This window comes from Phodopus roborovskii, unplaced genomic scaffold (assembly GCF_943737965.1).
Source record: "Phodopus roborovskii unplaced genomic scaffold, PHOROB, whole genome shotgun sequence".
In the NCBI taxonomy this organism is placed as follows: domain Eukaryota; kingdom Metazoa; phylum Chordata; class Mammalia; order Rodentia; family Cricetidae; genus Phodopus; species Phodopus roborovskii.
In genome coordinates this window covers 16284401-16356489 of record NW_026125281.1, presented here as the reverse complement: position 1 = coordinate 16356489, position 72089 = coordinate 16284401, and the positions used below count along the sequence as shown (strand labels likewise).

The window sequence follows — 72089 nt, the reverse complement described above, 5'->3', positions numbered from 1 at the left end:
TTAGAGCAGTGGTTCTCAAACTTCCTAATGCTGCAAACCTTTAATACAGTTTCTCATGTTGTGATGATCCTCAACCATAAAATTATTCCGTTGCTACTTCATAACTGTAATTTTGCTACTATTATGAATCATAATGTAAATATCTGACATAACCAAATCATGAAATTACTAGAAACACAGTTGAACTGGCCAAAGGGTTCTAAAACTGGAGCACATGGAATTAACAACTAATTTTCAATAGAGAAAGTAAATTATTAAATCTATTTAATAAATACAGACAAGAAATTATCAAAAGATAGGAAGGTTCTGGACCTTAAAATTAATTCTACTAGAATAAGACATTCCACAGGCTGGGGATGTAGCTCAGGAGAGGAGCTTCCCTAGCATGCCTGTTCTCAGCACTGCGAACAAGCCTTAGATGCCAAACCCTGCTTGCAAAGCACTGTTGCTGTGTGTATGAGGCACAGGAGTTGAGGAGTGAAGTGTGGCTGGGCTGAGGGGAGTGCCTCCGCTGGGGGGTGAGTCATTTTCTTCTACAAATAAAAGGAAAATCGGGCGTGGTGAATGGTAAAATCAGGGGAACGGACTTGGAAGTTATGGACTGGATGAAAACTGACAAAGGGCCATCAAAATTCAAAAGGGTAAGTAGGATGGTTAACAACTATAAACTTCACAAACTAAGGCTAGAGAAAGGGAGAATAATCCTTGAAGTCGGTGATAAGAATAAAACCAGAATCTAGGTGTAAAGGAGCTGATATGTCATATGTGGAAACCAAAAAACAAAAATCTCCCCACCCCTCCCCTGCTCTCCCTCTGTCTCCCCTCCCCACAGGTCACTCCCCTCCTCTGCTTTTTTCTTTTTTTATTGAAAATAGTTTTTTGTTTTTTTCCCTCACATAATACATCCTGATTATGGGTTCCCCTCCCTTTACTCTCCCCACTCCCCCTCCCCTCCAGATCTACTCCCTTTCTGTCATTGAAAGCAAACAGGCTTCCAAGGAATAATAATAACATAAGATAAAACAAAAACTAGCACGTCAGAATTGCACAAAACCAACAAACAGAAGGAAAAGAAAGAGCCCAAGAAAAGGTGCAAAAATCAGAGACACACTTGTTCGTACACTTAGGAATTCCATAAAAAACATCTGGTAGACCTCTGCCAGATCTGTAGGCTACCACTCTTCCTCAATGATGGTGCCATTTGCCTTTTAGTTTCCTGAGGTTCCATTTAATAATTGTTGATCTTAGTGACTGTGCTAATGGTGCTTTGTTCAGAAAGTCTTTTCTTGTGACAATGAATTCAAGACTACTCCTCATTTTCTCTTCCATAAGGTTCAATGTGTCTCGTTTTATGTTGAGGTCTTTGATCCACTTATAGTTCAGCTTTGTGCAGGGTGGAAGTGTGGATCTATTTGCATTCTTCTACAAGCAGCTGTCCAGTTTGACCAGAACTTTATTGTTGAAGATGCTCTTTTTTCTAGTGTGTACTTGTGGCTTCTTTATCAAAACTCAGCTGTCCACAAGTGTGTGGATTTATGTCTGGAACTTCAACTCAACTATATTGATCAACATGTTCAGTTTTGTGCCAATATCACGTTTTTTTTTTTTTTTTGTTTTGTTTTTTGTTTGTTTGTTTTTTTTTTAAATTACTAGACCTGAATAGTACAACTTGAAATTTGGGATGGTGAGACCCCCAGCAGTTCTTTTATTATTATTCAGGATTGCTTAAACTATCCTTTTTTGTTGTTGTTGTTTTGTGCGTGTATGTATGTGTGTATGTGTTTCTTTATAAAAGTAAAAATTGTCCTTTAAAGATCTGTGAATAATTGTCTAAGATGGCTATTTTTACTACATTAGTCCTACTGATCCATGCGCATGGAAGATCTTTCTATTTTTTTCAATTGCTTTCTTCATTGTTTTATACTTTTTATCATATTTTATATTTTGTTAGACTGTTGTGAAAGGTGTTTCCCTGAATTGTTTCTCAGTTTGTCATTTGTGTGTAGGAGAGTTACTGATTTTTGTGAGTTAATTTTATAACCAGCAACTTTTCTGAAAGTGTTTATCAGCTGTGAGTTTCATGGTGGAATTTTTAGGGTCACTTATGTATGCTATCATATCATCTGAAAATAAAATTACTTTGACTTCTTTACAACTTGTATGCCCTTGATCTCCTCCAGTTGTCTTATTGCTCTAGTTAAAACTTCAAGTACTATATTGAATAGATATGGAGAGAGTGGACAACCTTGTCTTGTTCCTGATTTTAGGGGAATTGCTTTGAGTTTTTCTCCATTTAAGTTGATATTAGCTGTAGGCTTGCTGTAAATTGCCTTTAGGTTAACAGGTGTCCTTTGTTTCCCTAATCTCTCTAGGACTTTCATCATGAAGGGGTGTTGGATTTTGCCAAAGACATTTTTATTAATCTAATGAGATGATCATGTGTATTTTTATTGTTTATATGGTTTACATTTATCCATTTCTTTCCGTTTTTTTTTTAGATGTATCTCTGACAGATGTTTAATAAAATAATGAAGTAGGTATTCTGAAAGAAAGCCATCAAGAGTGTGGAGTTTGAGAAGCCAGAGGAAAACAATAGCATAACATTGAATGCTTGAACATTAAATTCTTAACTTTCTAATTCAGATTAGACAGTTAGTACCATATAATGTTAATAGTCATAATTTTAATCAGCATCAAACTTTTAAAATTTGCATTGTGCCTTGCATGTTACTATGAGTTTTCTTTTATATATATATCTATATATATATTATTTTTTTATTTTGCATATCGATCCTAGTTCCCTCTCCCTTTCATGCCCCCAGACCCTGTTCCCATCCTATTCCTCTCCCCACTCCACAGAGAGGGTGACGCCTTCCAGGAGGGATCATCAAAATCTGTCAAGTCATTTGGAGTAGGGACTAGGCCCTCCCTCCTGCCTGTAGGCTAAGGGAGTCTCCCTCCCACATGGTGAATGTGCCCCCAAAGTCCTTTTGTGCACCAGGGAACATCCTGGTTCCACTGTCAGAGGTCCCTTAGACTGCCCAGGCCTTCTAATTGAGACTCATGTTCAGGAGTTCTGAGCCAATACCACGCTGGTTTTCCAGCTATCAGTCTGGGGGTTCATGAGCTCCCCTTAGTTCAGGTCAGCTTCTAGTGTCTTCTGGAGGGCTGGATTTGTAGATAGAGATTGCTTAAATTTGGTTTTATTACGGAAGAGCTATTTCCTCCATCCATGGTTACTGAAATGTTTGCACTGCTTCAGCTATGTTGCCACACTCAGGGTCTACTGTGGTAAGATTGCTAGGCCATAGTGGGGACATATTGCCCTGGCTATTAATGACTGTGCTATCATTGATGTGAGTGGATTTGATAAGACTGTAATTCTAGGCGCTGATTGTTCTGGTGGAAGCTTCAACCGAGCCCCAGGTATCCATACACCCAAAGAGTCCGGAATGTTTTGGTTGAAGTTCCACACACCCCAAGCACCCTCTCCATATCTTCCCAAACCCTGCTGCATCTCAGAAAGCACTCCAAATTATGACCCCTCTCTCAGAGACGCTCAAGACCACTCCCACAGGGTATTTAAATATTGCCTCCAGAAAACAGGCTGGTTTTCCGGTCTCTCTGGGTGAGGGTCAGGGGGCTGGAAGGCCATCAGGGAGTGGTGTTTCCATTAAAGTGGGCTTTTCCTAATTTGGTTTGATCTGGTCTGATTTGGATTGCTGCTTCAGCGGAGAGGCTTAGCAGGGTGCAGAATCTTTTCACTGATATCTTGTCTTTGGTGTTTCGGTGTTTGTTCTTAGGAGAGTGTGTTGCCTGGCAGGGTTAGGTGTGGTCTCTGAGGGTGTAGGGTATTGGGAGCTGGTACTTAGGAATGGGCTGCAGGGCTGGGGGGTGCTCAACAGGCGGGGAGGAAAGCTGGGTGTTCCGAGGGATCTGCTTAGTCCACTGTGAATGAGGAGAGGCCTTAGCAGGTAGTCTGCTACAGAGCTGGGGATGGCTGCCGGAGCTGACCCAGAGGTGGAGGTCTGTACTCAGCTTCCCTGCTTCCCTGTCTGCAGTCTGTGCAGCCTAGGCTGTCCCGAATTGCCAACCTCTAAATGCTAGGATTACAGGAGGGCAATGCCATCATCAAAGCGAAGCTGAGCCCTAACAAAAGGAGGTTCCCGTCGCGGGTTCCTGGTGGGCATGCAGTCTGGAAGCAAGAAGTGGACAGGTGAGCTAAGAGGCTGGCTCACCCAGACTGAGCTGACTTTCTCTGGAACTTCCACCTGGCCATGCCCACATGGCTATCTCTGCCTGTTCCAGCAATCACCCCTGAAACACCTCCATGGTTTGTTTGTTTGTTTATTTATTTATTTATTTTCTTCCAGAATATAGTTCTTAAGCAAGAGATCAGTTTATAGAGGGAACACATAAAATATTCCAAAATGCCTAGAAAACATCTTAATTACTAAAGCCATCTCAGTTAACCTCAGGAATAAGACAATAGTACTTATTGTCATTATTGTTTAATATTCTCTTGTATTGCCACAACTCCAGTGGAAGCCCCCTCCCTGCTCCACCAGCGACGCACTGGCCGCCAGAACCCCAGGTAGGCTGCCAGCCCATAGATTCCCCCTGACTCTCAATGCCTGCCCAATACTTCCCACTGGCCTTGCCATCCTCATCACCATATCCCAACCCCAACTCCAGCAGAGGTACCAGGATGGACCAGAGGACACGCCGACTGCCAGAACTTCAGTCTTCAACTTCGGCTGAAACTCTCTGCTCGCCAGAGACCGCCATGGCCATCAGATGTTCAGCCCCCAACTCAGGTGGAGACTCTCTACTCAGCCACATGCCACTCCAGCCAGAAGATCGGAGGAGAATCAGGAATGAAAAAACAAAACACCAATCCAACGAAGACAAACTCAGAAATTGTCACCTACTCTGTAAGTTTGACAAACCCAGATGCCTAGACCACAGTGTAAGAGCATAACCAACAACAGCCATCAGAACCCATCTATGTTATTACAGCAGGCCCTGGATATCCCAACCCAGCTGAAGCACAAGAAAATAACCTTAAAATCAACTTTATGAAGATGTTAGAGGTGCTCAGAGATGAAATGAATAAATTCTTTAAAGAAAGCCAAGAAAGGGGGCTGGGGATGACTCAGAGGTTAAGAGGCTGCTCAGAGGCTGCTCTTCCAGAGGTCCTGAGTTCAATTCCAAGCACCCTCATGGTGACTCACAACTGTCCATAATGAGATCCAGTGCTCTCTTCTGGCATGCAGGCAGAAAACTGCATACATACATAAATAAAGAAAGCCAAGAAAAAACAATTGAAGTAAACGAATAAAAAATGTTCAAGTCCTGAAAGTGGAAATAGAAGCAATGAAGGAAACACACACTGAGGGAGTTATGGAAATGGAAAATCCAGGTGAGTGCACAGGGATTACACACATAACATCACTAACAGAGCACAAGAGATGGAAGAGAGACTCTTGGGCGCTGAAGATACAATAATTGAAATAGGATACATCAGTCAAAGAAAACGTTACATATAAAATATTCCTGATGCAATATACCCAGGAAATCTGGGACACAAGAAAAAGATAATACCTAAGAATAAGGGAAATAGGAGAAGAACCCGAGTTCAAAGGCCCAGAAAATATCTTTAGCAAAATCATAGAAGAAAATTTTCCTAACTTCAAGGACATGCCTATGAAGATACAAGAATCTTACAGAACACCAAATAGATTGGACCACAAAAGAAAGTCCCCTTGTTATTTAATAATCAAAACACTAAACACACAGAACAAAGAAAGAGTATTAAAAGCTGCAAGGGAAAAAGGCCAAGTAACATATACAGGCAGACCTATTAGGATTACACCAGGCTAACTCTAACCAAAAAGTGAAAGACCTGTATGATAAGAACTTTGAGTCTTTACAGAAAGGAATTAAAGAAGATATCAGAAAATGGAAAGCTCTCCCATGCTCTTCAATAGGTAGGATCAACATAGTAAAAATGGCGATCTTACCAAAAGCAATCTACAGATTCAATGCAGTCCCCATCAAAAGTCCAGTACAATTCTTTACTGACCTTGAAAGGACAATATTCAGTTTATACGGGAAAACAAAGAACCCAGGATAGCCAAAACAATCCTGTACAATAAAAGAATATCCAGAGGTGTCACCATCCCTGATTCCAAGCTGTACTACAGAGCTACAGTAATAAAAACTGCATATTGTTACCATAAAAACAAACAGGAGGATCAGTGGAATCAAACCAAAGACCCAGATGTTAACTGACTATTGACACCTGATTTGTGATAAAGAAGCCAGAAATACACAATGGAAAAACAAAACAAAACAAAACACCAGAAAGCACTTTCAACAAATGATGCCAGATTACCTGGATGTCATCATGTAGAAGAATGAAAATTGATCCATATCTTTTTGCACAAAACTGTTTGCTCCCTGCACAAATGCAAGTCCAAGTGGATCAAAGACCTCAACATAAAACCAGATACACCAAACCTAATAGAAGAGAAAGTGGGAAACAGCCCTTAATGCATTGGCATAGGAGACAACTTCCTAAACAAAACACTGGTAGTACAGACACTAAGAGCAACAGTCAGTAAATGGAGCCTCAAGAAACTAAAGAGCTTGGTAAGGCCAAGGACATAGTCAATAGGACAAAATGGCAGCCTATAGAATGGGAAAAGATTTTTACCAGCTGCACATCCAACAGGTTGCTAATATCCAAAATAAAGAACTCAAAAACTAGACATCAGCAAACCAAGTCATCCAATTAAAAATGGTGTACAGATCTGAACAAAGAATTCTCAACAGAGAAATCTCAAAAGGCTGAGAAACACTTAAAGACATGGTCAACATTTTCAGCCATCAGGAAAACACAAATCAAAATGACTCAGAGATTCCATCTTACACCTATCAGAGTGGCTGAGATCATAGACACAAGTGACAGCTCATGCTGGAGAGGATGTGGAATCAGAAGAACACTCCTCCACTGCTGGTGGGAGCGCAAACTTGTACAGCCACTATGGACATCAATATGGAGAGTCCTCATTAAATTGGGAATCAGTCTACCTCAAGACCCAGCTCTACCACTCTCGGGTATTATGCCCAAAGGATGCTCCACTGTTCCACAAGGGCTCTTGCTCAATCATGTTTATTGCAGCTTTATTCCTAATAGCCAGAAACTGAAAAGGACTTAGATGCCCCTCAACCGAAGAATGGATGTGGTAGATTTATACAGTTGTAGCACGAATAATAAAAAAAAAAACCAACCAGAGATAGATATTGGGGTTCAAGCTGAAGATCAGAAAAGCAAAGCAGCCAGACACTAGCTCTTACCTCTACCTCAGACTGGGGCAATCCTGTCCTCAGAGTGGCTCTTTTTTTTCTGGGGGGGGGGTGGAGGTAGAGTGGATCTGGGGAAGAGGGGAGGTGGGGGCAGGGGAAACTGTCGTCAGGTTGTAATAGATGAGAAAAAAATACTCTTTTGTATTTGAGTCATTATATTAAAACAAGACTATGAAATGAATGATATGGATTTAGAAGATACACAAAGCAGAAATACTCATTTTTAGTCAGTGGAAGAGAGGGACTAAAAACCCAATTAAAATATTCAAATTTGCGGAACCATTTAACAACTGACTACTTTTTAATGTTCTAATAATGAGAATGCAGATGAAAAACAAGGTAAAATTCAAACCACATCAAAGATTTTAACAGGAAAGACAGCGAGTGAATACAGAGAATCTGTGATATTTAAAGTCATCAAACAAAAAAGGAATGGAGAGGTCTCCTCACCGTTTTGCCTATGAATTTACCCACTATGCACTTCTCATAAAGCGAGCATCTAAAATATGATTGCCACAGTTACGGGAAAACAGAGGGTTTGTTTCCACATTGAATGACATATTCTTAGGTAGAATAAATGTCCATGACCACAGGCAAGAAAACTACAAAAAGAGCAGCAGAAAGCGCGTTTGCCACCCTAGTTCTGAGAACCAGCTACAGACTCAGCAAGGTAAGGTGCTTATGTATCCCAATGGACAGAAGCATAGGTAAGCGCTGGCTTACCTAGGTCAGTAAGTGGCCAGAGCTCAAGGTGGGCTAGATATAAGCAGGACCCACAAACTGGTCAGCCATTGATGCCAGTGCTCCTGTCTGCTCTTCTGGAGACATTAAACTTCTATCTGTACCTTACACTTGATATAAAAAACAAATAAGCTTAAATATAAAAGTGGAAACAAAAGTAATCTTATAACAAAATGCGAGGCTAGGCAGACACAGATGATTCCCAACTGAGAAATTCCCTGCTGGGACTGTGTCCCATATAATAATGCCTAGAACTCTAGAGCCATAGGAATACATATAACCAGGAATACGATTAAATAGAAATTTAAAGATGGAGAGATGGCTCAGTGGTCAATAGCACTTGATGCTCTTCCAGAGGACCTGGGTTCAATTTTCAACGCCCACATGATCCTCAACAACTGTCTGCATTACAGTTTAAAAGGGATCTGGCACCCTCTTCTGGTCTCTGAAGGCACTGCATGCATGTGTTGCACAAACATACATCTGGCAAAATACCCATACACATAAAATAAAAATAAACATTGAAGAAAAAAGGAAGTATAAAGCTTTAAAAATGGTTCCCGTGCTGTCATTTAATGCCAAAAGCATAGAAAATAACATTGCTGGAAAATTCAGAATGCAGATGACAGAAGGTCAATTTCTCCATAAGAAAAAAAATTTATGAATAAATCAGGAGCAAATATGAAAATGAGCAAAGGGTACATAAACAGGTCACAGATGCATAGACAATTGCCGTCAAATACAAAAACGGTTTAAATTAATAGTAAGTTCAAGGACATGAGAATCAATGTAATAACTGAAAAACCTCTTTGTTCCCATTAAACTGGCAAAAGCTAACAGGAAGTATCAATGGGTCTTCCTTACTGGAGGGTAAGTGCAGACATCCAACTAAAAGACAATCTGGACATTCCTGGGCAGGTCTTCCTTCATCAGCCTATGTGAAGCAGGAAGACCCACCCGAAATGTGGAGATACCTCCTGGTGGCAGCACAGACAAAAACACAACGAAGGGAACTCGGTTTCTTGCCTGTCTTTTTTCACTCTTGCTGCCAAGTTCATCTACCCTGCTCCCCAGGCTTTCCTTCACCGATGTTAGCACCTGCTTCCCCAGGGTTCTCGCCCGGGCTGAAGACCTTGGCTCCTCAGGCTACATTGGGACTGCTGAGACACTCAGCCTCATGGACTATCAGATTTTCAGCCTCTCTCTCATGAGACAGCCATTGTTGGACTATTCAAACCATAGTGTGTAAGTCAATTTAATAGTTTCCCCCATAGTATATATTCATTCTATTGGTTCTGTTGCTCCAGAGAACTCTGATACAAATTGTAATCTCCATTCACACTATCTCCCCAAATTCCTTAGAAATTTCAAGGTCTTAGTGATGAAGAAAGTGACACGCTTCTGGGAAAATTAGCGTATATAAATGCAAGGTAAGAACAAATGCACATAGACCACTCATTTCTCAACCAAGAAAGTGAAATAAATGTATATTGATGCTGCTGTTATGGTGGGCAATCTGGTAGTGTCAACCATAATTCAAGAGGGTTTGGAGAATTCAAAATTCTTCCATGTTCTTTGAATTATGTTAATATTTTTTTGGGGGGGCTTAGTAGGTTTTTTTTATGACCCAATCTAATGATTTCTTAATATCATGGAATTTTCAAAATTGATAACTTGACTTACCGAACTTCATACACATTTGATTCATTGCAGTTTCCTTCTGCTTGGGGTTAGCCATGTGTGGAGCCACCCCCACCCCTTCTACATAGTTGTGCTGAAGGCTCAGGAGTTTGGAGCGCAGAGCCTGGGTTTGGGAACTGCAGAGCGCTGGCAGTAGTGGGGACAAGGCGAAATGTGTAAAGGGTGGCATCTGTGCTAGCCCTGCCCAGTTTCCATGGTGATGTAATCCCTTTACAACAGGACTTCTTTTCCTTCCCCACATGATGGTTGTTAGTGTTCAGGCATCTGTACTGGCTTGGGGTTCTGACAGAGGATGCCCTCAGCTGCAGCCACTAAGAGCACCACCTGTGCACATTCACTATGTTCCCTGTTAAAAGAGCCCTCCCTCCCTCCCTCCCTCCCTCCCTCCCTCCCTCCCTCCCTCTTTCCCTCCCTCCTTCCCTTCCTCCCTCCATCCCTCCTTCCCTGCAAGACTATGAATATGTGTCTCCTGAAAGGCTCAGATTTCCAGTGCAGCAGAGTTCAGAGGTTGGGATTTAGTGCTCTGAGTTTATCAGAATTTTATGGCATTTTTAAGAGTTGGTAGAAACTTAAGAATTGGGACCTAGTTAGAGAAGTAGGTCACTGGGAGTGCCCCTTGGGAGGATACATCCTGTTGGCTGCCTCTTCTTGTTCTACTGTGAGCCTCCATGAGGCAAACAACTACGAGGCTCACCTGCTAATGTTTGTGCCATGATGCTCTGCTTTACCACAGTAGAACAACAGGGCCAAGAGACCATGGGCTGAAATCTTTGAAACAAGGAGCCAACAGAAATCTTACCCCCTTGAGGCTTCCCCTCTTGTATTTTTGCCCAAATTAGGATGGTTTGACTTAGCGATTTGTGAGTAATGTGCACTTCATAAAGGAAAGCACACTGCCGTTTTACATTTTGACCTTTTCCTGGGCTATCTTCTAATCTTTTGTGATGCTGCTCCTATAGCCTCCAACTGCAGATCCCAGGCAGCAATGCAACCATGAGGCAAGCACTGCATAATCTGCAGTGTTCTGCTACGCTGACTGGGCAAGGACGGGCGGTTCCAATTTAATCTATGTGTTGGATGGATGGAGCCCCATCATGACTAGAGAGTGTCTGTATTTGGAAACATTCAGACCATAAATAAAGAAACACTTCCATTCCTCGTGAACTCACAGTAGTATGATGTGACACGAGAAGAATAGGGATTGTTTTGTTAGATGCATTCTCAGCACTTGGAGTGCCCAGTGCACATTAGGTGGTTAACTAATGACTGGAGAACAGAGTGGATACTATTTGTTTGGGCTTCCTACTGAATAGGAGTGCTGAGCCACACTTGCCACCAAATCCACTTCCCCAACCTGATTGCCTTTATTCACAGATTTGCAGTGTGTTCTGGATGAAGAAACATAGGCATCAACACCTTCGCTCACATCTTCCCAACAACAAAGATGCTGGGTTATCTCTAGATTTTCTTACAAAGCTAAACTTGTCCAATATAATTATTGCTCTATTACTTCCTAGGGTCAAAACATTTAAAAAGCATGCTCTTCATCCATCAACTCTAATTGGATTTTCCAAGTTTTTTATGCATTTTTTGACTTATCGATTTGTGTATGAATGTTCTGTTCAAACGTATGCTCCTTGCTATTTTCTAGATTCAAATTTGAAAGAGTGGATTCTTTTAGGGTACTGAATCTTAAGAGGAATGAGTCCTTTAGGTGAGAATTGTTATTTGCCTTTGATTCCAAAGGTAGATGTTAGTTATCTGCCCCAGGCTCAGAAATAGACAGGTTTAGCCTCTGGTGCTTGGACTGTGTGACATCTGAAGCTTCAATGATAGGTAATATCTGGAGGGAAAGTAAGTTACTATCCAGTGGGGGAGACCAAATGCATCTTTATGGAAGAAACCATAAGAAGGTAGAAAATGAGCCAGATTTCAGGACATGGAATTTGGGGCAAAAAATGAATGAATACATACAACCCAGGGATGGAGAACAGGCTATCTGAAGGCAAATTGGTGGGAAAGCACAGGGTCTATAATAATGACCAGGGAGAGAAAGGCTGGTGCTTCAGGTCCAGAGCAGCATCAGTGAGAGGCCCAAATCCCAGTCAGGAAGCAGCTTCAGAGGGAGGTCATGAGCCTTAGACCCAGGACCCAGAAGCAGTGTCAGAGAGAGGCCAGAGCTTCAGGCAAAGAAAAAAAAAACTCACAAAAGGCCCCTCACCATATAATAATCAAAATAATAAACATAGAGAATAAAGAAAGAATATTAATAGCTAAAGCAGACCGATCAGAATCACATCTGACTTCTCAACAAAAACAAAGCTAGAAGGTCCTGGTCAGAAGTTATGCAGACACCAAAAGACCATGGTTGCCAGCCCAGACTACTTTATCCAGCAAAGCTTTCAATAACCATAGATGGAAAAAACAAAATACTTCATGATAAAATCAAATTTAAACAATACCTATCCAAAACTCCAGCCGTTCAGAAAGTACTAGAAGGAAAACACCAAGCTCCTAAGGAAACCACCTACATCTACCAGAACACAGGAAATAGATGAGCTTACAGTAGCAAAACCCAAAGAAGGCAACTAAACACACAATGCCATCACCACCAACAAAAATAAAAATAACAGGAACTAGCAATCACTGGTCATTAATATCCATTAATATGAACAATCTCAATTCACCTATACAAAGACACAGGCTAACAGAATGGATAAAAAAACAGAATCCATCCTTCTGTTGCATACAAGAAGCACACCTCAAACTCACAGACTCACATTACCTCAGAGTAAAGGGTTGGGAAAAAATTTCCCATCAAATGGACCTAAGAAACAAGCTGGTGTAGATATCCTATTATGTAAAAAATAGACTTCAAACTAAAATCAATCAAGAAGGGCATTTCATATTCATCACAGGAAAAATCCATCAAGAGGAAATCTCAACTCTGAACATCTATGCCCCTAATACAAGGGCTCCTGCATTTGTAAAAGAAACATTACTAAGGCTTAAACCAAAAACCAAGCCCACACACTAATAGTGAGAGACTTCAACACCCTATTCTCATCACTGGACAGATCTGCCAGACAGAAGCTTAACAGAGAAATAAGGGAACTAACAGAGGTGATGATTCAAATGGATTTAACATATATCCATAGAACATTCCACCCAAACACAAAAGAATATACTTTCTTTTTAGCACCTCATGGAGCCTTCTCAAAAATCAACCACATACTCAGTAGCAAAGCAAACCTCAACAGATACCAAAAAAAAAAAAAAAAAAAAAAAAAAAAAATTGGAATAAATCCCTGTACTCTATCAGATCACAGCAGTTTAAAGTTAGAATTCAATAGCAACATTAATTACAGAAAGCCCACAAATACATAGAAATTGAACAGTGATCATCAGAACCATCACTGGGTTGAGGAAGAAATAAAGAAAGAAATAAAAGACTTCCTAAATTTTAATGAAAATGACCTCACAACATACCCAAACTTATGGGACACAATGAAAGCAGTGCCGAGAGGAAAGTTCACAGCACTCAATGCCTACATAGAGAAGCTGGGAAAACCCCACACTAGTGAATTAACAGAACAACTGAAAGTGCTAGAACAAAAAGAAGCAAGCTCACCCAGAAGGAGTAGACAGCAGAAACAGTCAAATTGAGAATTGAAATCAATAAAACAGAAACAAAAGAAAACAATACAAAGCAAAGAATCGATGAGATAAAGAGTGGGTTCCTTGAGAAATTCAACAAAATAGACAGACCTTTATCCAAACTAACTAAAAGACAGAGAGAGAACATCCAAATTAACAAAGTCAGAAACGAAAAGGGAGACATAACAACAGACACTGAGGAAATCGAGAGAATCATTAGGTCATACTTCAAAAAACCTGTACTCCACAAAATTGGAAAACTTTACGGAGATGGACAATTTTCCAAATAAGTACCACATAAAAAATTAAATCAACTAGCTGGGAAGTCAGCATGGGACTGACTCAGGCCCCCCTGAATATGGGTCTCAGCCAGAAGGACTGAGCAGTCTAAGGGACCTCAGACAGTGGAGCCAGGATGTATCCCTAGTGCACAAAAGGACTTTGCAAACATATCCCCCATGGAGGGATAACTGCCTTAATCTAGAGACAGGAGAGAAGCCCTAGTCCCTACTTCACATGACCTGTCAGACCTACATGACCCCAACTGGATGGCATTCCCCTACATATGGAATTGGGGTGGGGGAATGGGAGGGGAGGGTGGTTGGAGTGCATGTGAGATGGCAGAGAGGGTAAAAGGGAGGGAAGAAGAGAGGGAGGGATGGAGGGAGGGAGGGAGGGATGGAGGAAGGGAGGAAGGGAGAGGGAACTGGGATCGACATGTAAAATAATAAATTAAATTAAAAAAATGCTTTGACTCCAAAATTTAAGTTGTAGGACAAGTTACTGGGGAAAAGGATTTCTATTTTTGTTTCCACAGAAAATGAAAAGATGTGATTCCTTCCAGACTAATGTAGTTTGATCACGCCAGACCGCCTGAAACAGAGTACAAGGTGATCCTACATTCAAAACAGCTGGACAAAACAGCCTTACAGACTACAGCCAGGATTTCTGAATCTTCTTCGAATCCCCCATGACAGCGCCCCTTACCAGCAGGAAATAGTTTGGAAAGAATGACGCCCAAATTCCCAAATATTGTGTATAAATGTTTGTTTTCATTTAATTGGACTTCGTTATATAAAATAAAATAATAATAAAAAATTAAATCAACAACAGATAAACAACTTAAATACACCTATAGCACCTAAGGAAATAGAAACAGTTATCAATAGTCTCATGAACAAACAAACAAACAAAATCCCAGGCCCAGATAGATGTAGTGCAGAATTCTACCAGATGTTCAAAGAACATCTAATACCAATACTCCTCAAATTATTCCACATAATAGAAACAGAAGGAACATTACCAAACTTATTTTATGAATTATCCTGGTACCCAAATCACACAAAGACACGACTAAGAAAGAGAATTACAGACCAATTTCCCTCATAAATATAGATGCAAAAATACTCAATAAAATACTGGTAAACCAAATCCAATAACACACCAGAAAAATCACCCATCATGACCAAGTAGGATTCATCTCAGAGATTCAAGGATGGTTCAACATATGAAAATTCATCAATGTAATCCACCATATAAACAAACTGAAAGAAAAGAAAAAAAAAAACCCACATGATCATCTCACTAGATGCTGAAAAAGCCTTCAACAAAATTCAACAACCCTTCATGATAAAAAGTCTTGGAAAGAATAGGAGTACAAGGAACATACCTAAACATAATAAAGGCAATATACAGTAACACAACAGGCAACATCAAACTAAATGGAGAGAAACTCAAAGCAATCTCACTGAAGTCAGGACCATGACATGGCTGCATATTCTCTCCATATCTATTCAACATAGTATTTGAAGTTCTAGCTATAGCAATAAGACAACAAAAGGAGATACTCTGCTATCTCCTCAGCCCCTCTGACTATAGTGTTGTAGTGACCCATTGGCCTGCTTTCAAAAAATGTTTGATTCACAGACATGGTCTTTTATGTATAATACACATTGGTGCTCATTCCATGCACACCTCTACTTAGAAAACCAGGCCAGGTGTTCATATGTTTAAAAATTACTTATTAAGAGATAATCATTTAAACCGGTAGCCTACGATCAATACAAAAAAGAATTTTAAGGATTCCTTTGTGGGTACAACCTCCACCGAACACGGTGTCTTACGTTTTCTAAAGGAGGCAGAACCTGTGAATTGATGGATTTTGCTACAAGCTATTAAAGTCTTTATTTGCTTCACTAAAGGTCTCCTCTAAAGAATAACAGTTGAAGCCAGCTGTGATAGGGTTCTATAGAAAAACAAATGCATTGGGTCGTTGTTAAGGAACTGGCTCACTTTGGGGGGCTGGCAAGCACTAATTTTAGGGAAGGCAAGCAGGATAGAATCAAGGAAGAGCTGCTATTCCAGCTTGGAGCTGATGGCTGTCCAGGAACAGAATTCTCTCATTTGTGAGAATTTACCTTTTAATTTCCTTTGCCTTTGAATAATGAGAAGAGAACCACCCAAATCAAGAAGTGTCATTTGCTTCACTCCATGTCTATTAATTTAAATATTACCTTTATTTAAAAATATTTTTTCAAAGGGACATCTAGACTGCTTGACCAGACTGGCTACCAAGCCTAGTGAGTGACTCCATGATTTCTTTGTGGAATAGGGTACAGTTGAAGTGAAGATATTTTGATGTTTTTGCTTTAGGTTGAAATTGCAAATACTTAACTATTTTTTTCTCTAGGGGGAACAAAAAGTTCAGAATGGCTCAAAACAATGTTTGGGCCTTGCCTTCAGTCAAGATACTGCCACTACCTGTCTCAGATACTTCATCAGGCAACACGTTGCTCCTTTTAGTCAAGTTGTCTTCTTTGGAGTTCCAGGGTTTGGTGAAGTAGTGAGTGCCCTTGCCCTTAGGGTATGTTTGAGTAAATGTTACTTAAGACCAGCAGCCTAGCTCAAGCTATACTACACTGAAGCTTTCCACCTAATGGTGAGTAAAGACTATGAATTTCTCATGTAGCTCCAAAGACTTGGCAATAAGAAAACTACAGATCTAACAAAATTTCCTCAGAGGAGCTCATACTCTAAACAAGTTAATCTTAAATGTCTTTTCTCAGAGTATTCACCTCTTGGGCATTATAAAAAGGCACAATTCCCCTCTCTAAGCTATCCTTGAAGCACTTCACTGGATCAGATTTACATAGGAATGTATCTAGTGTTAATTCTAAGGGTTAATGTGGGATATTTTCATACTTGTGGGATTAAGTGGAAAACAGAATTACAAATATGGAGAGCCCCTATTTCCTTTACCTGGTCAAAGCCCATTGCAAAGTGACTGTAAGACACATGTTACTTCCATAACTGGTTTCTGGAAAGCTGTTAAACACATTTGGAGAACTGTCCTTTTTCCTGGAAGTTGCTTTCCTGCCTACTATGTTTTTAGGTGAAATGATGAACGTGGTAACCATTCTGGTTTATCTGAATGGTCAAAACTTGATTTAGTAAAAAGTAGTGGACCAACCAAAACTTGTAAAAAGGTAATTCCTATGGCTGGCAATAATTGCTCAAATAAGGCATAATGTCAATTTTATCTTAATGTAAACAACTACTGGAAGAGCATTTGTGAATTCTAAACTCCGCTACATTCACGTTTTGACATTTTGTGTACGTGTGCACCTACAGGCCAAAGGAGCCTGCTGTTAGAAGACTTCTGAGACAGTCTCTGACTGTTGGAGCTCACGGATTTGCTAGCCTGAGGACTAGTGAGCTCCAGGTAGTCTCTTGCCTCTGCTTGTCTTCTGGGATTGAAATCAGGTTCTCAAGTTTGTCTAGCAGGCACTTCACTGCCTGAGCCACCTCCCCAGCCCTACAAGTTTTGACTTTAAAAATAATTCACCCTCAGCCTTTCCTCTAAAGGCTCAAAAGTCTTTTAGAAATATTTTACGGGTATGAATGTTTTGCTCACATGTGTGTCTGTGCACCACATGTGTTCCTGGTTCCTGTGGAGGGCCAAAGAGGGCACTGGATCCCCTGAAACTGGAGTTATAGACAATTGTGAGCCAGTGTGTGAGTGCTGGGAATGGAGCCTGAACCTCTGCAAGAAAAAGTAATCTTGACAGCTGAGCCATCGTTCCAGACTCTCCCAAAGCTCGAAAGTCTCACATCTCCTGCAACCTGCAATTTCATTCATAATACAAATGACCTTCTGGAGGCTGCAGCTCCAGCCTTATAATAGCAAATCAAAAGACACTCAGCAGTTGTAGGTGGCCCATGTTCCTCCATCCATGAGTTAATTATATGGATCATACAAAATGGATGTCAGGGGTTATTAAAAAAAACAAAAGGACATAAAGTTGGGAGGGGGGAATGATTCTGGGAAAAGTGAAGGGTAAATATGATCAAAATAATTATATATGTGTATAAATTCTCAAAGAATTACTATTTTCTAAAATCAGCAGAAGAAAACATGTTACAGCAAAGTACCATCTGCGAGGATTGGGGAGGATCTGTATGATCTAAAGTAGCCTGTAGTTCTCTTCATATATTCTAGGGAATTCATAACCCTTTTTCCTTACTACAGGTACCATTGCAGGCCATAAGAAGCTGCAGTGATAGCTAGCAGTGAGTGAGGATGTAGGTGTGGGTATCCCTACAAGAAGCAGTGTGCTTCTCAGATGTTAAGTTTCTAAAGTACAGTATCACTGCAGCCTCAAGATGTGATGCTGCTTTACAGAAGGCACACACACACACAAAGATGACCTTTGTCTATATTTTATACAAATACAACAGTAGTTTGTGAATACATTTTAAGTACATGATATACATGATAAGCCACTTGATTTTCCAATATCACAGAATAGCAATTTAAAATGCAATAAAAATATACAAAATTCAGTCTGGAATGCAGATTTTTTCCCCCATTTCTATTTGACTCAAAACTTTACCATTAGGACATGTTTAGAATACTAGTCCAAACACTTTTTCATTAGCTAAAAATACAATTTCAGCAGTCAGCTTATGTTCAGGCATGATGCAATCCATTTTCTAATGGATTCCCAGTTTTTGTTAAAATCAAAGGGCTGTTAGTAACCTACAGCATGTTCTTCACGCCACACCCTACATCAAGCCCATTTTCCATTCTCAGTTACAGTCACCTTGTGGACAAAAGCTGGGTTTGTTCTGGTAAAATTTGCACATCCAAGATCTCCTTTTGCAAGCGTACAAGAATACATTGTGGTGGTGTAAAAGTTTGTTAATGACAGATTAAGTCACAGTATAAAAATATATTGTACACCTTTACACCTATGTAGTCCTTTTCCTATGGATAAAAAAAAAATACAACTGAATGAGACAGAAGTTTGTAGCACCATGAAGAATTGTATCCCAAGTGACAGTAGCAGCATGATCCCATATCATGTTGAAGGAGGGTTTCTGAGAAGATAGACATTCATTCTGGTTCGTCTGTACCACTGAAGGTTAAACAAAGGAGTGTCTTATACATCAGCAATAATTCTGTATCATCTGCAGAGCTAGATGACCTATCAAAAGATACTGCCTTCCATCTCCAGGGGCTGCTAACATTGGAGAAAGGCATACTGGTGATCTGGGTGCTGTTACTAAGGCTGGTAGAATTATCTTGCATATAATTTCAAAGGAGCACTCTGCAAGTACAATACAACTTAGGCATTTATGTAGACCTACAGAATCAGGATATAAGGTGTTATAGACCTGGCTGCTGACAGCGTGAATAAAACAAGACAGACTCACCGAGGGATTATGAGTCAGAAAAACCAGTCTGCCTTCACTAAGGACTAATATCAACAATGAAAAGATTTCCTCCAATGTCACATGGATCTCAGTAGGCTAGAAGTAACTTGGGTGAACTGGTATCTTTTTTAACTTACTTACAGACTGGGAAGACAGTGTGCTTTGAGATACGTAAACCTTGTAAAAAAATAAACCATTGTAAAACCATATGAAAAGACACACACTGATTCTGTGCAATATAGCAAATCGATAAGAAAACACTGTAAAAATGTACCTGTTTAAAATACCATCTACCATTTTTTTTTTGTACACAAAGCATTATATATCAAAGGCCTACATATATATATCACCTAATGGCACTTGAAACGAATACAATAAGTCTTAAAATAAAAGGCATAACCTATAAGAAAGTTTCTGTAGAAGTTTAGGTTCATTTTGAAAGTGCTATATCTTGTAGTACGTGAAGTATAGAGGTTGAGCAAGCTCTATTTTTTGAATTGGCCTATGTGTGTACTGCTCACTAGATGAAAGATCCTGAAATACGTACTCTATAACATTCATTAATAAAGCAATCAGCTCTGGCTCATGTTTCAGTCAGTATATGGTTTTAAAAAACCGTCACTGTCCAAATTAACACAATATATCACTATATTCCACAAAGGACTAGGAAAATAAAGCACAAGCAACAAATAGGCAAAAACACACAGCTGGAAAGAAACGCCGACTGAAATGAAGAAGTGGCATTCAGATTGGTGCATGAACCACCAGATCCACCTAGACAACTTAACTTGTAGAAAACTGAACTAGGTTAATAGGATTTTCAATGAAAGCTTAGCAGTGACCAATAACTACAAAGGTGGTATTGGTAAATATCAATGGATGATACTGCTTACAGTGCCTCGGTCCTTCCACAGTCATGCTCCTGCAGCTGCTAATATAGTCTGCTCACACATGTGGAAGTCAAATTGAACGAGACCTGGTATCTTGTCTGAGGTCCAAATTTTACACTACACTGTTTTAGTTAATGTTAATCCCTTTTCTTTCAGCCAATCTAAGGCACTATCAGAAATTCCAAGGATGATGATGACTCTGGCCACTGGTGGATGAAAACAGCATTGGCAAGAACTACTCCTAATCATTCCTACGTCAAATAAAAACAAGTGACAATATTTTCTAGGGGGAGAAAGCCAATTCTGTGTTACATCCTTGTTAAAATATTGTGCAATTCAATTCAAAGCTGCCTGATCTTTAATAGAAAATCTATCAAGAAAGGGTTTAGTGACCACTGCAGTCAATTAAAAAACAAAACAAAACAAAACAAACAAACAAACAAAAAACCCAACCCAACTTGCTGAATTCCCTCTTACTTTGAAGTGTTATTCAAGTCTGTGGGGGCAGCAATAGGCGAAGAGGTGTACATATGAAGAAAATTAAGACTCTACGTTTTAACACTGGTACCCTGGAAGATGTGTATTAGAGTTCTGTGCAGGGCAAGAATTAGGATAAAAATATATTTATATATATACATATATGGCGCCATTCCCATTTCAAAATTCTTTATTTCATATATCCTGGTACTCCCTTTTTTTTTTTTTTTTCAATTAGCAGTGAAATACAGCCTATGAAGGCTAATGTCTCAGGTCATTTAATGTGACTTCTTAGCAAATTTCAGATAGGATAAACTAGTGCTTTCATATGTGGTATTTGTGACCAACCTCTACATAAAAATAGGTTTTCTATTTACTTGTGCTCTGTCACCAAGTTTCTTTTCCTTTCTAAATGGTGATTAAAGCAATATTGAACACTAATCATTCAACTAGAGCTTTAGGTAAGCAATCTGTTTCATAGAAACTAAGGAAGCAGTCTTAAGCAGAGTGAAGAGTGATGTGCTCCCAACCACAGCTCAGGAGCAGCTCGAAGAGTTAGACATGTATTCCTTATTAACATATATCATTTTAATGCCTTTGGAACACTTTCTTTTTAATAAAATGTAACTTTTCATAATAAAAATTTAAATACATAAGTATAAAAACTATTGCTCCAGGGTTAAAACCAGGAGCCAGAGCCCTCCAGAGAGTAACTCTGATTCTACGAAGTGCGCTAGACATGTGTGTAATATGTAGCAAAAGCCCCATTCACATGGCATTTTATACTTATCCTCAATTTATACTACTCCCAGTTATTTTAAATAATGCATAATATTCAGTAATCTATCCTCATGTTTAGAATTATTGGTAAACAACGAATCTGCAATGATAGTTGGCCCTCCAAAAGGGAACGAATGTCCCCATACAGGGCTAATGAGTGCTCAGAAATTCAGAAATATTTTCTTCTTTCTTTCTTTCTTTCTTTTTTTTTTTTTTTTTTTTGAGAGATATATACTCTTCTGTAAATTTTCCCCTACCCCTGCCCCAACAGAAGGGGACCCGAAACAAGTGCTTAACAGATCCATCTTGTAGGTTGATGCCACAAGCAATCCTTAGGAAAATCTACATGGAACCTTTGACCAGAGCCCTGGCTGGCGTGAGGAAGACCATCACTACTGTCAGTGAGCACCGAGTCCTCGGTGCTTCCAAACTCATTTGGTGTTTGCTTTATTTTCCTCTGTTTCCTCTATAAATTCAACTCCCATTCCTCCCATTTCCTAAGATGCAAAGGGGAGTTTGACTGTTTAGGGTTGTGTAAAACTTTGTGGAAACTCCTCAAGTAGCTTTTGTAATATGTGTAAGTTCTCCATCCAAACACAGCAGGGAAAGATGGATGGGCACTGAGCAAGAGAGCACAGGGGCTGTTTTAGAAGTGGTGGGACAGGCTTTTAGGCTGTCCCCAAAGAGTCCAGTTTTCAGTTCTGGCAACAGTGGAAATTCTCTAGACAAGTTCTGAGGCTTGGCTGTATGTTTTATATCCATCTTCGTGTTGAGGAGTCTATCACCCCAACAACTGAGGCAGCCTACTCTGGATCCCACTTATTTACTACTGCCCCACAGTGGCTCTAAGACTCTGGACTAGCTATGGGCCAACATGCAACATAAGAAGCTGATATACTGAAGCCACACTGGGTACAAAAGGTAAAGGATGTAAAACAGAACATTTCTACACTGATCCTGAAGACTGATACCACACACTGTTACCATAAAGTAAAGATGGTCGAAATGTGGCCAAACAACCTAAGGGTCAGTGCTAACACAGCACGCCCTGTGACCACTCTAGGTTTCTTCTAGATACAGATACTGAAGCTCTCTCTCTCTTTTTATCATATGCTCATAATGCTTTAGTTAGACAATAGCAGTCTTCTCAATATATTGATCTGAAATGATGATATATTTAAGAAACCACTATAATCTCCCCAAACTGGATTCTTAATTAATTTAAAACACTTGATTATGAATCCATTTAGTGGCTAGTAAAAAAAATGTAAAACACTTCAGTTATTCACACACAGTTCATAAGATTTACATTGTACTGCATATTTGAAAAAAAAATGAGCCAAATGTCCACAGTTCATTGCTATTAGACAAAAAATGAAAATTTTAAGGTCTAATAGTAATCTGAACACAGGACTTGCAGAATTTAGTGATAATAATGGCGCTCCTATATGAAAGAAATCTCTGAGACTATGACAACTGGCAGTAAATCAGGAGAAACAGCAAATGTAAATAAAAATGAATGGTTTCAAAGCGTTCCTATTATTTACTGGCTCCATGAAACCTGGTATTATACAAAAGCATAAGTTTTTGTATTGTCTTAAAGTAGGCACTAAGATAAGAATGGTCATGGAAGGCGGGGCTACACACGCACCTCCCTAGCAAACCGGTGGCCCAGAGCCTACTGAAATGCCTGGTGGAAACGGGGTAGGGTGGTACTTGTGCTCAGGCTGCTGGTGAAAGCCGCTGAGAGTGAGTGCAGAGAACCGAGACCCACAGTGTTGGCAGGATCCTGGAGATCCTGGGTTTGTGTGGGCAGCTGAGAAACAGAAGAATGTGCTTCATCTTGGGAATAGCTCATCCCAAGGCTCCCCACGGAAAGGGGATTATAAGGAGGACCATTTAATGGTATGAAATTGAACAACTGAGAGAAATCCAATGCTGGTGTGTTGAGGGGGTCACTGATAGAAATAGAGCTCTTTGACAGGGAGAGGTCACCCGCACCATCATCTAGGGACCCACTCTGAGGCTCTAACCCTAACTTAGACGATGATGCTTGAGAATCCTGGGAGGAAGAGGGGGCACCACCTTGTAATTCCATCAGATAACTCTCAATTTCCCCCTTTAATGGCTGTTCTTTTTCAGGAATAGAGATTGCATATGAGGTAGAACTGAATGGGCATTTGAAAGCAAGATGGTGAGAGGGGTGGACCGCATCCATATCTATGGGGCATGTCATTCCCAAAGGTAAAGTTGTGATCATTTGGTGAGCAGACCCAGAGCTCTGCATGGACTGAAATGGAGTGTTGTAGAGGTTTAACTGCAACGTGTTTGTGAATGGCTTTGACAAGAGTTCACTGGAAGGTAAGGACATCACCGGTAGGAGTTCGTCCTTTATAGGCACAGACATGTTACAGGTAAATGGGTCCAGGAAATCTACTGGTTCAGTTTTGACCTTCAGAAGCTCTTGATTGTGACTCTTCTTCATATGTCGAGTGAGGTGATCCTTTCGTCCAAATCTCTGTGCACAGTACTGACAGAGGAAGTCCTTTCTTCCCGTGTGCACCACCATGTGTCTCCGGACGTCCTTCCGGGTGTAGAACCTGCGCTCACAGTGCTCACACTGGTGCTTCTTCTCCTTCACACCCCCGGAAGACTTGCCCGCATGAGATTTCAGGTGCTCCAGGAGCACACCTGTGCTCTCAAAGGTCTGCAGACACACCTTGCAGGTGAGGTCACCACTGGTTGCAGCATGCAAGGCCAGATGTCGCTTGAAGCCAAGCTTGGTGTTGTAACCCTTGCCACACTCTTCGCATTTAAAGGTCTCTTTGTTGGGGTCGTGTGTATGCAGGTGATTCTTCAAATGGTCTTTCCGGTGAAACATTTTCTCACAATAATTACACTTGTGGGTTTTCTCAGGAGAGTGAGTAGCCATGTGCCTTTGAACATAGATATATTCTGTGAGTGAGTATCTTAGCAGAAAGGTACATATTTACTTTTCAAATGGGAAGCTAAACTAACAACACTAACACACGGCTCTCTTAATAACGGGTCTACCTAACTAACACACACCACAGCATAGTTAACACCCTGCAAAACTTGAGCCGTCTAAGTTGCCACTTCAGTGTTGACTGGTTTTTAGCTCGCACTACAGAAGTAAACAAGCAAGACTGAACACATTCATGTAATGTCCACGCCCTTTTCATGTAGAAATTTCTCTTTACAAACGGAAATCCTATTCTCATTAAGCATTTTACTTAAAAAAAAAAAAAAAAAAAATCCAGACACTAACACAGACGTCTGTGATTTCGAGTACTTCAAGCTAGCCAATGTCTAATCTACTTAACATTTTCTGTCTGCAAATCAGCTGAGCAATGTGTATACAGATACACACACTTACAATGGCTTCAGATGGCCAACACAAGAGAAAGTATAATCTGAAAGACAAATAGAGTGTAGTACCTTTGTAATTTGTACTTAGAAACAAAGGCCTTGGTGCAGTCTTGTTGCGTGCACTCGTAGGGCCTCTCTCCTGTGTGAGAGTAGGAGTGAACCTTTAATTTCTCAACACTGTTAAAGGCCTTGTCACACAGTTGGCAAGGGAAGTTTTTTCTTGGTTTGGTTTCACCACGCTTACGTTTCCCTGAAGGGGCTTTCTGGGTATCTCTTACTTCTGACAAATCACCAGGAATGACAGTGGCCATCGCAGCCTAAACCAGGCCTTCTTGTTGGACACCTGGGAACTGCCCAACTCCACTAAGTGATATAGCTTTAGGTGGCTTCTCAAGTTTCATGTGGTCGTAAAAGAAAGCAAAAAGGGACTGGAAAAAAAAATAAGAAACAACTAGTTTGTAACTCAACTCAATTAAAAATTTATTTGCTTTGTGATGCTTTTGAATTAAAAAAGAAACCATAAAATGGATTCAGCTGGTCCAATGTAATATCTGTAGGTTTCTTTGTATTTTCCAAAACAGATACATACAAATGCATTGCTCAGAATGAACAGTTCATACATACCCTGAAATTGCACCTAACAAATGCTGGCCGACCAGTAGTGAACTCAGGAACTCTCAGAGCAGATTCTAAAGGTGGCACCAGAAACTTCAGTTTTCAGAAAGGATTAGAAAACACATCTACAGCCCAACGGCAATGTACTCTGTACACATCACTCTATGCACAAGGGTCACAAGAAAACACAAGCACTTAGAGCACTTGGCACTTTGCAAACCACTAAGTCCATGGACGAAGCACATGAAACCCAAATACTATAGGGAAGAGTTGAAAGCACCACCCTGAGTGAAAACTGACCCTTAAACCAGTGTTAGAATCAGAGGTGGTGGTTGGGGGGAATGGGAGAGAGGGGTGGGTAGAGAAGGAGGGAGGGAGGGAGGAAGAGGGAACTGGAATTGATATGTAAAATAAAAAGAAGAGGAGGAGGAGGAAGAGGAGGGGGAGGAGGGAGAGAATACTCTTAGAGTGTCTGCATCAACGGTAGAAATGATTTATCTTCATACAAACATCCTTGAAATAGTAAAGCCTTTTGCTATGACCTGGGTGAAAACTGCAGATCCTTATTTTTTGGGGAAGTATGGTTAGTTTCCCTAGACTGTCTCTATATCATAGAGATTAGCCTTACTTGGGGCACTAATGTTAACAGTAAGCCAGAACCATTAGGCCTCCCAAGAGCTGAAGGAATCAGCCTTTGACACAACTGAACCCTAGTGTGGCACACCTGCTGAGAGGTCTCAGTGCACAACATCTGTACACGAATGCATCATCACAGAGGTGTTGCACCCTGAGTTTCAACTCATGGTCAGTGGTGAGAAAGAATGAAACATATGTGTGCAACAAAGAGTCTGTCGTCAATTTCAAATGAAGCAATTAAAACTAGATAGACACCTCCACAGAGAAGAAATAGTTCATGTAGTTAACTCTATTTCTCAGAGTAGGAAGACCAACCCTTCAACGACTTTACTGCTGCTCCGTGTACGGTAAATCAGTGGGGTTCTCAGCCTTCCTAATGCTGCGACCCTTTAAAACAGTTCCTCATGGTGTGGTGACCCCAACCATAAACTCATCTTGTTGCTACTTTATAATTTTGCTACTGTTGTGAATCATAATGTAAACACCAGATATGGGACACCTGTGGGGTCGCAAGCCACAGTTGAGAACCACTGAGTTAAATGTTGCCTCAAGATTTCTTAAGGTAGAGGGGGTTCTTCCAAGAGACCGCAAAAAACAATAGTGCCTGTAATATCTTTTAAAAGAATCAATTATTAACTACAGTTAAGTGAATGTGCCATTTTAAAGAAAGGAAACGACTTCCTTATTTCATCTGTGTTTTGGTAGTAGAGTGTGACACATGCCTCTTTACAAAATTTGGTGTGGTATATATACTCACTTTCACAGATTCCAGTTAGATGTTTTTTTCAGGAATTCTAAACATCTACGTTTTGGTAGCACTTAAGTGTATGCCACATCTTTTTGTACTTGAGCACAGAGGCTGTCCCTGTGCTAAACAGCAGTGAGCTATTATTTTGATTAAGGCAATACAGCATTCAGGTAAGCTGAGTACATAGTTTCTTGTTTGTAAGACAGATGCAGGCCTTTGCATTGCTTTAAGTATCAGGAAGTTCCTCTTGCAGTTTACAAATGATGCAACCAGTATCACAGCACTGACATCACAACACTGATGCAGCTGTTAGCAATGACATCACAACACTGATGCAGCTGTTAGCGCTGACATCACAGCACAGATGCAGCTGTTAGCGCTGACATCACAGCACAGATGCAGCTGTTAGCGCTGACATCACAGCACAGATGCAGCTGTTAGCGCTGACATCACAGCACAGATGCAGCTGTTAGCGCTGACATCACAGCACAGATGCAGCTGTTAGCGCTGACATCACAGCACAGATGCAGCTGTTAGCGCTGACATCACAGCACAGATGCAGCTGTTAGCGCTGACATCACAGCACGGATGCAGCTGTTAGCGCTGACATCACAGCACGGATGCAGCTGTTAGCGCTGACATCACAGCACGGATGCAGCTGTTAGCGCTGACATCACAGCACGGATGCAGCTGTTAGCGCTGACATCACAGCACAGATGCAGCTGTTAGCGCTGACATCACAGCACAGATGCAGCTGTTAGCTCTGACATCACAGCACAGGTGAAGCTGTTAGCTCTGGTACCACAGCACGGATGCAGCTGTTAGTTATGACTGGATTTTCTGAAGCTCAAAGACTTGCTCCTTTCCTGTTGTGAGTTCATTCAATGGACAGATGCTTTGCCTCCCCCCCCCCCCCATGTTAGAGGTAAATAGCTATTCTGCAGGCCAGTAATGACAGTAAGTTAGAATAAAGCTTTAATTTTCATTGTGATTTCCTCACATGATGTTTTCATAGACCTACTCAGACTATGAACACGTCAATCATTTTCCAACTGCAGAATCTAAAGGGAATGCAAGGTGTCTACACAACTAGGTCATAAAACTGACCATAATCACCACTGTAACAGCACTGCTGTAATGCTGAGAATTCCAGAAGAGAAAAGCAACTTTAATGTAACTTTCCCTGCCAAAACATCAAGGGTACCATGAAGCAACACACAAGTATTTGATCAGATTACACTGGTGATACTCAATATGAAGTAACAAATGGATGTTTCTGGATGTACATACTGAGCAATGAGGAATTGCACTAATACCAAATATTACACTTTACTAAGACCAGCTGAAATTTTTCATGGCTGATAATGATATTATATCATATTATATGTAATCCATTACAAAATTCAAATTAATTGTCATTGGTACATTTAAAATTTTAGGATAAATATAAAGTTGTAAATTTAATATCAAATAAAGATTATATTCATAATATGTTTATTAACCAAATACGTTAAAGGCACATGCATAGAACTAGTGATTTTTGATTAATGCATACCTGATTAAGGATGGAAAAAGCCTCAGACCTTGATCTTAGCCAGTTCCATTAACTCTTCGTAGAAGAGAGCAGAATCCAGCCTTTCCCATTTTGGCCAATCTATGAAGAAGTAAAACCAGAATGGATTATAGTATAAATGAAACTAGAGTGTAAATGACAGAAAATAAAGCATGAACAAACTGCAATCTCATAGCGCATGCTACATTCACTCTGCTGATGAGTCGTGCATTAATTCCCAGCAACTGCTCATTTTGATTAGTTGTAAGCATATTTTTTACATGACCAAATAAATGCACAAATAAAAAGAAAAATAGCATTACCTAGAAACAGTGACAATTTCTGATGCTGAATGATTCCCCACTTGTTAATAAAAAAGAAAACTAACCAAGAGAAATGGCTATTACAGTTACTGACAAAACAAAATTGGTGATGATTCATTAAGCTTAATATAATGGAAGACACAAAGTCAGCTTCCTCTGGGAAAGAGCCTCTGGAAACCTGATCTTAGCACTGCCACCCACGCTGCCCACGCTTGTAACTGGGCCTTCTTAGAATCACACTTCTGCTACTTGCAGAACTGCCAGTTTAAACTAAAGAATGGTGTAAGGGTGGCTGGAATGTAGAAACAACTCTGCTGTTCGGATCCCAGGTACACACGAGGGAAGTTAAATATAGGTTTGCTGCAAGAGGCAGGTATCAGGGAAAAGGATTATTTGTTGCATAAAACCATTGTTGAAAAACCTTATGGTATCTTAAAGATACCTGTTAGTAAAGATACTTGCCTGTTAGTAGCAAGGTCTTTAGCAGACTGACAACATACATACAAACTGTGTTAATATTTATGAATGAAAGAAAACGCAAGAATAACAATGGCATAAAGTAAAAAAAAAAAAAGACCTATAATTATTACAAAGAATATAAGGCAAATAGTGATTAGTAAGCTGTGATTATTTTTAATTAAGTACTTGGAAGTATTAATTAGAAGAACTTGAAAGATATAATAAAAATCAAATACTTAAAAAATCAGTAACAAAAGGATATGTCAACGATAGGTTAGGCTAATTTGTATAAAATCTATTAATATTTCTTAAAATAAAATTCACACACTTTCAGAATTTGATGAAATGTAAAGATGATATACAAAGAAATTATTTAATAGAGGACATTCAAGCATCATTACAAAATTACTAAGAGTATACAAGAAACGAGTATTATACTAGACAAATATATCTTTAAAAGTTCAAGCAAAAGCCCCATTTTTATAAAGCATAGGACATGCATAACTGGAAGAACATCAAAATTGCAAAATTAGTCTTGTCAATACTTACTTGCCCAGGACACACATTGAGTATTTGGTGGGTAATTATGAACATAAAAGGTCATTTTATGTACTATTATTTGAATACAAATACTTTATAGAGTACTTTCGTCTTTGTCTTGTCCCTGTGGCCAATGATCTAAGATGGCTGCATGCATCACTACTGCTACTGAACTGTGCAATGGTGTCTGTGTGGTCAAGATTGGATTTATGTCCCCAGAATGCTATTTCATTTATATTCTACTGTGATCTATGATAGGACAGGTGAGCAAGGCAACTTGCTTGTGGATAAATCCTGTCATTAACCTTCAGAGTTCAGAGGAAGGATCAGTGTTATCTTTTTCCTATGAAAACTGCCAAATAAAATCTTCAAAAGGAAGCAAGAATTAAGAAAAAAATTTAAAAGATAATTTTCAAGGAAAGTTTTTAAACAATTAATTTTTAAAATAATTAGCATTTCTGCTAATTTGAGAACTGAATCTAAAACCAAAGTTATACTAGCAAATAATATATTTGTGTATTTTTGTTATAAATTTTGCTGCCTTCTAAAAGATGTTTATAAAATTCTAGCTATGCTTAATTGTAGAGTAGCATTTTATAATAGAAATGCTATAGTAGCTAAGTATTTCAAATAGTCCACAAATATAACTGTCTACAAATTATCCCACTGTACATCTTATATGCAGAAATAAAACTGTAAATAAAGCCACCATGTTCATTTAGTTTATCTTAAAATATAATGTCTAAATTGTGGTTAATTTCTCTAAATTTTATCCTCTTTGACATTTTATTAGTTGCCAAATAATTTTAAAAAACTGTTCATTATTTCCCCAAACAAAGGAAATCAGGAGTTGATTAGAATTATTTGGAATGACAGAGTAAACATAAAAAATAAATACAGCTTATATTTATGTACTCTTAGCTAAAATGTTATCTAAACTTATCTGTGTGTTCTCTTTTATGGGCCCAAGGGGGAACAATTAGTGTTATTACTGCTCTAAAAAGTCTGTAACCAGAAAACTTACATTTATGTTTTTCTTTTCTAGTTAAAATAATTTATCCTACAGAGTTAGTTCCAGGACAGAGTCCAAAACAATATAGAGAAATCCTGCCTCGAAAAACAAAACAAAACAAAACAAAACAGGGCCAGGCAAGGTGGCACACACCTTTAATCCCAGCCCTAGGGAAGCAGAGGCAGGTGGATCTCTGTGAGATCCAGGCCAGCCAGGTCTACAGAGCTAGTTCCAGGATAGGCTCCAAAGCAATACAGAGAAACCCTGTCTCCAAAAACCAACGCCCCCCCCCCAAAAAAAATCAAAGACTGGTTACATTATTTGGAGTGATGAGTTCCTCTTTGCCTTTGTCTGAGGAATTGCAAAAGAAGGTGGGAAACACATATACCCATGCTACACTGCCCTACAGTGAACCATTTCGGAATACAACCCCCACCACCTCCCACCCCAGCTTCAGATGATACACAAGCAGACACACCTCCTCTACCTGCTACTCCAAAGGCAATTCTGTGTTCAATAGTAGCAGCAGTTAGGGGAAAGATTACATGCGTGAGCACAAAGCTTCATCTTCTCATGTTTTGTTTTATTCTTAGGAAATAGTGGCTCATGAAGAAGACTAACGGACAAACACATCAGAGGGTTTACTGAAATTGATTTTTATGATGTTGAAACCTGAGAGTTGCTCTGTTAACAGTTATGAAGTTTGAGTGACACTTACCTGTATTAATAATTTTTCATTTTAAAGTCAAACAGATTTTGCTAAGAGAGGATGCTATTAGTCACCAAAGCTATACTCTCACTTATATTAATCAAAACAAACCATTAGTTCACAATTCAGAAAGATGTCACCATGTGCTTAACACATTTTCCGTAGAGAATAAATAGGGTAGATCACAGAAGGAAACTCAGCAGTCATAATACTTTATATGTATGTAACACTAATAAAACCCTGAATAAGAAGGAGATGAACTAGATTATATAACTGAATACAACTTTGAAGGAGGCATACCACTGTATTTGGAGCATTGCTTTAAAATGTCATTAATCCTATATAACTTGGAAATTCTTATCGGCCAGCTCTCAGACTATAAAGTCCCTTATAGTGAAGAATAAAAACTATCTTGCAACTATAAAAACTTAAGAAAGGGTAATGGAGCAAGTATGATCAAAATGCATTCAATACATATATTATAAACTGTCAAAAATTTAAAATTAAAAGGAGAAAACAAATGCAAAAGTCAATCAAACAAACAAAGACCTTCAGAGAATGAACAATCAAGTGTAGGCAGCTCAGGGCAGGGCCAGGCCAGTTTTACTCACTGCTGTTTCCCATAAATGACAGTAAAGTAACTGTTGAATGAACAAGAAAGATTAATACAGGGTAAGTGCTTACCACTAACATAACGACCCACAGGCTTGCTCATCATCATAGCAGACAGAAGACAGTAAATACGTAGTTCAGTCCAAGATAAACACTAGCACTTATAATAATTGAAAATCTGTTCAAAACATTCATTTGCCAGCATGCTCTGCCTGTGATATTCTTACAGAATTAACTGGCATGAGTAGATAGCATCAATCCAGCTTTGAGCTTGATAAAAATTCATGGAGTGAAAACATGCCTCGTATCTGTGCTACTTGGCCTGAAGCAGAAAAGAGGGTCTCACACTTGGGTGGAGTTAATTATATCTGCAGGGAATGGAGGAGCAGAAAGCCCATTGCAAAGCAGAAAGCACAGCCAAGACATGTATGTAACTCACCTGAAGTTTAGGTTCTCAAGAATTCGGTACTGAGACTAGGGCAAAATCACGGTATTTAATTAAGGATCCCTTGTGAAAATTTTCTACATTTGACTTTTCCTATTTGTTTTGAGTAATTTGTTAAAATGTAGTTCTATCATAATCATTTTCAACTTTATCACAAAATTAGCCCTAATTATATCTAGAAGTATCTTATATTTAATATAGAGCAAGAACTTAGAAGTCAAGGAAATGGCTTATCTTTTTGTTTCTTAAGGACAGGTAGGGAAATGTCCACAGTTTTCAAACTTGGCACCCCCCTCCCCCCGCAAAGTTCCCAGAAATTCTACCACCAGTCTTCAATGCTTGCTTTAGGCTCACACTTGCTCCAGAAGGCCCACACAGAAAACCAGCTGCCCAGGAACATGGGCAAATCAAACAAATGTGATTTTCCAATGCACAAATACTTGCTTTGGTTATTTATATTATAGAGCAGAAAGGCCAGTGAGTTGAAGAGGATTAATGGGCTGTAACTTAGGAGTGAGTCAGTATGTGTATTTTACGTGTATGGGAGATCCTCTTTATCAAAATGAAAACCAAGACACAGTATACTAGGCATCTCTCTTTGTGTAGGAAAACTAGGACTTGTAAACAGGAAACAAAAGAGGAACTGTGAAAGAGGAAGTGATTTGACCAGCAAGGGGAGCATATGACTGCGACTGTAACAATGCAAAGAAAGTGTTCAATGCCATTCTTAGAGGATTTTCTGGACTTCTAAAACTGCACAAAACATTTCCATATTTGCCATCAGCTACACTAGAAAGGAGGTAGCCCACAGGTCACTTCCCTGATGTGATGAATTCATTCTAACTACCACTAACTGCATGAGTTGCTAGGGTGGGTACTGATCAAATACCATAACACATTTACCCCCCTAAACACACAGAGTACGCCTCTACAGTGAGTAGTTACTGAATGCAATTCAAACCTCAGAAACAGAGTCCAGGTTTCATCTCTGAACTCTCAGGCTCTCTCACACCACACCTGTAGATAAGCTCAGAAAAGGGTGGTAATCAGATGGAATGGAAGGAAAGTGCTAAGTACAATCTTCCATGAACAAAAGTTCACGTGGAAAACCACTTTTAGGCTATCTCAAAGTAGCCTACATTCTACGTGTAGGCCTGTGAAGTATGAGGAGGTATAGCTACTGCACGTTGCATGCTGACACAGGAAACATGCACAGACATAGAACCCAGTCCTCAAGGAAGGCTCTGCACCTGCCACCAGCCCGTCCACCCTGTGCTATACTGTGCTGTAATGGCTAAAATCACATCTAGAAACAAGACTTCTCTTTACTCCCACATCTCTGAGGTGAACAGGATTTGTTTTAGGCAATAATGTCAAGAGACCTGATAGTTGTATTCCTTGACCAATCACAATATAGAGCTTGAAAACCATCTCTATGACTGAATCCTCTACGGTTATTTTGTACCTCCAGCAAGTAGCCAGTGTCCTGCCATGCTAAACCATTATTTATTTGTTTGTTTGTATTGTGTGACAGGGTTTCTCTGTGTAACAGCCCTCGCTGGCTTCAAACTTATAGATCCAAATGCTGGATGGCATGTGCCACTACTGCCTGGCTCTGTCTGGTAAATATTTGTTGAGAAGAACTGTAGTCTCTGGTAATGGGATTTCAAGAATTAAAGCAATCGGCGAAGCATGTTGTGAGCTCTGGAAACCTCAACCAGCTGTAAAGCATGACCAGAGAAAACCCAATGCAGTTAGATGGTTAGTGTGGTTTGGCAGAGGGGTGAGCTTGATGTGCCCAGGATGGCCAATCCTAGGATGGCCACTGGTCATCAGAGAGTCAATGCTTGTGCATTCCAGCAGGCGGCCCTGCTGAGACAGTGTGAAAGCAGGGAACACAGGCACATGCTATTCAGACCAGATAGGCGTGAGACTAAACGGTGGGTATTTCAGACACCATCCTCACATGTTCTGCTTGAGTTACACCTTAAGCACATGTGCCCTGTACGGATCACAATGCACTGTTTGGAAACAGACATTATGGAAGGAAAAAAATCATTTAAAGCAAAACTCCAAATCCTTTAAAGAGAATATTCTTCATGTAAGGTTAAGATATGAGGACAACATTGAAAATATCAGAGAAAAAAGTTAACCGATTACAGTACGGGAAAGTCGAAAACCATAAATTTGTGTAAATTAAAGAGTGTGAGTCAGAAAAAGTAAGTATTTTTCCTTTCTCTAGCTACTATAAATATCTCTAGCTACTATAAATAGCTCTAGGACTCAATGGGTTCAATAACAAATAATTCTAAAGTGAGGACATGAGGTAGGGAAAGAGATGTGATTCAAGGTCTTAAGGGGAACTAGAATTGGGGGTCACAGGTGGATATGATACATTGTGTACATGTGTAAAAATTTCAAAAAATAAATAAAAACTAAAAGCCCCTATCACTATTAATAAAAATATGTTCATTAATAACAGTTTACAAGATAAGCTCACAAGACTAAAATGATTATTAAGAATCTTAATAAAAATATCTGCAGTATAGAGTTGGCTAAAATTTTATGCTAACTCAATTTGGAGTATTTATTCTCCAAAGAATGGTGTACTTATTAAGATTAGTTTATGCCCCTTCAACTTGATTATTAACTGTTTTCATGTTTGTGAGAGGCTCTGTTTAGTTCTCAACCCAAGACTAGTTCCCCCAGGGGGTACATTGGCCATTGATGATCAACTTAGGCCTTTGAGCTTGCTGAGTAACCACTTTTGCTCCTTTCCTGGAGCTCTGGGGTCCCAGCCTCTGAACTCCAGTCTTGTGCTTAAAATGCCGCTGACAGACTTACCTGGCTCAAATCCATTTGTGCTTGTGTTTCCAAATATTGCTAACCCTCGATTGTGTGCCATCGAGTTACACTGACCACTGGGAGATGTAGATGCTTTTATGTGTTCTCTTCCCAACAATGGTAGGAAGCTGCCCTGGTTGCACTGGCCCTGTATTCTAGCTTCTGCTGCATTCCATGGGCAGATCTATCGGCTTCTCTACCTGCCCTAATAGGTGGAAGACACATGGGTTCTGTGGGGTAGTTTACCCATCTGTGGGCTCTCCGACACACTGCACAGAAGCTATGCATTCTGAAGCAAGAGAGCTGTTCTTTGCCTTGTACTGAGCACAGGTCCTGAAGTCCTGAAGATCACAGTGTATTATCATGAGCTCTAAGATCCTAAGTGGCATGCTTATTATGTGGCATGCTTTTCAAAGTTTTTCTATTATAGCTTACATAATTAAGGATCAGGAATCACTTTAAGGGCCACTTTGAAAATCATGCCATATAATGATAAAAGCCACCTACCTGAGGCCCTGTTCCAAACTCTAGCAAGGCCACCTTATTAATAGACCATCACAGAATGAAGCATTCTGGGTGCCCAATCCCACCAAGGCAGCATGAGAGGCAACCTAGGAAGAAAAGAAGAATTAGTTTGAAATTTCAGAAGTCAGGTTCAATTTGCTTAACGGCACATGAACCAGATTATTTTTCACTCATTATCACTGCGTTTTTTTTTTTTTTTTTTTTTTTTTGTTTTTTTTTTTTCTTCAAGACAGGGTTTCTCTGCATTGCTTTGGAGCCTGTCCTGGAACTAGCTCTGTAGACCAGGCTGGCCTCGAACTCACAGAGATCTGCCTGCTTCTGCCTCCCGAGTGCTGGGATTAAAGGCGTGCGCCACCAACGCCCAGCTGAGGATCAGTCTTAAACCCTGCTGGAAGCAGTGAGAAACAAAATATATTATATTGGAAAGTGAAAAGTGAATAAGTGCGTATCAACAACTTACATATTTCCCTTTCAACCACATTTATCTAGATTATATTTCGTTCAGTTATAAGCTTAATAGACTTTTTCCAAAGCGATCATTTATTTTCTTTTTATATTCTAAACACATCACTCTTCACCATAACACTGTCACAAAGATCTTTTGTCTCTTCTCGTTCTGAGCGAAGACTAAGGAAGAATAGTGTCCTGTGAGTGATCTCACAGTGGGTGCGAGCTGCCGGCAGCCATGGGTGGAGGAGAACAGGGACACAGGCTCCTTCCTCAACACATTCCCAGACTACTATGCATTGTAGGTGAGTTGCTCAGGCCAGACCCACCTTAAATAATATAGGAAGAAAAATCAAAATGTGTTCTCATGTGCAGCACATGTACAGTCAGCCTTGGTATCCCACAGTTGCAAATCATGAAAACAGACAGACAGACACTCGGGAGGCAGAGGCAGGCAGGTCTCTGAGAGTCTGAGGCCAGTCTGGTTGACAGGATGAGTTCCAGGACTGACGGCTCAGCCATGAAGAGCCCTTGTTGCTCTTGCAAAGAATGTAAGTCTGGTTCCCGGCACCCACAATCTGCCTGTAACTCCAGCTCGAGGGCGTCTTGAGCCCTCTCCTGAACCCTGTGGGCACCTGCCCTCACATGCACATCTTATCCACAGATAAACACATATATAGCTAATTGAAAATAAAATACTATTTTTTTAAAGGAAAAAAAAAAACATGCAGAAACTAACCCCACATGAATAGCTGTTTGGCTACTGGGGAAATGCAAATTAATAGCAGTGAGATCATTCCATGGGTCATAAGTGGCTGACTGGGTTTGGCAGCTATTGTGCAACAGGCCTCTGTGAAATTGTGTCACACAATGGGCACACCCATAATGAAAAGAAGGTAACAATGATGCAACTCACTTTGAGAACAGTGGGGTTTCTTAAAAAATCAAACATGTGTCTGCCATGTGACAGCCATTCTATTTACCTGTGTATGCAAGAGGTAAAATAAAAGCACACATCTTTACAAAGACATGTGCATTGGCTATCCAAAGCAGCTTTGTTTTAATAGTCATTATTACACACAAACCAAATGCCTATCAATGTGGGCACAATCCACCAGTTAGCAGCAATAAGGAATGAACAACAGATATTTGCAGAAACATGAATAAATCTCAAAATAGTTAACTGTGCTTGTTGAAACAAGCCAGGCTGGAAAAGGCACACATTCATATTAACAGATGTCTAGGAAACGGGAAATACACTACATGACAAGGTAGGAGGTAGACAGGGAAGGGGCAATCACAAAGGCTGTAAATAAGCCAGTAGGAATGTAGATACGTTCAGGATGAGCTGCAGTGATGGCCTCACTGTGGTACAAATGGTACACTGTATGCTTCATATCTGTCTACTTCATAGTCACCAACTACACTGCAATTAAGCCATGAGAACAGAACGACAGTTTTTGTACTGAAAATATCAGTGAAGAGAGAGAAAAAACCAAACCAAACCAAACAAATCAAAAAACCAAACCAGACTTCAGATGAATTCGCTGAAATCTCAAGAAAAAACACTCTAAGAATTGACAATCTGGAGTCCTTACAAGGACAATGGCTCAGAATGACTAAACTCTCTCCTTCCCATTCAGAGGGGGGACATGTGAGGAAATTCAGTGTAGCCCTGAGTAGGAAGGACACACATCTAAGTGGCTTTGGAGTCACATTCTCAGCTGTTCTACTTGGAGGAGCCAGGGCGGCTCACCTGTTGCTTACGAATCGCTGTATCACACCACATGATTTAGAGCTCCAGGAATACACTCGAACTGGAACTGAGACCAGTGGATAATAAATAGTTGCGGATCTTTTTCACTTACACATACCAAGGACGTGTCTGCTGCCTAGTCTGGTGCAGCTTCTACACTGCTGGTTTCATTACAAATTAATTGTCTTGGACTTCTGACAACCATTTAATTTGATTTTTAAAAACTGCATACTTGTACAAAGGTGTACCCATACAACCCCTCTGACTTTACTTTCAGTATTTGATCAACAGCATGAGATATTCAATACCTCATTATAAAACTGGCTTTGCAAAGACAAACAAACAAACTTGGTTTTGCGTTTGGTGATCCTACTCAATGCAGGCTAATGTGATGCTTGGTAGATAACGCATAATAAATACATTTTCTGCCATGGTGAAACCAATGACTTTGTATGCTAACTTAAAAAAACAAAATTGAAAAACATTTTTTTTAATGTGCAGAGCCGTAAAGCATTAATCTTAATCTTACACTAGGCTTTAGACTGTGGCTGTTCATTGCAGGACCTAAAGCATATGTGTGCTCATTAGCAGCAGCCTTCCAAGGAAAAACATCCCACAATGTGATGTCTGGTGTTTCTGAATTATACTTCTATCATTTTTTTTTAAATTTTGATTAACACTAGAGCCAAGACAAGTGTGACCCAAAGAACAAGTGTGAGCCATACACGGCAGGTATTCTAGGTAGAAGGAATCAGAAGCAGGGCTAGGTCAACACAGGAGATATATTTTAAGCAAAGTGTAAGAGTTGGATCCTGGAGCTATATGATTAGATGGCTAAAGGGGTCACGTTACCAGACACTGAACATTTGAAAATTGTCCTGATCAATTACAAACTGCTCCAAATGAAGGTGCCTGCCCAGCTCCCTCCTGACACTCACATACTGGCCCCATGCTCAGACGGTTGAGAAAGAGCCAATGTTTACATGCTTCTGTTGCTTTAAACAGAATCCACTGGTCATTACCTTCTGGTTTCTAACTAGCTTAGCTTTTTTTTTTTTTTTTTTTTTTTTTTAAGAAACAACTTTCTTAAATTATAAAACTATAAACTCACCAACCCAAAGCTTAGGGCTGAAGCAGCTAAGGTAGCTACTCTGTTTCCATCACCCTAAAACCCTTCAGCTTGCTCCATACCTCTGAGCCCCTTTCCTACTGTAACACGGCGGTATGCTGTAGAGGGTCATTTCGTAATCTTAGTCAGCAAAGTCTGGTATTTACCTTTGCACACTGCTCCTTTAAAATCTTACACGGAGAAGAGCCTAACAAAAATTCCTACCTGATCAGTGTAACTTTGGATAGTTTTTCTCTCTTAAAATATGTATGTATGTATGCATGCATGGTATGTATGTATGTATGTATGTATGTATGTATGTATGTATGTGGTACTTGTGGAAGTCAGAGGTCAGCTTGTGGGGCTGCTTCCCTCTTTTACCATGTATGCCTCAGGAATTGAACTCAGATCATTAGGACCAGTGGCAACCATAGCAAGCTTAATGTAGCCTTTAGCCGTAGTCCCGAGGGCTCAATATACAAAGCTATTGCATTTGGTGTGCTACTGAGGAAACAGTACCATCCCACAATGTCCTGATATGTATATGGCGAGGTGGCTCAGTGAGTTATGGTGTTTGCTGAGCTCAGTCACAGACACTATGTAAAAGGTAGAAGCAGAGGATCAACTCCACATGTGTGTCATGATACATGTATGTCTCCTCTCCCATATCATACACACATTCACATAATAATGCTAAATTATAAAAAATAAGGGCTGAACCCCCTCCTCCAGTACAGGCTCCTATACAGATCATAGTCAACAAAGAAACAAAAAGAACATTACATATAAAAGACTTATGCACTCAAAGGGTAAAGTGGTATCTGGTGAAGTATTATGCTTATGATCACCTGTGTGAATACAGGCAGGGTGTATCTTGGTTTCTTTATGGTATCTACTGTCACACATAAACCCAAATCACAACTAAAGAAACTTTTTTTGTTCAGTAAAATGGAATGGTAACTTGGGCTGTAGTTTTGCCTAGTCAGAGATGAACTCACCCTTGCTTAACTGTGGTTGGTAGGGGACTACTATGCTCTTTAAAATACATACAACTGAGGTGACTCTCTTTCACATAGCCCAATGGTTCTCAACCTTCCTAAGGTGAAGACCCTTTAATACAATACCACAATATGGTTGTGGTAGCCCCAACCATAAAAATTATTTTCATTGCTACTATAATTTTGCTAGTTATGAATTATAATGCAATTATCTGAAATGCAGGATAGTTTTTAGGTGGCCCCTGTGAAAGGGTCTTTCACCCCCAAAAGGGGTTGCAACTCACAGGCTGAGAATCACTGACAAAGTCCATCACTCTGTCCTGGTTGATCACCCATGGCTACCTTGTGGCTAAGGCAAGGGTTGGCCAGAGTTGTGTGGAGTTAACTCCAATTCAGCACATTGAGGCTGGCAGGGATGATATATGGAGGGAAGTTCATGGAGAGGTAGGGTCCAACCAGTACTGGAAGAGTGTGAATTTTCTTAGCGTGACTTCTGAGAAGAGTTGCTCTATCAGGAAATAATTTCTAGTTTTCAAACAGATGACATGTGACATTTGATGATGCTATTCAAACAGTTGATGTTTCTAAATTATACTTTTATATTCTTGCTTACTCCTTGCAAAAGACATTTCTAAACTAGATGCAATTTTAATTAAGTTTATATTAGCTCCATCTTGTCAAAAAGTCACTTTTAATATCAACAGTGTATGTCAAATCTATCCAGCTCTATATATCGGCCCTATTACTGGTCTTCTTTATCTTCTGGCATTGATCATAAAGAAATGCTATGTGGACCTCAGCATTTCTACATATTTATATCTGCATAATATTTAAGGTAACACTGGATGCTTCTAAAGTTGTAAGGAACACATTGATATTTCTTGACTAAGTGGGTAAATAGGAAGCAAAAAAAGAAAAAAGACACAGATAATCATGAATCAACCAAAATTAATCAATGGCAGACACTGACTTGTAGTTCTTTTGCATGCTGAATAAAAACTGGTTTAAATAATATAAACCTATGGTTTGATTCAGCTTGGGGAAGATGGGAAAACAATGGCTTCAGAAGTAACAAGAAACAGCAAAGAAACTCTTGGGTCTATCTGTAATATTTTTGGTTGGATCCAGGAATGGCCATAGAATATAAGCTCTATCAGAGCAAGCATCTTGCCGTTTACTATTTCTACATATTTAACATATAGAATATGGATATATATGAGACACTCAAGTATTTTTTTTTTCTTTTGAACGAGAAGAGGAAGAGGAGGGCCCTTCCCACCCTGTTGGCCTACCAGATGGTGAAGAAAACAGTTGTCCCTACAAACAACTGAGAACTGAAAATTCGGAAATTCTCTGGACTGTCCATTGCACGTCTAGCATCTAAGGAGATAAGGCCTCTTTCTTGTCTTGGTCCATTCTCAAAGACTACCAGGAAGCTATAGTCACTGTGCCACCTTGTGGTCATGACTAGAAAGTTCATTTTTCCTTAAGGGACCAGATAGGCCCCCACTCTTGCACAAAGGTACCGATGAATACATTAGAAGCAACACAGACACATATAAATGCCTATTATCCCACTTAAGTTTTAAAGTGTCACTGGGAACACAACATTCTATAGTCTACAGGGGAAGAGGTGTCAATGGATACTGATGATTTATCATTACTGATAACCAAAGACAGAAGGTAGAAAACACCATAACATAAATACAGTTAAGCACAGAGAAAATGCACAGAAAGAACAGATCGGGGGGTGGGGTGCTCCTGAGAGGAGGTAGAGCGGAGCAGGACCAAAGCTGGGGTGTGTTGAGCAGGAGGGGTCTTAGGAAGGGGTGCTGAGTGAGGCTGCAGAGGCCTAAGCAGAAGCTGCAGCTAGGTTAATGAAAACAATCACATCTAGGGCAAACAGGGGACTGTGGTCTGGGCAACAGGTTCAGCTTTAATGGTCTTTAATAGGTAGATCATAGTCGACTGGCCTGTTGTGGGAGGTAAGTGACAGTGGGTAGGAGGCACATCCTATAATGAGGAGCAGTAGCAGCCAGTAGAATTTTACGTAAGTTGAACAAAAGTTAAAGGTGAAGACACTGGATGGCAACTTATTTAATATATCCTGGGAAGCCAGCAAAGGGAAGTTTTAAATGCTAGAAACTCCTTTATTGTCATGTCTCCTACCTCTATGACTCCTAAATCATGCTCCAGCCTTTCATCTCCGATCCCTTTCCCCAAAAGGTGCTATCTCCTTCCCAGGCAATTGAGTGAGGGCAAGACTACAGGCTGGCCTCATCTTTGGTTCAGCCTCCAACAGCCTGAAGGCATGGTGACAGAGGAACGGACGGGGGCATGGGGGCCTGAGAAGATCAAGAAAAGAAGTACTACTCTAGGCTGAGTGCTGTTTCTTTAGATCTGGTTCCTTCCTTTGAGGAAGCCTCCCCCTCTACTCTTTCTTGTGTGTCCTGGAGAGAGCAGAGGGGCCACAGGGGCGTCTCAGAGAAGTTAGGGGGTGAATGTGTACCCTCACATGCTGGGACCATGTTGGTCCTTACTCAGGGTCCCCTTGCAGAACATGATGCCGAAACCTTTCCTGGATGGTTGTGGCTGCTGAGACCGGCCATAGAGCATGAAGGGGCTCAGGCTGTGGCAAAAGCTCTGTGTGCATCTTGGGTTTGCCACTGCCAGCACAGGGCAGTGTTCTGAAAGTGTGTCATGTCTGCTGGGATCTGTCTCATGCCCACTACCCAGAAGCTACCTGGGGCTTCACATGTCCTTGGGCACCTTAAGGAAGCAGGGGCTAGAGGAAAGGTTGTGGTGGATGGAGTCCTTCAAGCCCTCACAGCTGTCCCCAAAGGAGAACATCACCTAGACCTGAGGGATGATCTGGGCCAGCTTCAGCCTGTAGATGGGAGGGTGCCCCCTGTATTACCAAGGTGATCATAGCCAATGAGGTGTAGGGGGTTTGTCGGCCTCAGGCTATGAGGCAAACTCTGCTTTTGGGGCCTCAGGTGAAGCTCTAAGGCCTCATGCAAGGGAGGCCGTTCTGGGTTGGGACCTGGCCTATGCAAGAGAGGACCTGGCCTAGCAGAGGGGCAGCCAGACCATGTGTGTTGGTGGGTGGGAGACATTGGGTCCTAGCCTAAGGCCATGTTACCATCAAAGAGCAGTGTGAGGGCTAGGCTGTAGCTCATTGGGTAAGATGCTTGCCTAGCATGGATGAGACTCTGCATCCAATAGCCAGTGCCACAAAATATATATATATATATATATATATATATATATATATATATATATATCACATAATAATAAAAATAAACAAAGCTCAGGGTGAGCATGGAGAAGGGTGGTGGCAGAGACACTTAAGACTACAGGAATGGAAGAAGGAACCTAATGCTGGGAGTAAACAGGAAAGGCAGGCAGGCAGGCAGGCAGGCAGGCAGTCAGGCAGGCAGGCAGGCAGGCAGGCAAGAAAGCACCAGGAGGGCTACTACACAGGATAAAACCCATGAAGCTGTCCTGTCTCAGAAGAAAAAGGGCACTGGTCAACACTGTTGAGGGCGGCTTCCCTCAGAGTTTGCTCACTCCTTGCCACCAAATTGGTTCTGGCTACTGTTCCAGATGTTCCGTTCCGGCAGTAGCCCTCCTTCCTCCTCCCCACCCCGGAAGATTCTTCCCCCCCCCCCCCTTTGCTTTTCTTGGCCTTCCAGAACTTTTAGTAATCTTGGAAAGAAATTTCTTTAGGGGAACAGCAGAGTCCAGCCCAGGGAGGGGAGAGAATGTTCTGGGCAGAGCCGGGGAGTTCCTCAGGCCCAAACCCTGACAGCACTGGACTCACTGTCACTTTGCACTTGCTGCTTTTGTAAGGCCTAGTGATGTCATTGTCCTTCGTCACAGGCTGGGGGTGGGAGTGGCTCAAGAAAAGCCAAGGTGGGAGCGGTCATCCAGGCAGGGAATGGCGAGGGCTGCAAAGAAAGCATCGTGTGAATGTGTGGCATGTCTGTAGGGCTGGAACTTGAGAGCACCTTGACCATGACTTGTGAATAGTCCTGATACTCCAGATTCCTCAACTGAAATCTTTCAGATGGCTCAAGTGCCAATTTAAATTATTCATTTGGAATGATTATTCGGTAATGCGTACAGTTTCTCTTTAATTAGTTCGCTTTGACAGGTGAGTCCTTTCCTATTTTAACATGAACCTGTAATGTCAATGTACAATGTGGTGGAGAAACATGGGTCCTGAGCCGCCATGCATGTCACCAGTGCACACACATACAAAGCTGCAGTGTTGGGTTCTGAGTAGCCATGCGTGTCACCAGTGCACACATAACCAGCATTACAGTGTTAAAAGCATGCACCATATACTTTCTGAGTTAGTCTTTTGAGTAAAAATAGTTACGTTGGACAATGGGGTTTGGGGTATAGGGGAAATTAGCAGTTCCAGATCAACAGCAAATGTAACGATACCAAGGTGACTGTTAAGGGGAAACAATGACAGATACGAGTGAAAAATCAAAAGCATAAACAATGAGGATCTTGTTGGAAGTTAAAATATAGACACTCTCATGTCCTACTTGGTCACTGAGGGTCTTTCCTAGAGGTTCACATGACCATGTGACTGACAGGTTAACCTAGGAATTTAGTTAAAGAAAATCATGACAGGTAAACAATGATTTAGTTTCTAAGGCCATTTAGAAACTATAAACCTACCTAGCCAACAACTGGGAGAGAGCTAGACAATCATGTTATTCACAAAGCTCTATCTTTTGAGAAACAAAAGAAGAAACACACAAAGAGACAAGAAACTGGATGTGAGGGTGATCTGGCTGTGACATCTGTCACCCCATTGATCGTCAGGGTTGATTCAGCTGATCTGGCTGGCTAGGCGGGTGGCCCCTTCCTCCCTCACGGCTCCATGTTCGCCCTGTCCAAAGCTGCACACTATGTTGAAGAGGATGACTTTCCCCGAACAGAGGAGGACCGGACTTTGTTCAAGGGTATACGAGTAGCTGCACTCCTATGTTAGAACCTCCAAACAAGCTCTCAAGATACAAGAAGCTAACTTTATACACTGTGTAGTTTTTTTTTTTTTAAGGTATATTATGCAACAGAAGAATGCAATTCAGTTTTAAAAACTATTATAGGCTTTTAAAGAAAAGTGCAAAGAAATATCCATTCACATTTTACAGGCACTTTGTGATAGGACCCCAGTGGTGAACTAAGAATAAGATATTCATATCTATGGTATCCTGATTGCTTATGACACTTAACTCAACATGACCTCTTATAATTCATTCTTTTAAACTCCCCCCCCCCCAAGAGATTACTAGAAGCACAAAATAGCCTCTGAATTTTACTAACATAGAGGACCCATCACAGTGTGTCAAAAGAAACACCACAAACCAATGAACAAAATCCAGAAGTATTGGAAGTAGTTCAGGGCAAAACCAAAAACATAACTTCAACAAATATTAAGGGGGATGATAGGGAAGGAGTAATGTGTGGGCCAAAAGTGACAAGGGAATTATCAGCTAACTGTAGGCCTGGGCTTTATCAGTTTCAAATCATGCAGTTGGTAAAAGCATTAAACACTAGCCATGAAGATGTGAATTTGGTGAGGTTAAAGCTGTTTGGTGAGATTGAGGAATTTCTGTTTTTCCAGGATGTAGTAGTTGCACTGTAATCACGCCTTTAGAGTCTGTACTTTCGGGAAATGCCAAAACCAATATACAAATAACATGAAACAATCTCATATCAAATGGTCTCCAAGAGAGGGGTGTATTTGGTTGCACGATTGAAGCAAGCCTAATTGTTGCACTGCTGTCAAAACTGGTTATGGGCACAAGAATTAATTCTACTACTTTCTCAACCTTTGTCTATCTGTAAAATGGCTTACAATAAAGAGTTCAAATGATCTATAAGGGCAGCATTCCCCTTAATGCTGTACAGGAACCTGTGTGTCTATATGTTACAAATATTGTGGCTTTGTACTGTAGGTTATGTACAGTGACAAAGACAATTTACATACAATACATGATACAGCTTCCAGGAGCTAAGAAATGTACACAACCAGTTTTGAGACTTTGACCCTGCTGTGAGGAATTCAGGCCAGTCACCTGATATTCTGCTCTACTGAGGCTAAATACTTGTTTTCTTAGCATGAGATGGTTATACAAGTAACATTGTTAAACATAATTTCAGTAGTCATGGCCTTTCTCCAAACATAGCTTGTTTTTTTTTTTTTTGGAGGGGGGGGACAATAATTATTCCTGGGGATAGCTTCCTGGGCAGATGACTTTTATCACATAGCTCCTAACTGCTATACATGGTTTGCTCAGACTTTCTTCATCACAACTGATGAAGATTGCACCAGACTGATCTTCTAGATTGCACCAGACATTCACTATTTGCACAGTTCTCAAAGAAAGAAAAGATAAAGCAGGCTGTACATGCCTGGCCCTCTAATGCCAGCTCAGGAGGAAACTGGATGATACACACAGGATGGGACCAAGTTCCTAGAGGGTCAATGTGGCTGTATCACTACAGCTCAAAGAACAGGCCAGAATATGGAAGTGGGGCTTACTTGTCTCACAGAGCTGTGCTTTTCATGGGGTTATTCCTGAATTGTAGCTTTCAAGGCACCCCTGCCCTCCAGCCACAGACCAGAAGACCACAAGATGAGTAAGAGAACAGTAGTCATGGTCATCTTGCAAAGGGCAACCTACATATGGCTGAGGAGGTCCACTTGCCTTTGGCTGGCAGTCTCCAAGGAGAACACAATAATTCCGGAAGGTGGCTCTCTAGCTGGACCCCTACTTTGTTCCATTTGTCTCCAGTGTTTGAAGTTGTCCCCAACTAGAGCAGGACTACTGTCTACTTATCCTGCCAGGTTTTTCGAGGTTGTTCCTCATTATTCAGGTGACTATACAACGATTCTTTTGTATTTGCTGCTGTCTCCAAGGGTCCTTGTTCATTCAGCCCCTCAGAACTATTAACCCTTGGATTCCTTCTTGCTATCTTCCTACTACCGGCCGAGCTAAGTAAGGCCTGCTTGCAGTCTCTGGAGAGGACCTAGTGTAGCACTTGACTCAAAGCAGGCACTGTGCAAGCTGCAGTCTGCATAAAACCCAGGAGGCTAACACTGAGATGGAGGGAGCTGGCTTACATAGGAAAAAAAAAAAAAAAAAAAAAAAAAAAAAAAAAAAAGCATGGAGTACCACAAGAGAGGTAGAGACAGAAGCTGCTCATGCATTTGTATAGAGGGGTAGGGGATCAAGGAACCTGTGCCAGGAAATGCCACCATGCCGGTGAGCAAGGACAGGTGGACAAGCAGTGCCACAAAAGGAAAGTACAAAGGAAGTGACGGGTCAGCAGGAGATAGAAAAAAGCAAGAAGCTAGAATCTGCAGAGCGATGGCATTAACGATCAGCCCCACGGTGATAATAAAAAGATGCCACTGGATTTGGCTTCTTGGGGGAGGAGTGCTGGTCTCCTTCGTGATAGGCTGCATGGCTACAGATGAGGATGGAGACCACACAGAAAACACAAACTCTTTACTCACGAGCTTGGTACCCCTGAGAATAAAAGATACTTGGGGGCGGCAGTTGGAATGAAGGTTAAGATTTGGGTTTTGCTTTTTTGATGGAAGAAAATCTGAGCAGTTTATAGGCAGAGAGGAGAGAATGGGAAATTCCAGTATGGGAGGGGTAGCCTAAATTGGGCTGGTCTAACAGGTTGTCTCCAGTAGCTCGCCTCATGCCATGCATAGCCATATGGTACAGCCGCCTCAGCTAGACAGCCAAACAGCTAGATATACTCTCCCGAGGGCTCTGAAGAAGTAATTGGTGGGCAACAGTTCAGAAATCCAGAAGCAAAGGAGGCCAGGCAGGGACTTTACAAAGGGCACAGTCTGCTTTGGAAAGGCTTGGGACGCCTGTGAGACTTAGGCAGAGGTGTCAGCAGAGGTCAAGGGTGGAGACTGCAGGGAGTGGGCTGAGCACAGGGACTGGGTACCACTGTATTACCAAAGGCCCGGTTTGAGACTCAGCGAGTCTCTCCCAACCAGGATAAAAGCCCACTGAAGTCACGATACAGCACAGCCCTGGTCTCCCCCATTTCCCGCTCACTGCCATCCTGACAGCCACAGGACAGAGCCCCTTGCTCTAGTACTACTCCCGTGTGAGCCTGGCTCTCATGTCCTTCTTGCACATGTCTACAACAGAAGCCCCAAACTGCAATTCTTGTCCCAAGAGAGGGATCATGGGGAGTCTTACCATTAGAAGCCTCAGTCCTGGCTGATGTCTACACTGCAAGTCGTAGGGGTGCTGAGAACCAGGCATTCATTATTGGAAATAAAAGCTCAGAACTTCCTGGTGAACAAGGACCTAAGGGGACTACCCGAACCTTCCACACAGCAAGGATCCCATGTCATAGCAGGAGTATGTCCCATATCTTCCCGCTCAAGGGATTCAAGACGTACCTTAAGTTTCCTAACTCCAACTCCTCTGCTTGAACGGCTCCAAGATTTCTACAGTACACGGGGCAAGCCCTGCGACTCGCCATGAGCTTGCCCTGCACAGACTCCAGGACACCCATCTCCTCTTGTCTTGCACAGCTCCCTCAGAAACAGGTCTCCAGGATGGTCCTGGTGCACCATGCAAGAAGCGCGCTCCTGCCTTCTCCTCCTGTTTTAAGCATTTCTTTCACCAGAATGTCATTCCCTCATCTTGCTCGCCTCTTTCTAACATATGCCCTTTCTCATGGCCCATCTCAAGTTTCCCTTCTCCCTCCCATGAATACTATAGTGTTTGATATCTATACTATTCTCTGAAAATTTAAAAATATACTACCTTTGTGTTCCTTTTGTACCTTCACCCATCTCAATGGCACTTTCAAAAGCAACCAAAAACTAAGGCAGTGTGTATAGACACTCTACAAGAGTGGCAGAGGACTCTGGCTCCCACTTAGTACAAGAATAAAGCTTTAGTTGTCAGGATACAAAGTAAAGTAAAAACAAAAGCAATTTTGTCTCTCACGGGAGAATGGATGATCAACGGGATAAATGATCAACCTGAGCAGTGTCATGGCTCTCTGCACTTGAGCGAAGGCAAGAAAGCTGCACTCTACCTTGTAAAATGGTATAAAATCTTGTGATTTAACATAAATCTATGCAACTGTTGCTGTGTTAAAATAAGGTCAGCCGACCCAGTCTTAATCTTGAGGTTGCTATGAAGAGTGATAAATAAGCAAATGATGTTTTTAAAGGTTTCTTTGAAAGTGATCATGTTCCAATACTGATTCAACATGTAATCACATTTTCATGTCAGTTAGTTTTTCAAAATTTAAAACGGTATTTACGGAGCTGAAAGAAATTCCCAAACCCTTCAACATGGGGACCGCTAGAGGACTAACAAAATGAAGTTCTTGCACTTGGCCTTTTAGTCAGAGACTGTACATACACTGCAGCGATCCCTTCTGCATCCCCTGGGAGGGAAGGGCCATCAATACACTTTGGTCTTAGAAGCTCAGTATCTAAAATTAACCAACCTAAGCAATACTTTCCATGGCTACCATATAGAATTACAATGTTTACTGAAGCAAAACCATTCAAAACTTCCGAAAGAACGGTGACCATTCAGAAATCAGGTGGCTTGGCCATAAATCTGACTTAAAGCAACTGTGTCTGAGATTCTTCCTGTAAAACAAAGCTTAGATTTATAATATTTTAAAAATCTCCTTTAACTTAGAAAGCAGATACATTTCCCAGCAATTCCATATACACATGAATGTAAACATATAGCTTAATAAGCATTCATAGAACAGTGAGTTAACTCAAGTTGATCAGTGTAAACTTTAAGCCTAAAATTTTAATTCTTGCAACAAATTTATTACTTCATAAATGTTAATCTTGGTATTGACATAACTTAGGTTAATACCAACAAATTAATTTATAATCAGCTTTTATAGTCTGTTCATATTGAGGCTTACTTGTTGTATGCCCACTATGTTTGTAACTTCCTATCTCACAGACTGCCTTGAAAATGAAGTCAGACAGGTAAAAGCAAATGAATAATGCTGTGATCCAGCCCAAATGTTTTATGGCTGAAGCACAGGATTAATACTTAAATACGATGATGATATAATTTAAAAGTCATGTTGGTGAGTGATTCACAGAATTTAACCAATCAAGTTAAGTTTCCTTTCTTTTTAAGCAGAAACAGTCTCTTTTTTGTGTGATCGTTTTTGGTTTTGCTTTTACTAGGAAGAACTTGTAATTATAACTTGGCTAAAATAAGAAATCTCATGACTTTCTTCATCTTTACATGCTCAGAACCTCTGCTTTCCCACTCGACCAGTTTTGAGAACTAGTTCAACACTGCTTTACTTCAGTGAGATGGCAGAGGAGACAGACACCGGCGTTTACCTTTAAAGTTTTTCCAAATTTTCACTTTTGGCAGCTGAATAGGGTACTTGTGAGCTGCAGAGCTTTTGGAAACCTAGCCGGGGCAAAGCACCACACACAGAGGCAGAGCACACACAGTGCGCGCTCATCTCACTCACTACTCACTGCACGGCTCCCTTTCCACGAGTGCTCCAGAACCTCGCCACTTGCTAACACAGCAACAGTGTGCCTGCCGCAGCGGCGCCACCGTACACAGGGTGGCAGCACTGAGAGCTGAGCCAAGCAGCAAGCACACTTGGATGCCAGTGGGAGCACGCCAGTGTGTCTGAACCCTGATTAGGAAAAAAGTTCGCAGACACACGGGCATTTTGGTTTTAATTAACAAGTTCCTTTTCATTCTGGCAGAGGGATCATGGACTGCAGAGAGGCATTATGACTCAGCCTCAGAACGGGATCCCGTTATACTCTTTTAAGCTGCTTTCTCCTGCTCTTGCTGTGACCAATAAAGGGTGAATTGAGTATCACTTCATTCAAGGATGACATTGGGCCAGTGTGAAGCAGAGCAGTCACACCTGCAGTGCCGATTTTGAGATAACCTGAGCTATGGCTAAAGGTACTAAAGAACAGGACTTTCTTTTAAGAACAGCATGCTGAGAGAACAGGGGCATGCCTGACAAATGAGAGTAGGCACGGCGAGCTTCAATAAAACTGAATTAAGTTATAATATCCACAAAGAGGACTTCTGAAGAAAACATTCATAATAGCACTTTTTAAAAACCCTGAAGTAGCACTGTCAGTAAACACGTAATAGTTAAAGCTCCCAAACAGCAGACATGCAGCTGAATAGTAGGCTGTTACCACTTTTCTTTGAAAACCAACTAATATAATTGAAGATACTAAGGTCTTAGATGTAATTTTGGCCATTTAAAATATGTTTATGAACCGTCAAAGGACAAATGCTTAAGACCTTTTCAGAGTGCCAGACTTTATTTTATTTTAACAATTACTTTGTTTATAAACTTCTGGGACTTAAAAAACAGGTTCAGAAACAAAAACAATTTTGTCTTTCCAGTTAAAATTCTGTCTATTTCAACAGTAAATCAATTTATTCAGATAAATATTTCTCTCTCTCTCTTTTTACAATTAAATTTATTATTTGATGGTTCATTTTCACCTCAATTTGGGTAAAAAATTATGGCAATACATCTTCACATCCAGTCTATTAAAATATGATGCATGACAAATTATTACTCAGGAATGCCTTCCTCCCTTTTTTTGTTTTTTAGAAGTCTGAGAAGGCTAACAGCGCACTGTCAACAGAGCAGAATGAAATCGGTTATGTGCATGACATCAGCTCTGAGGATGTACCGGCTTTGTTAAGAGAAAGCAGAGCACACACTGTCACCAGTCCCTCAGATGTGTGCTGTACTCACCGGGACTTTCATTCTTTGAAAACCTCTAAATCTTCAAGAAAGAACCAGCAGGGTTGCTTCCACCACGCTTGGTATAACTATTTTATCGTCCGTCCAAGTCTGTCTTAATGCTGCGATCACATGCCTTTCCAACAACTTTCAAATAAAATACTAATATTAGAAGAGAACACAACTAAGACAGAAATTTGCTCAATTAAATTATCCTAGGCAATAAAAAAAATCACAAAAACACAGGGAAAAAAACAAAACAAACAAACAAACAAACAAAAAACAAAACAAAAAACAAAAAACATGTCCTAACATTTACTTTAGCAATTTTAAAGGTAGTAGTAGAACAAATTTATGTCTGAGGCTGAGCTTGAAATGAGGTATTGTGGACATACCAGTGCTTATTTTAAGGACATGATAGATCTTACCCATCATTTATAAAGTAATGGACTTTCCATAAACTTATTAAAATTATAATAAGTTCCATGTCAAAGTTAATAGAGCTAATTTCCCTTCTCCAGAACGGAACACTCACAGAAACTATACTTAGAAAATGAAACAGTAGCCTAGGGAAGGGAATGCATTCATACAAATGCTACTTTACTACATTGCCTTAAGATGGTTCAATAGAATCTTTATTATAACTCCTTTGGGCATGAGGAGAACTAATTTGGGCTCTGCAATTATAGCATTAAGACAATACAAGAAAATAAAATTAATTTACTGAGAAAACCCAGCAAACTAAAATTCAACTGGTGGTGTTTTGAACCTGCAAAGTTAAATAACCGTAAGCTTCCAGCTTTAGTTTCTTAAAATTCTCTTCATCCAGAACAATCAATTGATGGAACTTCAGAGAAACAGAGCAGATAGCTGCACTTTCTGATTCCACCTTTTAGACAAAAGGTTTATCATTTTCATTTAAAAACTGATTTTTAGTTTCCAAAAATTGTATTTTAAAGATTCTAATGCCCACTGATCAGACATTAGATGATGTTTTATGATGTCAGATGGCAGCTCTTTCATTGTAACACTTACTTTGTGAATATTCTCATACTCAGAAACTATAACACAGAAAAAAAAAATCACAACCTACATGCACTACACCAACCTACTATGGGACAATAATTTAAATACCTGTTACTAAAAAGCTTAAAATGAGGCTGTTAATTCTCAAAAAAGGTGGATTTCAGGGGTGTGCAATGCACTCTCACCCACCACTGGAAAGGACTCCTGCACCTTCAGAGGAGGCTGCAAAACTAAAGGTAAATCCTACCAGATAGCACAATAGAGGTTTCAATTCTCCTTCGGAAAATCAATTGCTAATTCATAAATGAGAATGAGAAATTACTTTAATCAGCAGCACACACCTTAAACTAGCCTGAAAATTAGCAGTCCTCCTGGTGAAATACTCTTATCTGTATCTTGTAAAACCTTTTAAAGTGTTATTAATAACGACTGTAAAAAATTATTCAAATTGCCCTTAAAAATCCACAGAGCAAAACTATTCGAATGAGGCTTCAAAATTTATTTTACTAGCCTAAGAAAGAAGTTTTAAGCTTTCTAATAAACAACAAGGAAGGCAATTTTCAATGATTCCTAAGGCTATCAGACATTTCACATAACTAGATATTTAAAGACTTTAAAATCTTGTTTAAAAACAGCAGAAAATGGCTTTCTCCTTTTCCTTTTGTTAAAAAAAAAAAGAAAAAGAATTTCAGATCATCACTACAAATCATTTTTAGAATTTAGTTTAATCCAAATCTAAAGAAAGAAGGAACAGAAGCCCTAGAGGTCTAATTTTAAAGGGTGGTTACAAATCCAGCGATTTGCACTAAAAACATTCTCTGATAATATTTCCCAAATTAAAATTCAGATGTATTTGTTTGCAAACTTGTGATTTTGCTTTATAGTTGGTTATTCTTTACTCAAGTAAGTTGGATTTTAAATTTACCCTAATTACTATGTTATTCTGAAATTCGTATTTCTCCAGTCCCTCATCACTATTTTTGAACAATTTAGTTTACATTGATGTTGTAGTACACTTCCATTGTTCAAAAGTCTTATATTTAAAAGGTACCAAAACCACAGTTTTGTTCTCTGACATGTTCACATTTCCAGGGTTTCTATGATTTTAAATTAGGAAAAAGTTCTATTTAGAAAACAAGGCGAAGGGCCACTTTTAACAAACTGCTTTTCCTAAGAACCGAGGCTGACCGTGCAGAAGCCCACTCTGCACATATGCATACATTTCATAGGTAGTCATCTCAAGTTTCCAACATACACTGTGCTTAGTTTTAAAACCAGGATCCTGCAGTGACTCTGTTTACAAGGCATGCAGGGACTTTTAAACACTAACAATCTTAATGCAATATCACACTACTTCACTTTTTAAACATGAGATATTATTTGTTGAAGAACATTTTTTGTATTTTGATATGCATTTAAAAAAAGTAAGTTCCTTAAGAATAACAAACACCAATACATACACAAAATCAGAACACAAAAAACATTCAAATGTCTTTGGTAGTCATCATCTCCATGTTCTCCTGGTCAATTCTCCCCTGTAAGGAGGACACACAGACAGAAGGACACACCAGGTAGAATGTTAACCTCGGGGAGATAGGCCAATAATTTGAAAAGCAAAAATCAATCTATGCCTCTGAAATAATTTCTATTAGGCTTTTATACAGATTTATTTTTCATAATGTCAAATGTTAACAACTACATACAAACCTTTCATAAAAATTCTAGAAATACTCATTTACTTTCTCAAATTAAACCTGAAATTAAATTTTCCAATGAGATATAAATAAGAGTTGCCCTGATGTGAAGAAAAAGCAGGAACAGTAGATTGCAGATTTGGGAGTTTCAAAAAAAGTTAGTAATGATATGATTACAAAAAAAGTAACACTAAATCACTTCTGAAGTGTCTTTCTTTTATGATGGAAAGGAGCTCTTGTGCATGAGTTCTGAAATCACAGGGAATCGTGTACCCTGCCCTCACATTGAACTTGTTTGTAAACACTTTCCTGAGGCTACCTAAACACTTACTAATTGCTTAAATATGCTGCCTACATTAATTCCTGTTAAAATTAAAGCAATAAAGAACTACCTTTGTTTCTAAGCAATGACTGTCATGCTTTCAACATATTCAGTGTTTCAGAAAAAAATGTTCATCAGGTTCTTGAAACACTTTAAATGATGTCTCATGAACATACCCACTTGCTTAGCTCTTGCACAACACACACAGTTTTCTTCTTCTGAAACTCTCCCCTCCATGTGTAACAGGTTAATTTTTTACAAGTTAAATTCCCAAAGAACAAAATTACAAATAATAATATTGAAACATTCCTGGAAGGATGAACATTTTGATTATACAACTTGAGAAAAATGATTATTGAAGCAAACTTCAAAGACAGTCACAGACATAGCTTTTAGTTGTCTGTCTTAAAATCCCAGCTACAACAGGAACATGACATTTAATTTAGAAAACAATAATTTAATTCTTAGATAAATTTCCAATATACTATATAAAAATGCATTTAATAACAATAAAGATTGAGATAATAATGAAGGAAAATTCCTATACTTGATTGATATTAAAACATAAACAGCATTCTTAAAATTTCCAACTATATTGATAAAGTCAAATTCACTACTTTAGCTATAAAATATTTTTTATTAAAATATTTTGCTCATAATAAACACACAGATATGGTGTTTTATCAGTATTAGCCCACACTCACTAAATCATCCACCACAGCAGAAAAATGCTTTACAGAATTTTGAATAGCGACACTGGGCATCTAAATTTCAGACAGAAATCTAAATCGGCGAGGTTTCTCTGACTTTGAGTAAAGTAAAAATGTGGAGTATGAGTATCCTTAGATGATTTCTGTAAATTGGTATAACTGAATAGGACTTCTAGATGAAGGAAGTTCAACAGGTAGGGTTTCTAAGGCATCAAAAAAAAAAAAACCTTATACAATCAATTGAAACAAGCTATGGGGTACCCCCTGTCTAAACAAGACTCTAAAAGGTACAGGCTTTAATCTGGGCATTCTAAGAACATTTTCTAATTTAGAAAAGTAGCTGGTTGTACAACACCCAAACACAAAGTTTATATCACTCTATATGAGAAAAAATAAGCTTTAATAGGAGAACTTCTGTTGAGGTTGACAATAAAGAATGGGATCCTATTTTTTAAGAGCCCAAACAACTTAAATAGCTCAGTGAGCTAACAACTAAAAGCAAAACTTGCCTTGACTTTGACTGACATTGAATTTATTACTATTAGTATTTGGTTTGTCAAAGAAGCAACTGTTCAGTATCCCCAAGTCTCATGCATTTTAAGGACAAAGTATAATTCTGGCTATTTACAGTCAAAGCAACTATCTTAAGGCAAAAACACAATGAAAATACAAAAGAAACTTCAGAAGTCTTATATAAGTAATGCTGGAATTCAGAAACCTTTGCACAGAAGGTTATGGTGGGGAGGGCTTATGTTCTTCATTGACACTTTACTCTCCTTCCAACCCATTATGATTTAATAGTGATCTGTGACACTGTGTTTTCTTTAGTGACTTCTTAGAAAGCTGTAGTTGTTTCCAAAGTGGGAAACCACAGGATGATGTGCTCACAGGACACTGATAGTGTTTGTTCTCTTGGAGGTATTTACAGAAAGGCGACGAGAGAGGTTCAGTTAGAAACAGGAACTAACACACAATGGACTTTAAAATAATAATTTTATACAGTATGGCAAAAGAGGACATTGCCTAAGAAGCCTAAAAATTCAGTTCTAACTCCGATCCATTTCCACAAATTGTAAAAACAAAGCAAAATAGAGATTTATTTCCCAAACTCCATATGCCTCTGGAAACTGAACGCAAGTTGTTTCCATTCCAGATCCATCTTAATCTCAAATACAGTACAGTTAACAATGGACACATTTTACCTTTTGAAAATATTGTGGGCATCTTAGACACCAAGAGCCAATAGTAGCTAATGATAAGTAAACATTTCCTGTTTACTAATCACAAATCACTTCCGCTGAAAAGAGGCAAACCGATAAGTTTCAGGATTTTCAAGCATTTTCATTTCCAAAGTGTAAAGTTACAACATATGCATAGGGTGGACTTTAAAAATGGATGTATATGTAAACTTTTCCATGGTCTTTATGAGAGCCACTCCTCCCTCCCCAGAAATGTCTACTGCTTACAGTGTTAAGGAATCTTCCCCACTCTGCCTGTAATTTTCAACCAGAAGTCCTCAATGTACCTGAAGCCAAACTGAGTATTAGGTACTTTACAAAATGGCTGTAAACCCATTATGGGCATACATGGCTCTTTGATCTCACTGCACAGAATTCATAACTGTTCAATAATGCTATACCATTACACCACACACCTTCAACTATTTCCATTTTTCCACGATTCCTTCCAAAATCAGCTTCCAGAGCAAAGCAATGTAACATGAAAAGTGTCTGGGAGGGCTTGTTACATAAAAGAACAGCGTGGATGAAAACTAAGCCACACACATATCCATCTTCTGCTGGGCTTGTTTACCCCTCCTCTCCCTCCATCACTCCTAAACGTGGGTGCACTTGAGTAATGGAAAGAGGAGGCTCTTCCATCACCACACACTTCCTTCACCTCTGCCTTTGGTCCTCAGACAGTAAGTCTGCGTAGGTGATGAAAACCCTAAGAAAAGAGAGGCTGTCCCTTTAAAATGCCCTGCTCTGTCCCAGATCCCACGTGGAGCCAACATCAGCAGCACTTTCCCACTAACATCAATGTGATGCAAGAGGCACCATCCCTTTATATACATAAAACCAGAAAACCTCAGTCCAACATTCCTTAGTGAGGACGAACAGGTGAAGCAAACGGGTCAGGAAGGGAGAAGCCAAACAACTCCCCACCCCTCCCCAGAAGGTTCGCTAGTCTCGCCCTCCAGTCTCTCTGGGCAACAGCACCTTTCCACCCCTCCTCTGGAGAGCCCAGTTTAAAGAAAGGAGGGAGCCACTAACAAAACCTGAGGCATAAATGCAACGAAAATGCAATCTAAAGCCGCAAAGGTTTATTCTTCCAATCACACACATTAACTCTATTAAGAAAATGGCATCACTTTTTTTTCCTACCAAAAAAAGCAAACCCCGCGAAGATCATTAAAAGGGAGTTATAAAATAGCAAATATAGTGTTTATCTTATCTCAGATCAGTCCACATTACCAATAAGTTTAGCAGTTTCTGCACTACCACCTCCCCCTCCCTCCCCCTGCTTCTCTTGCATTGGATTTTCACGTTTTCTCATTGTCGGTGGAGTTATAAAAGGCTTTTGCCCTTCGAAAGTTTTAAAAAATAAATAAATATTAACTCCTTGGTCCCTGCAAAGTCAAAATGGACTTCAGGGGAAAGGCGGTTCACACTTTTACCTTTAGCGAGAAAGGGGGGAGCATCCCGGATTTTTAGGGATTTTTTGCGATTTTTTAACAATTTTTATTTGGTTATATGCCTGAGTTCTCCCTCCATTTTGGTTGTTTATGATACTGACAACAAGCTGTCCCTGCTCCGTCCCGATCTCCTGCTTTCATTTAGCACCCCCTCCCCCTACGCCCCCGCCGCCACCCTGCTGGGTCCGGCGCCCCGCGGACCCCGCACCCCGACTCGGCTATCCCACCTGGGCAGAGGGCAAAAACAAATGCATTTCTCCAGAAAAGAAAAACCTCTTCGGTAAAGGGGGCAAAGTTACCCCAAGTCACTCCCAGTGCCCCCCAAATATTGCCGACCGCGGGTCTCCGCCAGGCCCTTTGGGAAGCGACCTTCCCCCGGGATGTTTTGGTGGAAAATGCGGAGAGTTTCCTCTCAAAACCGAATTTATATTAATTTTTCCCTTATTTTTCGGGTCTCTAATGTCTTCCGCTCTCGCTGCTGCCGCTGCCGCTGTCACAATATTCACAGCACCAGAGAGGAGGAGGAGGAGGAGGAGGAAAACTTTTCAAACTTTCCAGACCCTGAATAAAAGGGTTTTTTTTTTCCCACCGACCTCACCTTCGGGTCCCCAGCCGCGTCGCCCCCTGCCCTGTCAGCAGCGACCTCGGGAGTCCTCGCAGCCCCGCTGCACGATTTTATTTGATTTTTTATTATTATTTTTCTCTCTGGGGTCCTGAGCAGGGGCTGGGAGTAGCACAAACTTTTCCTCCTCCTGCCGCCGCCGCGGCTCCTCTGCCCCCTCGGCTAGTCCCATAATTTAAATAACCCTGATATTCCTCCCGCTAAACGCCTCCCCGCCGTCCCGGACCCCGGGAGAACTCACCGCGGGGCTTTAACATCCTCCCTCCGGCCCGTCCGCCGCCTTTACACCGCCCGCGGAATTTCTAATAATTTTTTTCTCATATTTCGGGCTGGACGCGGCGGGCCTGGAAATTGTTTCCTTACGCCTCTTTCCAGCAGCCATTGTAGTGTATGCGCTGCCCCTGCAGCTCAACTTGCAGCTGCCGCCGCCGCCGCCGCCGCCGCCGCCGCCGCCGCCGCCGACGTCGCGCCCACTGCCGCCTCCCCCCGCCCGCTCGGCCGCCGCCCCCGCCCCGCGCCCGCCCGCCGGCCCGCCCTGGCCCCCGCCCGCCGCCTGCCCGCCCCCCTCACGCTCCGCCCCGGGCCCGGCCAGTCAGCGCGGCCGCCGCCAGGCTCCGGCGGGCCCATTGGTTGGCTCGGCTGCCCATCAGGCCGAAGTGTTAAGAGTGAGGCTGCAGGGCGGGGGGCGCGGCGGGGCGGGGAGAGGGCGGGGCCTCACGGCATCCCACCCACTCCTCTCGCCTGGGCCCTCCTCCCGCTGCCCGGGGGCGGAGCGATCAGGGCCCGCCCCCACCGCACAGGGGCCCGCGCGCCTGTCAATCGGGCAGCAGCGCGCGCGGATTGGACGGGCTGAAACGGGGGGCGCGGGGGCAGCACGTTGGGGTGCGCGCTACTTAAGGTCTTGCTGCGTGAGCCACTGACGTGTTTGGAGCTGGAGCCGGCTCGGGTGCTGGCGGAGTGGCGACCGGTGGTGAGTGGTCTCCGGCCCCTCCTTCCACCGCAGGCCCCGGACGACACCAGCCGTCGTCCAGCCGAGGAGCCCGACCCTAGTTCGGGGCTTCGGATCGTCCGCGGCGCGCCCGGCGGTGGCTGCTCGCGCTACGCGGTTCGTCGGGCCAGGGCAGCGGAAGGTGACCCCATGCAGGTCTGGGCACCCCGGATTGGGTCACTCCCGGCCCAGCCTCCCCGGCTCCCCGCGCCCTGCTGCCCCCTCCCCACCCCTCCCCGCCCCTGTGTGGGGTTCACCTGCGCCCGCTGTCGGATACTTGCGAGCTGCACCCCGGAAGGCGATGCGGCCCCGCAGTCGCATCGGTTGGGATTCTCTCCCGACCTCCTAGCTCCTGGTGGTGTGCGTGCTTTGACTTTTTGTCCCTGGTCCTCTGCACCCAGGTTTATTACGGTGTGGCGTCTCTGCTTCCGGATTTAACACTCACACCAGACTGAGCAGCCTGGTGGCCTGTACGTGGTCAGTGACGTGCCCTTCCCCCACTACGGATCAAAGCTACGTGGAGAGTGGGAATCAGGAACTTCTTTGGTAAGCAGTTTGCCCCTCAGAGTAGATTTTAGAGTTATTCCTCAGATGCGCTGTAGGTTTGCATTCCCTCAAATCTTTGGTTTTCTGTCTGAATATCCTCTTGGAAGTAATAGAGCGTTGTAACAGTTGTTCACTCCTGAGTCTTCAAAGAGTAAGCAGATAAGAGACCTCTTTAGCAGGCCACTCCATCTTGCCCTTGAGTCCCACTCCTCCATGTAAATTGACATTTGCTCTTCCTGAACAGTTAACACGGGGATTCATACCAAGGAGGTGGCAATCGGAAGTTCTTGTTTACAGTTACTTGTGTTTAGAATCCAGAATAAAAGACAATAAAGTGGGAATAGTTTGAAGCAGCTAATTTGATGCCTCTGTTGTTTAGGCCTTTTTAAAGAATTTCTGGCTGATGATAATGAAATAGGATAGAATTCCTTCATGATTAGGACACAGCTTGAATTATTTTTGTGTCTGATTGTTGCTGAGATTATTGTATGTCTGGTGTATGAACAATCAAGCAGAGTTTGTGGAGACATGACAGGATAGATATGAAAGAGAAGGTTATAAATTTTCCTAGTCCCATTATTTCTCTTAGGAGGAGGCAGTCCTGTAGAATCCTGTCTTCTGAGGAGGAAAGGCTTCTAGATACAGTTGGACTCTGTACTGAGTTTCCGTCAAGATGCTTCTGTTGGCTGGATATTTTCAATGAAGGTCATTAAATAAAATAATTATTTGGTGATTACTGTAAGTTAAAGGACTACAGAATAATCAGATCCATCCTTTCTGTCCCGTGGAAGAGTTGGGCTCCTTTAGCCTGTATATCCTGATCTTTCTCAGAAGAGAAGGAACTGGACAGGGTGACCATTGACTGAGAATACATTCACTTCTCAGGAGTTCATGGGCTTCAATTAGTTACTTTTTATGAATATACATTGTTTCTTTTATACATTATTTCTTTTCTTTTAATGTTTTTGTGACACTTCATACTTCTCTGGAAATATAAATATATATATATTTAATTCAGTGGAGTTGAATATATCATACTGTCTTCTTTCTATGTATTCAACTTTTGGGTTTTAGGTAGAAAAATGATTAAACTAGAATAGAACAGGATTTGGGTGTGTAAGCCAGATCAGCCCCTTCTGCTTAGTACAAGGATTTTTTAAAAGATGGTGGGAGGCTCATCAATGCCATATCAATGTATTGAAACAAATAAAGGCCATTCTGAAATAACTGTGACTACTGCTTTTTATACCCTGCCCACTTCTTTGAAGATAATTGTTACCAGTGTCACTTGGACTGGAGTTTGAACAGTTGTCCTGAACTAGGACTTATAGACTGCATGCGTGTGTTCCTTGACTTGGAACAACTAACTGGCTCTTAGGGAAATGTGGTGTCTTTAATCAATAACGACTTTTTGTATAGCTGTATTTTTAAGACGCGGATTGGAAAATTACTGAACTTCACTAGCATTGTCTGGCTCCCTTCAACCCAGGGAAGTATTATTTAAGTAGAAGGTAGTGCTTGAATTAACTTGCAATTGTTTTTTAAACTGCGGCCTTTCAGAACATTAACTAAGCAGTAACTTGGCTTTTTGATACACTCGCTGTGTCCCATTGTTTCCTAGACTACCTTCTACTTTAAGAATTAAATTTTCTATGCTTGTGGGATGATGACATTTTTGTGGTCATTTCCCTCTGACCTGTTTCTCTCCCATCTCTCTTCAGTGAGAAGACAAGATGCCCGTGGCCACACGGCGGCTGAGAGATCCAGACATAAACCCTTGCTTGTCGGTAGGGTGGTTTGCTTTTCATTGTCATGAGTGTTAACTTGGGAAAACCACTCTTAATTTTGTGGGCATCTGTTTTATACAGTTACTGAATAAAGTATTATTCTGTGAAAAAGATATTCCTGGCCAGTGTATTTTATTTCACTCTTAAGGTTCTAAAGTGACCAAAATGTAGCTAACAAAGACTCTTTTCTTCAGTTTTGCTTAGTTGTGAAAGAAGCAGTGTTTGGTTGTCACTGTAAAACTTGACAAGCACATGTAACTGGGAGGGAAATCCTGAGTCTAAACATGATACAAATACAGCAAATTTAAAAACAATGGGTTTAATCACAGCAGTCATTCAGTCTGATTTGAGACAATCTGACTGAGTCATGGGTTGACAGTGTGATTAGCTTATTTTAAGTTTACTGGTCCTCACAAAGGTATCTTATAAACAACATTGTGTTGAAATAGTAAGCTTTTGTTGACATTAATTGGGTATAGCATGTAACACTTTGTTGTGGCCTTTCCGCTTTTGAGAAATGCAATATAAAAGTTATATTGTTGTCATGCAGAGCACTAATCCAATATCCTGTATGGGTTTTTCAAAAATGCACATTATATAGTATATATCCATCGATCTGTATATTCTGTTTTCAGCAGCTTTAAGTATTGTTTTGGTAAGGTATGTTTCTTAGACTTGTGAAGCAGATTCCCTGCCTATTTGAAACTTTATTCTAGATAACTTCTCACTTTGAAGCTTGTTTTCCCAACTGCTTACAGTTCAGACAGCTAAGTTTAATTACCAGTGGTACCTACTTCATTTTAAACTCATGGCCCTGTGCTGCTAACTTTCCTTTTGAAGTCACATTAATGCTAACTATTAACATTGCATATGTAACAGTATGCTTGCATAATGGAGTGAATGATAGCCAAAAAATGCATCTAGATGATTGCTGTTAATTTAGGTTGCCTTGATGTAGATCACTTACTCGTGTAATTTACTTGGAATCTCAAAACGAGCATTACGATCAAGCATCAAGTCAGAATGAAAGCTGGGGAAAGTCAGGAGACCTGGGCTGGAGCTGGGAGACAGGTTTCTCCCATGTGCTGTGGAGCAGCGCTCAGCACAGTTTACCTTGCTCCATTCTGGAACAAGTGACCACAATCAGTGCTTTGGCTCAAACTCACGTGATCAGATACTTAGAAAACTGGCCCAGACTGGAAAAAAGATGACTTTTTAAGTTGAGTGATTTCTGGAATAGTTGACTATATTATTTGGGTTTTATAAGTCTACCCACTAAAATGAACAAAAATAAACCATTTCACATCTGCTCAGAGGGGAAGCAGCTTCAGAGGCCTTTGTGTTTGGGTTTTTCTCAGATCGCATTCCACATTTTAAATGATGGCTCTCTTACATATTTAAGGAATCTGATGCGTCTACCAGATGTATGGATGAAAATAACTATGACAGGGAAAGATGTTCCAGTCACTTCTTGAAGTACAAAAGCTGTCGGCGATTCTGGGTAAGCCCATCTTGGCACATTTCTAGTAAAACTCTGCTCTTTTCTTTTGCATGAAGCTGGTATCAATCAATAACCTACAGTCTTCCCAATGATGGCTGTAGGGAAATTTAACCTTTAACCTCATCTTCTGTGTGGTATTTCAACTCTATGGGGTCCTTGAGAGATCGTTTCATTCTAAGGGTTAATGTTTCAGTTTTAATATAAGTAAGTCTTCCTAGGGAAGTATCTGTAGTCATAAAATTGCCGTGTGATAAATTTGTATTTTCTGAAGAGGAGGAGAAAGACAGGTTACCCTGACGTCACATACCTCCTTAGACTTCCATTTCTGTCACCTTCCTCACGGGCAGTCACATTTGTTAAAACCTGCTGAATAAATACATTGGTAATTCACTTTTGCTTCCCTGAGTACCCTATCCAGCTCCTTTTCCTTTTCTGACAACTAGTCTCACTTAATAATCATGCATAGCTTTTGTAGGTGGGCCATATATACTCATGTATATGTACTTCACAGGGTATTCCTATCCCAACTCCTGCTAATGTTTCCTATGGGGATAGCCACTAACGGGTGAATGTTAATAGATTGAAACATCTGGAGTTCCAGAAGTAGGTTTTTGAGTTTTAAAACTTAGGTTTTAGAATTTCGTTTTTGAAGAGACAATTGAAAATCACTGGCAAATTATTGCCACTTAATACATGACTGATTTTGATGTTTTCTTTTATGCCTATACACAGAATTCTGTCATGATCCAAAGAAGACAAAATGGAGTTCAGCCATCTATGCCTACAGCAGCAGAAAGAGCTGAAATTTTGAAAGCAATGCAAAAGATGCCCTATTGAATATTTGCATTAAAGTTGTTTCTATAACTTGAAGCAGATGGATTTTTTTTTTTTTCGTATTAATGTTGCTGAAATCTTAACACTTTACTGATTTTATCCAGGCAATTTTGAGTTGTACAAGGTAAGACAGAATTTGGTTAGCCTTTAGTCTTTGGCGTTTGCTTTCGGTACTGGTGACAAGAATGTGTTTTACCATGCTGTCCCTCACAGAAGGACAGCAGAGTTAAGAAGGGCTGTGGGAATTGAGCTCCCTTGGGCCTAGAAAGAGACTTAGTTTGAGAACAGACTTCTGGGTTTCTCAGGCAGGCAATGATACAAGCCACATTATGATGGAAGAAGAGGGAAATGTGATTGTGTCAAAGAATACCCTGTGTTTAAAATGAGCAGAGATGAGGTGGAGAGACACTTGGGAAGAGTAGATGTGTGGTGGGCTGCAGACCGGGGCTAATTCCCTGAAGGTCTCGACCTGCCGCATCCACCATCTTTACAGTTATTGCATTCCCTGGGAGGGAATGGGCATGGGAAGACTGCTAGGTAATGGCATATCCAAGGAGTGTTACTTCTTCAAGGAAACACTTGTGTCCATGATTCTGGCTAACATTCATGAAGTTTTGGATCACCTAAAGCCATAGTACTAGTTCTTGAGCCACAGTAATAGGCAAAAAAAAAAAAAAAAAAAAAAAAAAAAAAAAGGACAAAAGAAAAATTAGGACTTCTAGTTTCAGGATGAGAGCACATGGAACATGTGGGTTTATTAGATCAATCAATGTGAGTGAGCTTAACTTCATTTAATGATGGCAAACAAAAACAATGGAAGTATTTGCTGTGGTGACTGAATGATACAGGAGTTCTCCTTACTCCCGCTGTGTTATGAGTAGTTTCCCCCGCTAGCCTGGTCCCACAACCACGCCAGCCCCAAATAGCACACAGAGACGCTGTGTTAGATATAAAGCTGTTGGCCCGTTACTAGCATTTCTTATTGGCTAGCTCTGTCTTAAATATTAACCCATTTCTATTAATCTAAGTATTTCCATGCAGTCTTGGCTTACCGGAGAAAGGTTCCGGACCTCTGCTCTCTTTGTCCTACATATTGAATCTCCTCCTACTTCTCCCTGAATCCTCCTTTTCTCCTAGTCCCGCCTATCTTGCTTTCCTATTGGCCAACAGTGCTTTATTCATTAACCAATACAAGAAACATAGTTACAGAATGACATCTCCCATCGTAATTTGTTTTGTATTTAAATAATAATGTGTTCTAAGAAGTCGAGGCAAACTGTTGTGTCCCTTTCCATTACCTGGTCCTGAATCAAGAGTGTCAGTGGCTCTTGACAATGAACTCTCCAGTCAAAACCCCAGCTCAGAAGTGTTTAAATGACATAACATTATTTTATTTTATTTTTGAGATGAGGTCTCACTGTGTAGTCCAGCCTGAGCGGGAACTTGGTGGTCCCCACACCTCAGCCTCCTGAACACTGGCACATCTGGCTTAACCTGATTGTTGGATACGATTCTATATGAATAAAGAAATAGATTGAAGATATTTTGTAGTGCAGAACCTGTGGGAGTGGCCAACTAATGTTTCTTTTAACTTGAGGCCTATACCAGGAAAGAGAGTCCGTGTCCTTCAGTGCCTGGATAGCCAAAAACCAGAGACTGAATAGCCCAGAGACCTAGGATTGGTGCCTTGTCCAGTCATCAGAGAGACTTTTGGCAACAAATGGGAGCAGGTGCAGAGACCCATAGCCACACATTATAAAGAGAGAGAGAGAGTCAGGTCCCTTCCTTCAGAGATCAGGAAACCCTGTGGAGGAGGGGAAGGAAAGACCAGGAGTCAGAGAGGATGGTGGACACCTACAGAACATGCCCCACCAAATTAACTAAGCAGGGCTCACATGGGCTCACATGGGTTTGCATGAGTCTGCTCCACTCCTCTGCATATATGTTACAGCTGTTACTTTGGAGTTCCTGTGAGACCCCCTAACCCCTAACAGCGGGAGTGAGGGGGTTTCTGGCTCTTTTGCCTGCTCTTGGGACTTTTAACTCCTGTCGGGTTGCCTTGTCCAGCCTCAATATGAGGGCTTTTGCCTTGTCTTACTGTATCCTGTTTTATCTTTGTTTTAGCTGTGATCTCCTGGAGACCTGCTCTTTTCTGAAGAGGACATGGAGGTGGGGGGGGGGCTCTGTATCTAGAAGAGAGGGAAGTTGGGCTATAAGTATTGGAGGGAGGGGAAATTGCAGTTGCTATGTACTGTGAGAGAATATTTTCAATTAAAAACACAGTTTGGGGTGATTTCTGTGAAAGTGATAAATTCAGGTAGGATTTCAGAAGACTTACTACTTGCTTACATGAGCATTTCTGTTCATATAAACATAGTCCCTGGTTCAGAATTTTAATGTCACCTCTATGGTACTTGTTAGATCTCAAACCCCAGATGAATGGCTGAGGTACCTACTTAATATATCAAATACAGCTGACTGGCAGGTTCTCCCAGCATCCCTCAATCCCTGCTTATCACAGGATTCCTTTGGCTGGCATACCTCATGTCCTACCCTATTCTCCAGCCCAGGTATTTGGTTAGGCTTCTCTCCCCAAGCTGCCCTTCCCTATATAATCTAACCACTTTGGTTACTTGGCCCTTTGGTCTAACCCTTTACCCTCATGGCCTCCTGGTTCTGCTCCTTTCCCTTCCCTCCCTCTCCTCTCTTCTTTCTCCGACTCCTCCCATGGCCCTGTTCAGTCTAGTCATGCTCACTCTGGACTCTCCCAGATGTCTCTGTCTCTGGCTATGCTCTCCCTTTTATCTACAATAAGCTTTCTCCTCTATTATACACAGACATGTCTTTCCTTTTTTGTTTCTTTTTTCTTTTTCTTTTTTTTTTTTTTTTTTATTCATTTGGTAATGAAACCCAGGAGTGGTATAAATGAATTCCCTTCCAAGGACTCGGCCTCTCCAAACCAAGCTACTGATTTGACTCTTAAGAGGTTTTGAAAAACAACGACAAATAAACAAAACAAGCAAACAAGCAAACATTTGTTTCGGCTGGCTTCTGCTACCCCACAAAATTTGGTTCCAAATTCTAGAATCCAATACTACAGCTTCTGCTTCCCTCTACCTGTTTTCTAACCATTTGTGTCTTGTCTAAGTGCCTCTCTAGCTTGTTATGCCCTCCGTGTGGACACCTACATGTTTCTCCTACTCCTGCAGCCTGCTCTGACTCTAGCCTACTATACCCTGTGGATATCTCCCTGTTCTCTTGCTGTCTCCTCTCTCCTTTTCTACTGGATAAGTGTGGTGGTATATTGTTTATTATTTAGTAAAGCCACTGCAGGTCAGAGCACAAAGCTAGCCACACCAGTTAGCCACAGAAGCTGGGCAGTGGTGGCACACACCTTTAATTCCAGGGCTCAGGAGACAGAGGCAGACAGAACTCTTTGAGTTCAAGGCCATCCAGGGCTACATGAGAGTGAATCAGTCTAAAAGCATAACAGAGTTCACGGCCAGCACTAGAAACAATATAAAGAAGAAGCAAAGGGTCTCATGTGAGATTCAGTTTCCAGTCATAGGGAAGACAGGATCTCCATATCAGCCTTGGTAGAGGTAAGAGCTACTGGCTTGGCTGCTTGAACCCCAATACCTATCTCTGGGTTTTTGGTCTGGGATTTTTCTGTTGCAGCCTCTCTGCAGCAAACATTGTTCCAAATGCAGCAGCAGATAGCTGCTGTTATACAACCCCTCTCCCCCATGCAGGTGGCTGGCTCTTTGGCTTCTTTTCTCCAGGGATCCCAGACCCCCTTCTCAGGCTGCTGCCAAACTAGGTAGCTGCCTTGAAACCTGCTTGGGCTTCTACTGTTCTACATGGTAGCAGTCAGCTTCATATTTCACTGTCATTCACTGTTAACAATCTGAATTGTTATTGTTGGGAGATTTGGTGAGACAATTGAGTATTATAAAAGGGAGGAGTTAGTTAGGAGGTTTTCCCACATTAAAAGATGGGAAACACTATTATAATGGAGAGAGTTAGGTTTCTGTATGATTATGAAATGCATGATTTAAAAATGGAATAATTAAATGAAGGAATAATCAACTTAATCAGGATTACCATACTATTAATTATCATTTTGATAATTCTTTGTTGTTGGTTTGATAATTCTTGGTTTATCTCTAGAAAAGTTTGTTGATATGAGTGTCAAGGTACAGGCCTTAGAAAAACTTATTAAAGCAGATCATAAAGATATTCAAGTCCAGACAGAGGAGTTTAATGGAGAACCAATTTCAACATTGACTTATAAGGTTAGAGAGGAACAGCCTAAGTTTTCAGACAACCTACCTTAATATATCCAGTAACTTTATAGGAATTACCAAATGATAGAGGCTCTGTAAGAGCTAATTGGACTCCTGTGCCAGTTAGAATTAAAGAAATTCAAAGAAATGGTAATCTCATATGGCATGCATTCACCATTTGTGAAGCAGATGCTAAACTCATGGTCAGTTTGTAACAGAATTATCCCTAAATATTGGGTAGACTTGGTTAATGTTGGCTTAGAGCCTGTGCCACAATTACAATGGGATCCCTAGATTAAAGAAGAGGCTAAGACTGTTGAACAATGGTGTAAGGCTAGAGGGATGGAAATCTCTCAAGATTAGATTCTCAGAGAAGGAGGTTATCTTACTATAGAAAGGCAATCTCTATATGATGACCACACCTTGGCTTTATGCCATGCAGCAGCTTTAAATGCTTGGGACAGAATCAGAGAAGTAGAAAAGAAAATAGAATTATTTACTAAAGTTGTATAGGGCCAAAAGGAGCCTTCACAGATTCCTTACAAAGACCATCAGCAGCAGTAAATAGAACAATACCAGATTCAGAAGCTAGAAAAATAATAATTGAAACTGTTGCTTTTGAAAATGCTAATTATCAATGCAAAAAGATAACTAAGCATTTAAAGGCAAGGTTATCACCTTTGGAAGAATGGATCCAAGACATAATTAATATTGAGTCTTATAACCATGATGATGATGGATAGAACAGGTGATTTCAAGAGGTTTGAAGAAAACTTGCAATGTCAAATGTTTTGTGGCAGACAAGGTCACCTTAAAAGTGATTGTAAACAGGACATTCCTAGAAACAACACTTTTTATAAACATAATGCAAATAGAATGCCCCTCCCTTCTGGATTATGCAGAAGGTGTGGCAAAGGCAGGCATTGGACAAATGAATGTAGATCAATAAGAGACATTCAAAGCAATACTTTGTGGTCAGAAAACTCCTTGAGGGGCCTCTTGCGCAGGCCCCTATGCCAAATCTGGCTCAGTCTTTTCCTGTCACCATGAGAACTCCTTCCCAGAGCAATTAAGAAACCTAATGCCTGTTGTAAAACAAAACAAAACATACTGCTCTAGATAATAAAACAGCTTTAGGAGATTAAAAAAAAAAACACTTTAGGAAAAACATAAATCAAAATTTGACAAAATTAGATTTGGAACCTCCACAAAATTAGGGTTGGTGAAGGGTTTTGTTTTTGTCTTTTCAGGAAAATAAAAACCAACCATCTTGAAGACTATAAGACCTTTGGACAAGTAAGCATCCAAAGAAAAAGGGAGAACTACCCAGAAAAAAATTACCAAGAAAAGAAATAATCTGATCTAATGTGATCTCTGAAGACTCCAAAAAGATGATGAAACCCCACAATGATGATTCCACCAGGACTGTGATAATACCACTAAGCTGAACAACACCAACTAAAGATCAGCTTGGAATTACAAACTTCTCATAACAATTTCATGGTGACTTGCTAAGATGATCCAGCCTCACAGACTACTTACTCTAGCCAGGATTTAAGACAAGCCCTGCCCTTTCCCATTACATAGAGATTCTAAGACTTGCTAATTAACCCCAAATTTTCTTTCCAGGTACCTTAAAGATGCCATAACCCCCAAAGAGCAGGAAGTAGCTTTAAGAACACACCACCAACATTCTTAAGACTGGATTTTTTTTTGGTCATTCAATAGGTTATGGGTATTTGTCATTGTTTCAGGGGGTTTGTAATTGGTAATTTGTATTGGTAATGGACAGGAATAAAACTAAACAAAGGAGATTAGATTCAAGGTTTTTGTTTTGAAAAGAAGAAAGGGGATACAGATATGATAGAATAAAATGGTAAATTATTGAATCTACTTTTCAAAGAACAAAAAAGGAGTATAAGATTAAAAGGTAGATTGTTTAATCTACTTCTAAAAAGCAACTACTACTTTTAAATATTTTATGTTGGATTGGACTTTTTTATATTGTATACAAATTTTGTATATTGATACAAATTTGAGATTAATTGGATTAAAACATACTGTACATAACATTTCTAATCTTGTTCAAGGAATTGTATCTACATAGCTCATTTAAAAATGTAATGCAAATTTCTAGTCCTTGAAAGTTATTATTAGCAATTATATAGGATAATAAGGAAATGCAGATTAATAATTTAGAACTATTACAATTGAACTTATAGTCAGGGATATGTTTTCAAGGTCAAGCAGAGATGTATTTTAGGTAGACAGTTTGTCTTCAAACACTTCAGACATCTATAGAATATAGCATTTAAGATGGTTTAATAACATGTTTTGTTTGTTTTGTTTTGTTTTTTGTTTTCTGACAATGAGACATATCTGCTCCTGGCCCTACCAATCTCCTTCAGAGAAGATGATGGGATATCGAAGAAACTCCACGTGGAGTTTACTTCTTTTGAGGCAAAAGTAAACAACTGGGCAAGAAGTCCACTTGCCTCAATTCCTGACAATATACTGTTCAAATTGGACAAGCAGGGCACAAAAGAGTGACTGGAAAACCTTGCCAAGACAAGAAGAGATAGTTATTCAAAAGTCCTGCTTCATAGAAAAGTCTGTAGACATGCTGGATTTATAGGCCAAAGATGGATGTCCCAACTTTGCAGAAGAACCTTGGGTGACTGTCCAGGCAGCTGGCAGTTTTGGCATTTCTCACATTTGTTTTTTGGAAGTTCCTTGGTCACGCTTCCTGCTTACTCAGTTAGTATTATTTCCTTCTCAGGTCTCTGAGGGAGTTGAAGACTATATAATGATAGTTTTCATTTTCCTTGTTTAAGACTCAGAAAAGAAACTCACTAAAGAGTTGTAAAGTATAAAAATTTGAAAGACATTAAAAGATAACTTGAAAATGCAAATTGGAATAGAAAGTGAACTAGGTACAACACTTTGTATTCATGAAGATAGGATAGATAATGGAGTATTTTCTCTGAATTTGTTAAATTCAATGGACAAGACATTGTTGATGTACTTATTGCACTTATTCTATATAGTTTTTCTTATGTTAGTTATATTGTTCCTTTTTTATTAGACAAAAAAGGGGAATTGTGGTGATATATTGTTTATGCTTTAGTAAAGCCACTGGAGATCAGAATGCAAAGCTAGCCACACTAGTTAGCTATGGAAGTTGGGCAGTGGTGGCACATACTTTTAATTCCAGGATTC

The 72089-nt window shown here is 40.6% G+C and overlaps 2 protein-coding genes across 8 annotated transcripts; one reads left to right on the top strand and one right to left on the bottom strand.

Moving 5' to 3' along the window:
- Positions 1-22189: 22189 nt before the first annotated feature.
- On the bottom strand, positions 22190-59381 carry Plag1 (PLAG1 zinc finger). 7 transcript variants are annotated; one of them, XM_051197568.1, is made up of 5 exons: positions 59170-59381; positions 35725-35828; positions 28277-28375; positions 24792-25150; positions 22190-24268 (listed from the first exon to the last, which is right to left on the bottom strand). In XM_051197568.1, exons 4-5 carry the CDS (start codon positions 25031-25033, stop codon positions 23011-23013), a joined length of 1500 nt encoding a protein of 499 aa, XP_051053525.1. In that variant the 5' UTR covers positions 25034-25150; positions 28277-28375; positions 35725-35828; positions 59170-59381; the 3' UTR covers positions 22190-23010. The 7 variants fall into 7 exon arrangements, with proteins under 7 accessions (XP_051053525.1, XP_051053561.1, XP_051053533.1 ...); XM_051197604.1 differs by lacking the exon at positions 24792-25150; XM_051197576.1 differs by lacking the exon at positions 35725-35828.
- A 360-nt stretch (positions 59382-59741) lies between these two features.
- On the top strand, positions 59742-64620 carry Chchd7 (coiled-coil-helix-coiled-coil-helix domain containing 7). The gene is made up of 5 exons (XM_051197546.1): positions 59742-59898; positions 60318-60462; positions 62184-62249; positions 63652-63750; positions 64483-64620. Exons 3-5 carry the CDS (start codon positions 62196-62198, stop codon positions 64585-64587), a joined length of 258 nt encoding a protein of 85 aa, XP_051053503.1. The 5' UTR covers positions 59742-59898; positions 60318-60462; positions 62184-62195; the 3' UTR covers positions 64588-64620.
- The last annotated feature ends 7469 nt before the right edge of the window (positions 64621-72089 follow it).

Bases quoted from the DNA above. Each gene is read 5' to 3' on its own strand.
- Chchd7 (XM_051197546.1), top strand. From the start codon at position 62,196: ATGCCCGTGGCCACACGGCGGCTGAGAGATCCAGACATAAACCCTTGC. The intron at 62,250-63,651 runs GTAGGGTGGTTT...TACATATTTAAG, and splicing joins ACATAAACCCTTGCTTGTCG to GAATCTGATGCGTCTACCAG. The intron at 63,751-64,482 runs GTAAGCCCATCT...GCCTATACACAG, and splicing joins AAAGCTGTCGGCGATTCTGG to AATTCTGTCATGATCCAAAG.
- Plag1 (XM_051197568.1), bottom strand. From the start codon at position 25,033: ATGGCCACTGTCATTCCTGGTGATTTGTCAGAAGTAAGAGATACCCAG. The intron at 24,269-24,791 runs GTACTACACTCT...CTATGTTCAAAG, and splicing joins TCTAAGTACAAATTACAAAG to GCACATGGCTACTCACTCTC.